Source organism: Lactuca saligna, chromosome 3 (genome assembly GCF_052625555.1).
Source record: "Lactuca saligna cultivar CGN05327 chromosome 3, ASM5262555v1, whole genome shotgun sequence".
NCBI lineage: Eukaryota > Viridiplantae > Streptophyta > Magnoliopsida > Asterales > Asteraceae > Lactuca > Lactuca saligna.
Genome location: NC_136419.1, coordinates 228,323,610 through 228,378,070, shown reverse-complemented (window position 1 = coordinate 228,378,070; position 54,461 = coordinate 228,323,610). Strand labels below are relative to the sequence as shown.

The 54,461-nt window shown below is 33.8% G+C and overlaps 3 protein-coding genes across 3 annotated transcripts; 2 read left to right on the top strand and 1 right to left on the bottom strand.

Moving 5' to 3' along the window:
- Positions 1 to 5,848: 5,848 nt before the first annotated feature.
- Positions 5,849 to 14,765, top strand: LOC145037888 (protein transport Sec1a-like). The gene is made up of 20 exons (XM_078986640.1): positions 5,849 to 6,075; positions 6,731 to 6,786; positions 6,876 to 6,957; positions 7,053 to 7,131; positions 7,301 to 7,351; positions 7,443 to 7,539; positions 7,640 to 7,672; positions 7,851 to 7,979; positions 8,979 to 9,167; positions 11,014 to 11,196; positions 11,288 to 11,358; positions 11,621 to 11,717; positions 12,622 to 12,747; positions 12,834 to 12,929; positions 13,091 to 13,207; positions 13,291 to 13,380; positions 13,471 to 13,658; positions 13,778 to 13,862; positions 13,965 to 14,054; positions 14,550 to 14,765. Exons 1-20 carry the CDS (start codon positions 6,003 to 6,005, stop codon positions 14,571 to 14,573), a joined length of 1,956 nt encoding a protein of 651 aa, XP_078842766.1. The 5' UTR covers positions 5,849 to 6,002; the 3' UTR covers positions 14,574 to 14,765.
- A 427-nt stretch (positions 14,766 to 15,192) lies between these two features.
- On the bottom strand, positions 15,193 to 18,088 carry LOC145037889 (proteasome subunit beta type-1-like). The gene is made up of 7 exons (XM_078986641.1): positions 17,894 to 18,088; positions 17,686 to 17,793; positions 17,031 to 17,112; positions 16,633 to 16,762; positions 16,407 to 16,549; positions 15,750 to 15,836; positions 15,193 to 15,469 (listed from the first exon to the last, which is right to left on the bottom strand). The coding sequence occupies exons 1-7, from the start codon at positions 17,938 to 17,940 to the stop codon at positions 15,395 to 15,397; spliced, it is 672 nt and encodes a 223-aa protein (XP_078842767.1). The 5' UTR covers positions 17,941 to 18,088; the 3' UTR covers positions 15,193 to 15,394.
- A 20,302-nt stretch (positions 18,089 to 38,390) lies between these two features.
- Positions 38,391 to 41,308, top strand: LOC145037887 (protein cornichon homolog 4-like). The gene is made up of 5 exons (XM_078986639.1): positions 38,391 to 38,571; positions 39,313 to 39,494; positions 40,511 to 40,633; positions 40,741 to 40,804; positions 41,118 to 41,308. Exons 1-4 carry the CDS (start codon positions 38,500 to 38,502, stop codon positions 40,769 to 40,771), a joined length of 408 nt encoding a protein of 135 aa, XP_078842765.1. The 5' UTR covers positions 38,391 to 38,499; the 3' UTR covers positions 40,772 to 40,804; positions 41,118 to 41,308.
- The last annotated feature ends 13,153 nt before the right edge of the window (positions 41,309 to 54,461 follow it).

Genomic DNA, 54,461 nt, shown 5'->3' with positions numbered 1-54,461 from the left:
TAAAGCAAAGTCAACACTCCACCTCTTTGTACTTTACCCACTTGCTTTCATTATTTAAATAAAGATTTTTATGAAAATATGATTAAATTGTGAATATTTAGGGTTTATTATGTTAAAATATGATTTTTGGTGAAATTCCCACGTTAAAATAATTAAAAACGGGCCTTAAACGCAAAACTACGCGAAAACCGGGAGAAAATGAGTTCCCAGCGAGACCTCTCGGTCCTAGGCCGAGGTTCGGTCCCCAGGCCGAGACCCGGTCCACGCTGAGGACTGTAGCCGGAAACGAACAGAGGGAAACGAAAGGGGCGAGTCAGACGCGAGAAGCGACGGGCGAGGGTTCGGTCCGAAGAGTCAGTAGCGAGGGTGGGGTTCGGTTCGGGAATAGGAGGCGAGAATGTCAGAACCGAACGTACTGTAGTGAACAGTAGTGAACAGTACTTTCGGTTCGATTGGTGAACAGTACCTTCGGTTCGGTTCCTCTTGAGCAGGGTTCGGTTTCGGTTAGTGGTGAACAGTACCTTCGGTTTCGGCTCAGGAGGGTTCGGTTCGGCATCAGGAGAGTTCGGTTCGGCTCAGGAGGGTTCGGTTCGGCATCAGGAGGGTTCGACATAGAGAGAGATAGTGTGGAAACGATTGAGAGAGGTTTCATGTGGGATAGTTGTGAGTGTCCGGCATCGAAATGTATCGTTCGTGAACCCTGTTAAGCCTTGTTTAAGGATCTTACACACTCCCGATGAGTATGCAACATTGTTTTATCGTTCTAGTTCATTGATTAGAACTAGGGTTTAGGAAATTTTTAACACAAGACTTTTCTCAAGTGATGTTTTCCCATTAATATAGCAAGTTATACAGTATGAACATAACACAAACCCTAATACACAAGGTTTAATCGAGTTGATCGGTCTTGACTTGATGATTTGACTTGACTCAAGATTGACGATTGTCACATAATACAACAGGGAGGTGATCGTACGACATCCAAACAGCAGCAACGACTAGGCTATCTTGGACCTCCACCGCTCGAAACTAGACATCGACTTCACAACTTCCCTTTCGCCATTCACGATGTAGAAACCTAGTCTCAGTGGTTACGGTCATTCACGGTGTCATCGGCAACAGTGGTCTCGACGGTCTTTGGATGATCGAAATAAGAAGAGCCGATGGGAGTGGCGGCTATGCACAGAACGTGGCGGCTGGAGGATTTGGGCGCTTAGGGTTAGGGTTATGAGATCAATAACACAGTTAAATACCGGGTGTTTGAAACTCACGACCATGTTGATAGGAATGGTCCCCCTGTCTCCCCTTTCTTTCAAAACAAACCCACAAATTACCATTTGGACCCTGCCTCTTCAATTTCCTTTACAATTTAAGTCCAAGTTTTACTAATCCTTTTCAAAATCAATCCATAATTTATCTTTTTAACCCTTAATTCTCAGTTATGACATAAATCAGTCCTTCCACCTCATTTCCTTCTAAATTAAATTCAAATAATTACCACAGATCCCCTATCTTCATAAATAATTATAAACTGAGTCCGAAAATTACACTTTTAACCCTCGAATTCTAAAATGGTGGTAATTAGCTCTTCGAGACCATCCTTTTATACATAATTATTTATTTTAGGGCTACGAATTCTTTATTTCTTTATTTATTTATTTAATAAATAAACGGGTGTTACACTTTTATGCTTTTATAATACTAGAATTCGTACTCTTTATTTTAGTATATTTAAAGTAGATACAATATTATTTATCGCAACATATTTTCACTAGGTTTGAATTCAAAAACTAGAGAAAAAAGAACAGGAGCCTATAAACCCATAGTTTAAAACCGAAAATCCATAAACCCAACCCGGAAAACTGAAAAACCAACCCATGCAAAAACCAAACATATATGGGTTGAAAAATTGAAAAACCGATTTTCTATGGTTTGGTTTGATTTTAGCCAAAAACTGACCCAAACCGATCTATGTTCATCCCTAGATTTTAGAAAATGATTGTAATTATGCTCCTAAAAATTATCCAAATTAATTAATATTTTAAAACCCAAAATCTTACATGTTCCATCTTATTAACATATGTGTGAAGTAATTATAGTTGTAAAAAATATTACTTAATTTTGTATATCCATTGAATTTTGAATTAACAAAAAGAGTTGTTTCATGTTTCAAAATTTCTCAACTTTTGAAATGACGTAATATAATAAAATGGTTTCACTATTGGTAAAAAAATCTTCCATATGAGAACAATATAATTTTTTTAATAAAAACTCATATATGTCAAAGTTTGATGAAAAAATAACACAAATGCCCTATAAACTTTCTAGAGTTTACCCGTTGAATTTCTAAAGTTTTTATCGGACTTTATGGGTCCCTAAACTAGGATATGACATTCTTTTTAGGGATGACAATGGGTACGGGTATACCGGGTTTCGTGTTCCCCATCCCCATACCCGAATCCCGATCCCCATCCCCATCGGGGATTAGAAATCTATCCCCATCCCCATCCCCAATGGGTAATCGGGGATTTTTCCCTATTACAAATTTTTGAACTTTTATGAAAAATAACTCATAGTTATATATTAACCAACAAAACAAAAACTAACAGAACTAAAATAAAACACTATAATCACTGAATGTCTTCAAACACGAATAATAACATTCAAGGTTATAAATTAAATCATTTTTTGCAAAAAAAGACATTAGAAGTCTTCTCAAAACTATACATTTGATTATTAAAAATCCTTACTTTGTCTACTGAACAATTGCTTATGCATTATTAAAAATAAAAACATAAGTAACACTATATATATATATATATATATATATATATATATATATATATATATATATATATATATATATATATATATATATATATATATATATCGGGTACCCATCGCGGCCGGTTTCAGGTACGGGTATGGGTACCCAACATGTAGAACCATTCCCATCCCCATCCCGCCTTTTGTATTCGGGTAATACCCATCCCCATCCCCGTCCCCGTCCCCGGTCAACTCGGGTTAGGGTTTCGGGTACCCATCGGGTACGAGTTTTTTTTTGTCCTCTCTAATTCTCTTTTAGTCTCTATCAACCTGTAATAGCCGGTTTAGTGACCTTTTAAACCAAAAAAACTCACTTTTTGCCCCTATAAAGCAAAAAAAAAAAAAAAATCATGGATCAATACGAGTTGAGTGTGAATCAGCTTTAGAAAAAAATGAGAGTTTTTTTTGTACGAATTGATCCCTGAACTTATTATTTTGGCTTTATAGGGGTGCAAAATAAGTTTTTTTTATCTAAAAGGTCATTGAACCGGCTATTACAGGTTGGCAGAGACTAAAAGAGCAGATCATATCCTAGTTTAGAGACCCATAAAGACCGACAAAAACTTTAGGGACTCAACAGGTAAACCCTAGAAAGTTCGTAGAGCATTTGTGTCATTTTCCCAAGTTTAATGGCTCATTTGTTTATAACCATGCTAAAATTTTGTAAATAGGGCTGAATATGTTACAATATTTAAAAACCCTTATTTATATATTTATATATTTATACAAGATATATAAATTGCTTCGATTTACAAGAATTTTTTTTAGAACCTATATATTTTTTGGAGCAAAGATTTGAACCATTAACGTGATGGTTGCGTGACATATTAATATTTTTTCAAAACATGATGGTTGCGTGACATATTAATATTTTTTTAAAAACTCATGATATGAGTTTTCACATTCGATTAGTCTAATTAGTAAACATAGCATTTTAAATAGATAAAATCAAATGATAGTATTAGTAAACCCATGCATGAAGGCACATGACATGGAAATCGTGTTTCCCACAAAGTCAAGAATCAATTTATATTTTAAATTCCTATATTATGATTGTATTATTTTTATTTGTTATTATAAATCATTTGACGGTATCAAATAAGTCAATAATTAGAGGTAGAGTAAAACGAATGGTCAATATGTTAACCAAAACAACCATTTTGAAGTATGGACGAATACAAATCAAGTTGATCCGTTAACTTTTTAGTTAATTTTTATTTTTTTCGTTTTTATTTAATGTGCCATATATGACCAAAAAATGGTTATCATTCAAAATTTAAAATAATAACATAGATTTATGATATTGTAAGCATTTGAAGATATCTTAACTGATTTTCGACTCGTGTAGCATGTTAAACCGGTTAGACTTGTTTATTTATTATTTTTCTAGATTATTGCACATGAGGGTTTCGTATTGGATGTTGAGCTCATTATCGATGAGGGATACTCTTGGAATAGATTGTTGTACATGAGGGATACTTGGACGAGATGTTTCACGGGGTATCTTGGTGCATGCTTTTTATCGATCGCATTGTCTTGGTTGTTGGGTCTATACATGAGTTGAATGAGCAGTTGGACAGCAAGAGAAAGATGTTTGAAGAGAAAATATTACATATTAACATAATTAATACAAAGTATCTCTTGTGCAATTCCCGTTAGAACTAGTAGTGTATGAGTTGAAATAAGTAGTAGGGATAAATCCCTACACCTAATAGATAATTTCAAGTACTTACATTCTATATTCTATAAAGGTGTGTTGAGTTAGACATTACTTACTGCATAAAGGCATGTTGGTTATGTAGAGGGCAGTCTCATGTGTTTTGTGTGACAAGAAGGCCATGTTGATACTAAAGGAAAAAATTCTACCAACTCGTCATAACATTGGATATGTTGTATGCATCTGAACGTTAGCCGGTGAAGGAGTATGAGAGGAATATAGAAGTTGTGGAAATGAGGATGTTGTGATAGATATGTAGTAGAACATAGCTGGACATAATTTTAAACATGATAATCGAAGGTCCTTTGAGAGTTGCTTTGATCATTGATATAAGTTGAGGGAAAGAAGATTATGGTGGTATGAACATGAGTAGGCTAACAACGAATTTAGTTGTAAATGTGCAGACAGTTGTGGTGGAAAGTATGGGGAGGAAAAGACGCCCAATAAGGAAATGAGAAGATTGTGTGAGATTAGATATGAAAAGGTTAAACATTATAGGATGGCGTATATGCTTAGAATCGGGGTAGTAAAGTAGCCTAGGTCCTTATATATCTTACTTATATAGGTCCTTGTATATCTTACTTATATGAGTGAACATTTTATTTGGTAATTGCTATTATTTTCTTATGTTTCCATTTTAATCAATTCCTCCACCGTTTCATTACTTGTAGCTGTTTTTAGCTCAATTTCATGTATCAAACTTCGATTATAATGTTATTTCGTGCATCTATTTGCTGCTAGCATTGAATTACCATCTTCATATATTTCCCATTGCAAGTTTAAGTTTTTCCTATGTCAAAGGTCATTGAAAGATGTTGCTCTACTTAGGTGGAGGCAAAGTCGTCAACATGTACCTCTTTCATATCCTATTGTGATGAATGGCGTTCAAATTATCCTAGCAATGTCTGATTCATTTAGATAAAAGATTTAAAAAAAAAAAAAAAAAAAAAAAAAAAAAGAATGATAAAATTTAAATATTGTTTTGTTGATGGATTTTTTATTTTCAATAGTAATTATAATGTTATTAGTTTATACTTTATATAGATTGAAATACATAAATATATAACTCACTTTTCAAACTACATTCAAATGTTGCCTTTTTATTCGCATCTTATTTAAACAAGTTTTTTATCATTAGTTTTCACCATTTCAAACAAACCAAAAATGAATTTTTATTTTCTGAATGAGAATATTTGCATATTAAACAGTAGTACAGGGACTAATTTTGTATTTCTATCTTTTCGTGGGAAACAAAGAGCGCTTAAAAACTGTCACCCATTAAAATATGACACTCTGTCTCCGGCATCCCTCCCCTTCGTTCTCGCTTGTTCTCTCCCCCCATTCTCTCTCTACAATTGAATTTTTGTTCATCACGATCGAAAGTTTATTTCTGAAATTTGAAGCTTTGAAATTCCGATTCTTATTTCTTTTAATTTAGAGAAGTAAAAATTATAATCCAATGTCATGCACAGATTCCGCTTCGTCCTCTCATGGCGGAGAGTATAAGAATTTCCGTCAAATCACCCGTGACAGTAAGTTTCTATTTCCAGGATTTTATTTGTTTTGAGTGATTGAATTCGTTTGTGAAATGTATCATTTGTACGAAGTTATTTGATTTTTTCTGCTGCAGAATTGGTAACAACGTGCTTTGAATTGCTTAGATAAGTTAGGAATGGCCAGATTCTATGTTGATCCTTTTAGTCGATATCCACCCGATTCTAGTAACAGAGCTTCAAAATCGATATTGAATGTACGAGAACCGAGAATCCCAACAAAATTTTATTATATCATGGTAGCTTTTACAAATTTTGAAGTGATTACGTTTCCCTTTTTAATCCAAAGTCTAAAAGTACGTATTTTATTTAAGGTGAAAGTATGATTCTAGCCTCAAAACCTTAATGTACCTTTTGTAATCAAATGAATGTTCATTGGTAGCTAAGTTGACCTCCATAGTATTTCTTTGATAGCTTCATGAATATCAAGAGCATGTCATTTTGATATTAGTGTGACTGTTTGATGATGAGACTTTGTTGGGTAGGAGAAGAATCATGTATCTATTCTCATTCTTATTATTATTAATGGTTGTTTTTTGGGCCTAATGGGTTTTGCTTAATCTGTTATCATGTAATAATTTTTAGCTTCTTTTAGTTCTCTTTCATGATGTAAATATGGATTATTCTTTTGCAGGGTTGCTGCTTGAAATGCTTAAATCATCCTCATCAGGGGACTCAAGAGGCTGGAAGGTATGTTCATGTATTTATTGCAGAAAATATTTGCTTAAATCTTGTAAAGATAAGATGTCAATTGTTGAGATTTTAATGATTTGTTACAGGTACTCATTATGGATAAAGTCACTGTTAAAGTGATGTCTTCTTCATGCAAAATGACAGATATCACAGATCAAGGAATTTCATGTAAGTATAAAAATGCCAATTTCTCTAAATCGATTGCTGATATTTGATGAGTTTATTGAGATTTAAATGTTTTATGTTCCTGTTTTTCTCTTCAGTGGTGGAGGACCTTTTCAAGAGAAGGCAGCCTATGCCTTCTATGGATGTTATTTATTTTATTCAACCAATCAAAGAGAAGTATGTTTTATTTATCATTTCACATGTAGTTCTTCTGACAGAATTGGAATTCGAGATTCCATTCCATGTTTGATGGATTACAATTCCTCTGCATTCCAATTCTCTTGGATTTTAAGTTTCTTCAATACTTCTTTTGTTTGTCTAACTCTTTTCTTTATTGGGAATGCAGCATTGTGATGTTTTTGTCTGATATGTCAGGAAGAGAACCTTTATATAGAAAGTATGCAGAAAGATGTAATTCCCATGAAACTAAGCCTTTTTTATTTTGTACATTATCTTATATCCACTATTTTTTTTCTCTTTTATTTCAGAGCATTTATTTTTTTTAGTGGTCCTACACCAAAGGAGTTGGTTAGTCATCTCAAGAATGACAGTAGTGTTTTGCCACGTATTGGTGCTCTCAGAGAAGTAATAAAAACAAATAATAATAATAATAACATCATTTTTCTTCTTATTTTGATCTTTTTTTTTATGTGAAGATATGATTTAAATCATGATTTGATTGCAGATGAATCTGGAATATTTTCCTCTAGAAAGTCAGGTAACTGTTACTCTTCCATTTTTTTACGTCTGTCAATACTTTGTCGATCTTATTATATTGGGTTAAATGCAAGAAATGGCATTGTTTTTATCTTTTCTATCTTTTTTTTTTTTTTTTTTTTGTAAAAATAGAATCTTAATTTCTTTCTTTTTTGTAATGAATCATGTTTTGATGTCAGGCATTTACAACTGATCATGATAGAGCTTTAGAAGAGTTGTATAGTAAAAGTTCTGAAAAATCCCGCCAATTTGATATCACCATGACTACAATGGCCATTCGCATTGCTACTGTTTTTGCTTCATTGAAGGTAAAACTATAATTCCATCTTTCATGTTAAATGACCAAAATACCCTCATTGTATTTATATATTTACAATAAATAAAAAACATTTCCTGCAACTCTTTTCACAAAATAACCTTTTTTTTCTTAATTTTTCCCACATAGGCCCACTGTGAGATTACTACTAGTATTTGCTACGAAATTTTGCTTTTCGTATGGTCCCCACCAAAAAAATTATGTATATATTCTTCGAGTTTTTCTCCTTATACCGTGGAATTGTTCTTCATATACTACAAAAATCATTATTGTTTGAGTAAATTACACGAATGGTCCCTATGGTTTATGGTAATTTGCGCATTTGATTCCTAATTTATTTTTTTAACTCGAAAGGTTCCTACTGTTTGTTTTTGTTACGTGTTTGGTCCCTATCTTACCTAAAAAGACTATTATGCCTTTGATTTTTTTAATTTATTTAAATAAACACATCCCTAATCCCACCCTCTCACCTTACCTCACCTACCCCATCATTTTTTCTTCTTTAAATAATAATTTTTTTAAATAAGATAGGGACCAAACGCGTAACAAAAATAAACAGTAGGGATCAAACGTGTAACAAAAACAAAGCATAGGGACCTTCCGAGTTAAAAAAATAAGTTAGGGACCAAGCACGCAAATTACGACAAACCATAGGAACCATTCGTTTAATTTACTCTTATTGTTTTTCAAAGACCTTTTTTTTGTTTTTTTTTTTTTTTTGGGGGGGGGGGGGTCTTCAAAAACCATTTCCAAGTGCGAATATGGAGTGTTAGGTTGAAAGAGATTTTTTTTTTTTTTTTTTTTTAAATATCATTTTGAAAATGAGGAAAAGTAAAAGAAAAAAAAGGTGTGGGCCATTGCGAAATTGAATGTTAATTGTGAAAAAAAAAAAAAAAAAGGGTTTATGCTTTATAGGAAAGCAAATACTTTTGTCTTTTTATGTATATGAAAGGTGAAAAAGCATATAATTTTTGTTTGTTTTACTTTTTAGGAGTTTCCTGTAGTGTGGTATCGTGCAAAGGGGATGGATGGAACAAGCGCAGCAACATTCCGTGACTTGGTGCCAGTGAGGCTTGCTTCTGCTGTTTGGGACACCATTTCAATGTACAAGACAAGTATTCCCAACTTCCCACAAAATGAAACATGTGATTTGCTCATTGTCGATCGATCTCTCGATCTGGTAATTAATTAATAACTAATTGCTAATAATAATATTAGTTACTGTTTCGTATATATGATACGAATCCCATGAAGGAATGAAAAAGTTTGGTACCCTTTGGACCAAATAAAATATGCTTATATCAAATATATTTAAGAGTAAATTACACGAATGGTCCCTATGGTTTAGGGTAATTTGCGTGTTTAATTCCTAACTTATTTTTTTAACTCGGAAGGTCCCTACTGTTTGTTTTTTTTACGCGCTTGGTCCTTATCTTACCTAAAAAGATTATTTTGCCATTGATTTTTTAATTTATTTAAATAAACACACCCCTAATCCCACCCCCTCACCTTACTTCACCTACCCCATCATTTTTTCTTCTTTAAATAATAGTCTTTTTAGATAAGATATGAACCAAACGCGTAACAAAATTAAACAGTAGGGACCAAACGCGTAACAAAAACAAACCATAAGGACCTTCCGAGTTAAAAAAATAAGTTAGGGACCAAGCACGCAAATTACCGCAAACCATAGGGACCATTCGTGTAATTTACTCTATATTTAACCATGCATCTTTCTTTTTAGGTTTATATTTATTCATAAAAAACATGTTCCAATCACTCATTTTATTCTTTCGAACCAAACAAACATGACAATGGAATGTAATGTAATCTAATGACCCATTTCATCATCACCTTTTGCTAGTTTTCATTCCATCATATCAAAAGACCCTTAGTTTGTTTTGTTGATAGAATGGAATAGCATTCACACCTTCGGTATTATTATTTTTCATTGAGTAAATTACTGAAATCGTCCCTGTGGTCTAGTCAAAATTGCACGTTTGATCTCTAACTTTTCTTTTGCACTCGGATCGTCCTTGTGGTTTGCTTTTGTTGTGTTTTTCGTCCCTATGGTTTGGTAAAAGTTGCATGTTTGGTCCCTAACTTTATGTATGTAAGAGACGAAAAATGCAACAAAATCAAACCACATTGATGAAAAACGCAACAAAATCAAACCACAGGGATGATCTTAGTGCAAAAAAAAGTTATAACCAAACGTGCAATTTTAACCAAACCATTTTAGTAATTTACTCTTTTTCATTCTATGACATGACCCATTTTTTATATATATAATGTTTGATGACACATTTTACTAAGAAAAATTCCATGATTTTAATTAAATTTTCTATTTTGTTTTTGTAAAAAAAAAAAAAAAAAGGTAATTTTTGTTATATTATAATCTAACTTAAGCTTTAGCGAGCTTCTATATGTTTAATTTTGAAGTTCTGTAAATAGTAAATAATTAAATAATCTATAGAATAAGGGTTCTTCACTAAAATAACCAAAAAATGGAAAGGTCATATTACAAAATAACTTTTGAACATTTATCACAAAATGACTACCTATCTTTCAGAATAACTTTTTTCGCGAAATTACTTTTTTGGTGGTCCCCACTAGGAAAATATTAAGACAAAACTAATGAATTCTTTTTCACAAAACTTACACTATTATCAGGTGAAATTATATCATTTCCGTGATTTTTTTTATTTATCATTTTACAGTTTTTGTAGCGGGACCCAATAAAGTGATTTCTAGAAAGAAAAAAAAAATGTATTTTGCAAAATAGTCGGTCATTTTGTGACATGACGTACCCTTTTTTGTTCATTTTTAGTGATTAGCAATAAAACTAAACCATGTATTTACATATAAAAATTCATTCCATTCCTACACGCCAACCAAACATGATCATGGAATGTAAATTTCATTTCCTTACTCCATTAACATGTCCATTCCATCAAACAAAACAGATTTTTATTGTTTTTCATTATCTATTTTGTTATAAATTTTGACATGTCATACAATTTCAGATTGCACCAATAATTCACGAATGGACATATGATGCCATGTGTCATGATCTTCTAGACTTGGATGGAAACAAATATGTGCAGGAAGTCCCTAATAAATCTGGTGGAGACCCTCAAAGAAAAGAGTTCCTTCTAGAAGATCACGATCCAGTTTGGCTTGAAATGCGCCATTTACATATAGCCGAAGTACCATTTTTTCTTTTTTCTTTTTTCTCGTTTTTGCTTTTTTTGTTCAATTGAAAATATATGATGATAAGTTTTCATGTCTTTATATCAGGCTAGTGAAAAATTGAGCGACAAGATGCAAACCTTCATGTCAAAAAACAAAGCTGCACAATTACAACAAAAGTTGGTACTTTCGTTTATTTGTTTATTATTACACTATCCTACTTTCATTTTTTTTCCTATAACTCTCTACATTTTTCAAAGTATAGCATCCTAATAAGAAACAAACTGAAAATACAATGCTATAGTTGAATATATATATATATATATATATATATATATATATATATATATATATATATATATATTCATAGGAAAATGTCTTAAACAGAAAAAAATTGAAAGTAGAATGCTATAATACACAAAAAATCTGACTTTGGTGCAGAGATAATAGTGAGTTGTCTACTCGAGAGATACAAAAGATGGTTCAAGCTTTGCCTGCTTATAATGAACAAATGGAGAAACTTTCACTCCATGTAGAGGTCTAATTCTTCCTTATCTCTCTCTCTCTCTCTCTCTCTCTCTCTCTCTCTCTCTATATATATATATATATATATATATATATATATATATATATATATATATATATGAGTCAAGATCAAATGAAAAGGAAAGTTTTGGTAGGAAGGTAAGAAATTTTTTATATGCATATTTTCTTAGCAAAAAAATGAAATGAATCATTAGATGATTCAAAAGTAAGATGATTGACAAGAAAAAAATTCCGAAAAAAAACACCTTTATGATTCATTTTTAGGTAAATCAAGAAATAAATTCACTTTTATGACAATTTTAGTGAATATCAACAAAATCATCATAAAAATGAATCATCGAAATGTTTTTTCGGGATTTTTTTTGGTGAATCATGCTATTATTGATTCATTTAGTGATCCATTTGTTTTGTTCGCCAAAAAAATTAATCGAAAAAAATTTTCTTACCTTCCTACCAAAAAAAATTTCTTACCGGATATATATATATATATATATATATATATATATATATATATATATATATATATATATATATATATATATATATATATAATGTTAGTTGGTATAAATGAAAGAAATAGCAGTGTACTTTTCTTGATTTGTTTATTATAGCTTTCTACTTTCATTTCTTCCTTTAAAAGCAATGTACTTTATATATTCACCCAATTATAGAAATGTCATTAAAATGCATAGCAATTTTCACTGCTATAATTGGTTAGAGTTTTCAAATACAGTGCCTAATAAGGAATAAAATTAAAGTAAAATGCTCTAACAAAAACAATTTCTTAATAGAAAAAATGAAAGTATGATATGCTAAAATAAACAAATGAACAAAAGTGTGTCGCTATTTCTTCCATTTGGATTCAGTTTGGTGATTAATTTGGTGTTTTTAATCAGATTGCTGGAAAAGTCAACAAAGTTGTGAGAGATGAAGGGCTGAGAGACCTTGGTCAACTTGAACAGGATCTTGTCTTTGGTGATGCTGGGACAAAGGAACTCATTCACTTTTTAAGATCATATCAGGTAATTTTATAAAAAGCTGAAGGACATTTTGGTAAATATGATATTTGTCTCTGGCTAACAATAAGATAATCTTATACTTGTTACAGCATACAGATACAGAATTCAAGCTGAGATTACTGATGATTTATGCAATGGTTTACCCTGAAAAGTTTGAGGGTGATAAAGGAACAAAGCTTATGCAGGTAGCTATTTGTCACTACTATATCCATCAAATATACATTTTTATATGATTTAAAAAAAAAAAGTACAAGAATTAAAGTAGGATGCTATAATACACTAATAAATGAAAGTACATTGGTGTTTGGTGAAACATTTTTTATTTTTGTCTATACTTTTGCTTAAGGTGGCAAAAGTGCCTTCTGAGGATATAAAGGTATTCCAAAATATGAAATTACTTGAAGGAACAAATAGCAAAAAGAAACACCATGGAGCCTTCTCCCTTAAGTTTGATGCTCACAAGGTAAATTAATTTTACAATCTTTAAATCAAAACAAACTTATATTAATAATGTAACTTATGCAAATTTTATTTAAACGTTATTAGAAACATCACGCATTAAGAAAGGATAGAACAGGAGGAGGAGAAGAAGAAGAGGAAACATGGCAACTCTCCAGATTTTACCCCATGTTAGAGGTACCATACCATACATACATAATCCAAGCAAGGGCATTTACGTCTTTTCACATACACGGAGTCCTATCCCACCTTTTTTTTTTGTGACAGGATTTGATTGAAAAACTTGGGAAAAATGATATGCCAAAGGATGAGTACCAATGCATGAATGGTCCAAGACCTAAAAATGCTGCTACAAATGACACGTCAGCAAAGAGTGGGGGCACAGCTAATCATCCAAACTCAAGGAGATCAAGGAGGACTACCAAACCACATGCATCTGGTGATGGGCATTCCAGGTAACCTACACAGAATTTTAAATTCTTCTTCAAATATTGTAAAACATATTTTAATTTATTGTATTATCTTTTTTTTTTTTTTTTTAAATGTGGAAATTATCTGTATTGTTTTTTTGTAGCAATTCTACGAGTGCAGCTACAGATTTCAAAAACATGGGGCAGCGTATTTTTGTTTTTATCATTGGTGGGGCCACCAGATCCGAGGTAAAAAATAAATGTATTTTTTTTTTTATTATTTTAACTTTTTTGTTGTCTAAAAAAACATGAATACTAATCCTATGTTGTTTTTTATTTGTTTGTGTGCAGTTACGTGTTTGTCACAAACTTACTGCTAAATTAAAGAGGGAGGTGATATTAGGTTCAACTAGTCTCGTTGATCCAGCACAATATATCTCGGTAATCTTAATATATAATAATAATAATAATAATAATTCCTTTAGTTATTCTTTTTACTTGAAGTAATTTACATTTTTGTCCCTTGAGTAAAGCTGATTGTTTTTAATTTTGGTCCCAAAAAGTTGTCTTCAAATTTGGTTGTTATTTGAGGTTTTGGTTCCTAATACAAGTATTTTGGGGCTAAAATTACAAACTCATGGACCAAAAAAGGTTACAAAAATCTTAAGACCAAAATTGCACCAAAAAAAAAAATCAGTTTTGCAAAAATCAGCCAATACTAAGGGAGAAAAGGTGTAATTTACTCTTTTATTTATATAAGCATGATGTTTCTTTTTGATAGCATGAACGAGTTAAATACATAAAGTCAAGGAATTGAGGATTTCCCTTGTTATTTTTACAAATTTGACATTATTTATGTTTTTACTTCTTTTTGGAGTATTTTTTTTTTTTTTTTGCTTTACAATCGATGCTTAATTTTATCCATTTGTGTTGCAGAAAGTGAAGATGCTTTCCGAGTAAGATGACATGCGGATACGCTAATTGCATAAATAGTGTTGCTCTTTTTTATTTATATTTTTAATGGATATGATGGGAAATATATACGAGTGTTTTATAGTTAATATAGAAAAAAGTTGTATAAAAATTCTCATTAGTTGTGGATACATGACTTTTCTCATTAAGTCCTTAATTTATATAAATTCTCTCGTTTTCTTTTCATCTCCATAAATATATCGCCATTTTCTCAACTAATTTCATATCTGTTAAATAAAACCCATAAAATCATGGTATCATTCAATAAAAATTTGATGTATTTTGGCACTTCTAAAAATTTTTGCAATGGCAGCATTTGGATACTATATTGGAAAATAAGGCTATGTTTGATTGATTCGAACTGTGATTTTGGTTAAGTGGCATAAAAAAACATTTGATACCAAACTAGTTGATAAGCTAGTTGAAAAAAAACAAGAGGTAATATAATGTATATCAAAGAAAATTTTAGAAAAGCTCAATAAACTCATTGAAACGTTACTCTGAGTAGCTTTTTAAAAGGCTATATAACCTTTTGATATATCAAATATGACAACCTAAAAAAAGTCGATAAAACAAAATAGTTTTTTGCATGCAAACATTGCCTAAATATTTGAAGACAAAATCATTAAGATAACAGTTACTAAACAACAATTTATATGTTCCAATGTCTCATGTGAAAAACAAAGAATCCAAGATCTGAAATATTCAAAAGCATCAAACCCAATTATAATCTAAAACATTAAAAGTTTTCATCTTGTGACATGATGATGATGATGATGATGATGATGATGAATGAGAATCTTGAGAACCTAATCTCTGCGGAGTTGTTCACTTTCACGTCGAACACCATTAGCATTTAGGATTATAATTTCAACACTATCTCCCTGTAAGATTTATTCAAAACAAAACACATCAGGAGAAAAAAAAATCCCAAACAATAACTGGAATATGGAGCCCAATATGACAACATACTTATAACTTTTTACCCATAATATTAGCAACAAAAGTATTGTATCCAATCCATATTGGTAGCAAATTGACAGTAATTTTCCATAATGAGGGCAATCTTGTCTTTTACAAATTAACCTCACTTTTTTGGGGGATATTTTCAAATGATGAGGGCAATCTTGTCTTTTTTCACTAAGAAGAAATCAAGAAACTTACAGTGTAAATATCTCTTTCTGTTGCTGATGAAAAACAAGTCTTCACCAAATCAATAGCTTCAGCTTCCGATAGTGGTGTTACAGCATCCTGCACCCCCCAAATAAAAAAATTAAAAAAAAAAATTATATTTTGTCACTTGCTGACTGGATATATGCTCATGTGGCGTTACAAGTATATCCTTTTTTGCTGACGTGGCATGTAAATGCCATTTTTAAACTCACATGTTCCTCATGTTTTTAATTTGGTCATTTTTCTATTCCTGCTAAATGTCATTTGAGGATTAAAAACGTGATTTCAGTGATACATTAGCTAAAAATGATGGAAATTCAACCATCAAATTACATGTTTGAGGAATTGAATTCCGTTCTACCCTTTTTCTATCAAAAGCCCAAAACACCCTCACTATATATTTTTTGAAAAAAGTAACTATAAGTGAATTTAAAGTATATTCATTATCTATTATTAAATTCCACTCCAATTCCTGCCAAACATGGAACTTGAAGAACTCCATTTCCATCCATCTGGCAACCAAACACAAACACACATGGAATGGAATCTTCAATTCCAATTCAGTCAAAATCCACACAAGACATGTATGTATCTGCACACACTTACTATGCGTGCATGTGTGTGTGTGTGTGAGAGAGAGAGAAGAACCTTTGCAGGCAAAAGAAGAGGGCTAGGGGATTTAAGTTGGTTATCAAGGAATGGAGTGATGAGTGTTGCACCAGAGCCTTGAGCACTGTATCCAACTCTTTCATATGATCCAACAGCATCATATGTGAAAACACATCCCTTCCCTTTAAAAAATAAATAAATAAACTTATAAGAAATTATTCCACAAATTATATTTTATAAATCTGTATAGATAGGAATAGATTACCTTCACTATCGAGTCCACCTAAAACATTAAAGGCATAATAAGGGAAGAAGCGTTTGTAGTAAAGAGTGTTGGATAGAAGCTGAGCCATTGCAGGGCAACTCATTTGCTTGTTGTGCTGGTGTTGATAAATCTGTAGTAATACATACAAATATTAATATTAATAATAATAATAATAAAGATCATCATTATCATAAGAATAAGAATAAGAATATTATAATAGCAAGAAATGGAAGTATGGTGATATAATAAACATATCAATCAAAGTACAGTTGCTATTTCTTGCATTCAACACTCTTTTAAACATCATTTATACATACAACAATTCATTTAATGGGAGAAAAAAGAAAGAAACAAGATATTATGAGCAATTAACTAAAAAAGAAGTTGAAGAATCTTACCAAGTGTCTAGAAGACAAAACCTTTTGAAGTGCTTTCACATCAGCCTGGAATCCTGAAGAAGCCATGAAACTTTTGTCTGCTCTGAAAATATAATTTTTTTGAACCAAGTTAGATATATATTAGTTTCAAAGTGAAAGTAGCCTAATTAAAGTTATAACATCAAATAAAAGAAACAAAAACAACTATATTTTGTTTGCATTTCGAATAAATTATGCAAACAACACTCCAATGAGACTCAAGTACTTATTAAGGTGTTGTTTCTAATTTACTTAATGGACTTAATGTGGACAGGATTTAACTCATTATTCTATATATGAGTGTTTCTTTTTTACTTGTTGCAAAAAGAAAAAAACCCTACAATAATCGCTTTCAAATCACACATGGAATACCCCCTAATCTCTTATAGTTTCTTTACCATGAAAAGAATCGATTGAATATACTGTATACTTTATGTTACCATCGACAAATTTAGCAGAACAATTTTGAGTTTTTGAGCATCTAGAAAACCCTATGCCCCAAGGGTAGACCAAATTACGATCCACACATGATTAAGAAACACTAGGGTTCAAATTAACAGCAGAAAGTGAGGAAAAACAACAGAACCTATAAATAAACCAAACAAATTCACAAAATCGGAAACGAAACAAATCATACAATTTACAGATTTTGGAGTACTCTCGGGTGAGAATACTGTAACCGGTAGACATCCGAGTATCCGCTGCAATCACGCAATAATCCGCACCAGCAATCGCCACACAAGTTCTGCAAAAATCCACATAGAAAGATAAAATCAAACAAAGAGAACTTTAAACGTATATCTTGAGATATAGAAGAATTAATGAAAGGCATAAACGATGTATACCCTCCATTGTTATCGTATGGAGACCAGTTTGCGTGTTCCTTCGGCATGATTGTAATGACAAGTTTGGAGTTCAGATCACAAAACTCACTGTGTGTGTGTTTGTGTGTGAAGAAGAACCCTTTTCAGCTCTTTCGTTCTTCTATTTCTTTTCTCTCAAGAAAACATGTAATTCGAAAAGGGGAAACTGGTTTGCATTTTGGTCCCCAAGGTTAAGGGTTTTATCACTTTATATCTTCCTTTTAATTTACAGAAAATACAATCATTACAATTTTGGTCCCTTTGTTTTTTTTTTTTTTAAATTTGCATGAATTACATTTTTTTGTCCTAGTTGTTTTTAATTAGAACAAATTACACGGATGGTCCTTTATCTTTTTAGTTTTTCCCTGATATAGTCCCTATGAAACTTTTTTCCCTGAAATAGTCCTTATGGAGCAAACCTTACACGAAAAAGACCTTTATGACTAACTATGTTAAATAGATTATGTTAAGTAATTGTAAATGATGAATATACCCTTTGTTTTTTGTACATAAATGATCATTATCTCTCTCTCTCTCTCTCTCTCTCTCTCTCTCTCTCTCTCTCTTCATCCTTAACTCATACATCGATTGTAGATCCACCAGATATCCAACAACACAAACGATGGGGGAATGCTCCTCGTTTATAGTATGGTCGGAGAAGCTGAAAAAGAAACACAAATGGAAAGCGACGATCGGGAAGCTCTAGTAGTCAAGCAGATCGCAAGGAGGAGCAACCGACCTCCGACAACCCTTTGTGGTTCTTTTCTTGTTGTCGGCGACCACCAATCGAGGGGAAAATGAAGCAGCTGGATCGACGGTGGTGCTAGCGAGGGGCTGCTCCGACAACTCCCTTATCAGTTCCTCTTTCTTTGCCAGACAATAGAACGCAATGAGAAGGGGAGGCATGGATCGAGCAAAGCAGAAACATAGGGTGTTTGGGGTGATGCTACTCGACTGGAGTAGGAGGTGGAGTGGGCCAGATCGGAGGCAACATCCTCCTTTCTTCTGGTTCATTTTTCCGGTGACCAAGCCTTTTGGCAGGGCTGCAGAGATCGAGGGGGACAACAACAGCCAAATGGAGTGTTTGTGGATCTAGATCGCAACAGAAAGATGAAGGAAGGGGCAGTTCTGGTGGCTGGCAACCTCATCCTTGGCTAGTGGTGAATAAAAAAGGGAAGGGGGAAAAGGTGAGGGTAGAGAGAGAAGGAGTGATATAACAAGAGAGAGAGAGAGAGAAAGAAAGAAAGAGAGAGAAAGAAAATGCCCCATTTTCTATTTCAATTTAACAACATATTAAAATAAATATGAAAAAAAAATAATAACAAATGGCATTTTCGTCTTTTCACATATAATTAACAGAATCTTTTAACAAAGTTAGTCATAAGGACCTTTTGTGTGCAAAGTTTATTCCGTAAGGCCCATCTCAGGAAAAAAAATTTCGTAGGGACCATATAAGGGAAAAACTATAAAGTTAAAGGACCTTCCGTGTAATTTGTTCTTTTAACTATGAAAGAGTACATTATAGTTTTGGTCTATGTGGTTTTATATCTAGGGATGGTCTCTATGGTTTAGGTTAATTTGCATATTTTGTCCCTAACTTATTTTTTTAACTCATAAGGTCGTTAATGTTTGTTTTTGTTGCGTGTTTGGTCATTGTCTTACCTAAAAAAACTATTATTTAAATAGAGATAAAATGGTAAGATATGTAAGGTAAGGTGAGGGTGAGGTTGGGATGTGTTTATTTAAATAAATTAAAAGATCAAAGGTAAAATAGTCTTTTTATGTAAGACATGGACCAAGCACGTAACGTAAACAAATAGTATGGACCTTCTGAGTTAAAAAAATAAATTAGGGACCAAACGTGCAAATTACCCTAAACCATAAGGACCATTCGTGAAATTTACTCTAATTTTTTTAGGAAAATTTTGCTTTATGCAGTGTATATATACGCATCCATTCACTTATAAACATAAACAAACAGTTGGACTGTTAGTTAAGACGATGGCTTATTGAAGCAAAAGACATAGGATCGATTCTTGCTCCTTACATATCTTTTGTTTACATTTGTTTTATTTTCACACATTGTCGAACACATGTTAACTCAAACATTTTCATCTATTATATAAACATGCTATCTTGATGTTGATGGGTTTTGGTCATAAGACATCCTATGTGCTCATACAAACCCTAATGCTTGGATCTAGGTTTCTCTATTGTACATGCTTTGAATCCAAGACTATAAACTCTAATTCTAGCATACAAGTAATCATATTAATATGTAATTAGGTTTAAGATCATACCTTGATTGTTATGTAACAATAACAATCCCAATTCCTCCTTGAATTGACTTTGGAAGGCTTAAAGTCACAAGTGTCACTCCTCTAATGGTTCACAAACACCATAAGCAAGAGGATGAAGAGGAGAGGGGTTGGAGGCTGCCAAAAACGTGTAGAAACCCTAACAAGAGGCTTAGCCACGTTTTTGAGCCTTAAGGGGTCTTTATATAGTTGGGCTATTAGGGTTATCTAACAAGGAAACCCTAATCTAGATGCTTAAGCCCTAAGCAACTCATAGACTCCTTTTGATCAAGCCCTTGGATGATTTCCTTATGGGCTTCCCCATAGAATTTATCCAACCCTTGATACAAGGCAATCCATGGCCCAAATTGCAATTATCCTATAATTACAATTCCAGTCCCTTAAGTTTAGTTAATCTCTTTTAGTCACAAAACTAATTACCAATTAATTATTGACTAATATTAATTAAACAATATGATTTCTCCTTTAATATATTATTCTCATAATACATTAATAAATCATATTTAATCCTTACTCTCCATAATTCATCCTATCAAGTTGCTTTGGTGAAGGCAACCCAAAAGGACCATGCACCATCGGGTCAAGTACATACCAAAATAGTTATGGACTTAGACACTAATCCAACAGTCTCCCACTTGGATAAGTCTAATAACTATTATGCGTATGACTTCAGATCCCGATCTGCAATCGTAACTTTCCAAAGCCGCTGTCAACTCTGATCCTATCAGATACACGTGTCCTTAGATAAGGGATCATATATTCCTCCATTCTTGATATCGTCTGAGATATGATTTCTAATCATTCTCTTTGTACTACTTCTCGATTTCTGATTTATGACGACATACTAACTGAACAAATCAAATTAGCCCTAGCCCCGTCGAGCATTTACGTATGTCATCACTAAACCATCGAGGGGCCCAAAGATATCGCTTTTATTCTTTGAATAAAAGGAACGGATAAACTTTGATACAATGCTTGCTTGCACTCACTAACCAAATCACACACAACAATATGTTTTATAACACCAAGTTACTAGTGTGTTTACATATTATCAATGTGCAACCGATTAGCAAGATACAACTCACACATCTCGGTTTCAAGAATATAAGATATTATCGTCTCACTAATCACTCGTGATATAATCCATGGAGTGATCCAAGTGAGCGTGGGTTTAATCCAATGCTCAAATCATATTCATAAGCACTCATGAACGTTGCAGCAAACATTTGCTTATGTCTAATACTCTTTTAGACAATCCACACACCAATTCACGACAATCTTCATTCATATCTACTTCCAACATATGAACGACTGTGGCCCGTTCGAATAATTCGATTATTCTTAATAAACTCAATTATTCTGGAAGTCAAAACATGCAAGGTAAAACACAAGAATAATACTAATCCCATATGGCCTCAAACCTTTGAGTATAAACAAAACACATTTTATTTATCACCATATCGATTACTCATTATTTGTCGTTTCGGGTAATCAACTTCTTACTTGAATTATTACACTTGTCCCATGCTCCTAGCATGCACACAATGTTTACCTATGGTTCTTACCTTTGTGAAATAGACAAATTGAACACATTTCCAATCACTCTCATTTTACAACTCCAAATCCATTTTCTTAAGTATAAGAATATCAAATTCTTGTTACTTATAGAATATACTAGATTCTAACACTTTATGCAACGATCCTTTTGTAATGCCACTACACCAAAGTCTCAAAGACTATTGTCAATGATATTACAAAGTCCTCTAACGTAGATTGTTACAAGACAATTCCTTAGATATGATGTCTCTCACTCAAAGTACATTCCTTTGAACATCCTTTTGCATAAAAGTTTCTAATCTAGTCATAGATTTTCAATATTTACTTCCCAATATAGATACATTTCCATATTTTCCATATGACAACTCATTTCTTAATAGAATCTTTTCTATTCATCATAATGTCAATATGGTCCATTAATACCATGCTTCCAAATACTCAAAATCAACCAATCCTCGTCGAACTTTGGATTGTCCTTTGATAGTTGTTTAATTATTTTAGTCAAAACCGATTCTAGTCCCTTTTCCCTCTAAATGCGTTGGACATTTGGAAAATTTTAGAATGGTTAAACATTAAAGCATTTGCAATCGATCCTATACCCGAAGCGTATGGGACACGATGCACAATGTTTTATTTGCTATGTTCTCAAAATTCGAATTGTGAAGAGGAATGCCATAATCATAATCGAAATTTTAAGAACACACTATGTACCTTTGACTAAATTTATTAACATTTATCAACCTAAGCCTTTAGATTTCAAATGAAGCATAATATTCTCTCCCTTAATTATAGCAAAACAACCTTTCAACTCTTACAACTTTGCAAAGTATGACTCTTGTTTTCTATAATTAATATTGCCAACTATGCAATACATGCCTTAATAATCATACAATCATAACATTTATGCTCCCACTATCATGATGATTATTATAAAACATAACACTTATGCTCCCACTAGCTTCGACATGTATTCATAAACATCTTAACTTTCAGAAAAACAATACTTATTGAATTTCTTAAGTTCATGTTTCTAATATTTAGTGCTTTGATAATCTTTTATCAAGGCTTCTTGAACTTATACACTTTTGCCTTAGATAGTTCATATGTGTGTCTTAACAATTAAGACTAATTGCCAAACCTCACAATTCAAATTATGGAAAGGGATGCCATAACCATGATCGAATTCGAGAATGCAATTTTACAATCACTATCTTTTAAAATCTTTCTTAGTGAAAGCATTTTCTCACAATCATTTTCATGAAGGAGGAAATCTTATGACACTTAGATTTAAACGGTGTATGTGTTCCTATCCATGTGAATATGTTAAAAACCAAAGTTTACGACAAATTCAAACTCATATGGATCGAACTTTCTTAATCTTGATTTCTTGCCTTATGGTAGCACAGCTTCCCACCACGTCTTCCAAGTAGTTAAGCAGCTCACCCTTTCCTATTAATGTACCTTTCATTGATTAAGGTGCCTTGCCTTTTATGCATTCAAAATGAGAACTCAAAGAACTCACATGCATAATTAACTCAATTGTAATAGCACAGAAATAATGTCAACACGATAGGTTGCAAACCTCAACTCGTGTGCTAGTGATGATCGATAAGGTTTATTTGATTTGTTCTTGAAACCTTTCCAGACCAATAAGACTCCCACTGACTCCTTGACATATAAGATTCTTTTGTCAATAAACATTTCTTGACAAAGATTCAAGAGTTAGTGTGGTTTTTATCAAAACAAAACACTTCATATTTTTGGTCTTAGTTGGTCTTTGTCTTATCCAACACATCACAACATTCCACAATTGATGAATGTTATAAACCTTCTTAATACTATTCACTCAATGTCACAATCTTGACTTTAAGACTTGTTTTGGAACGAAGTATGATTGACTTCTTGATTTGACCATTTCTCAAACCTTTGATTCCTCTTCTTGGACATACAATTGTACCAAGACTCACTTAGAGGATCAATTGAGATATGGTTCTTAATCATTAAGACCTATCATAAAGCATAAAAGCTACTCTCCCTTCTTCTTAGAATGGAGAAACTCTTATCTTTTTGCCTACTTGATTCTTCTTATTCGTTTTGCTATTGATCTAAACCCTTTAATCAATTCAAAATTACACTTAATCTTGTAAGTGTAATCATATTTACTAAGCCTTTAGTAAATCATGACGAATATCTTTGTTACTCTTATGGTGAACTTGATCAACACACAACTTTGTGTACTCGATCTCCTAGTCCTTCACTTGACACTTTGTCAATGAATTAGTCTAATTTCCAAATATGAAATTTCTCATTCATCGTGCAACTCTCCCTATTTGGTAAATTCTTGACTTTCCATAACACAATAAGAAACAAATCCATTATTGCTAATAATTTTAACATCAATTTTTCATACACGCCATTATAAGGATAAATAAATAAAATTTAAAATCAAAAATTTATTTTATTGCGGAAAAATTTGTCCTTACAATGCAACTCATTGAAAAACTTATGCTAATACATCTTTCTTAGCAATCTAATTCTAACTCTAAGTAGTAGCTCAAGAATCTAATCTTCGAGAAACGCGATCGAAATCCATTCCTTCACGGTTAGATTCTGCTCACTTCTTCCCTTAAGCTTCTTTTCTTTTCTTTGATCCTTCTAAACATCAATTGTAATCTTATCACATTATGTATTAAGAATCTAGAATGAAGCTTAAAAGAGTTAGTCAATGGATTTTACCTAAATTAGAGCCATACGTTTCGACTCTCCCATCTCTTAGATCTCTTAGGTAAATAGGGCAGCTTCATCTCCAATGCCCCTTCTCTTGGCAATAAAAGCAAATTGACTCTTTTTGGAATAGGACATGGAACTACTTCAGACATCGCCTTTCTCTTATGATAAATCTTTTCAATCATAGCATGTCTTTCGTTGCCATTGTCTATATCCATAGAGGTCTTGAAGGCAGATTCACCGATCAACTTTGCTTTTCTATTGCGCCAAACCATTGTCGATTCAGCAGCAATAAGCATATAGGTGAGATCTATAAGGGTCACGTCGCGGTTCATCATATAGTACTCTCTTACGAACTCACTATATGAGTTAGGAAGTGATTGAAGAACCCAATCAACAACCATCTCTTCACCGACAACGGATCCCATCATTCTTAACCTATCAATGTGTGACTTCATCCCTAAGAAGTGTGCACACACCGACTTGCCCTCTTTATGTTTACTTGCCAAAAGGGCTTGAGTGATATTGAACCTTTCAATTTTACAATCTTGTGGGTTAGGGAGAATAATTGGAAGAGGAGGAGGAAGTGAAGCATGATTTCTTGTTCCTCGATCGAATCGTGGAATATCATCTTCATGTGGAATGCTTGTTCCACGGGATTTGAGAAGACCATAGTTGTCGAACTTTGACATCGACAAAACGGGAGAAAAACGAATTCAAATTAGTTGATAGATTGAGTGTGACATCCCCAATTTCACGGCCAGAAAAGACCGATTTGTTTATGCTTTGTTTTATAAAATCAGAGTAATCTTTTGATTAAAAGAGTTGCGGAATTTGTTCCCAAAATAAAATATGATAAAATTCATCAAAACATTTCTCAAAGAGAATGTATTTTCATTAAATAATAAAACCTTGGGATGTCATGTTCGATACAGACCAAAAGCATAAACAATATAAAATAGACCTTACAATAGTTATTCAACTACTGATCTATAATCCAAAATCTCCCGTCAAGTCCACCAACTTATACCCTTGTGCCATTACCTGTAATGAAAAGAAAACTGAGTGGGTCAGGCTTGGGAGCCTGGTGAGCATATAGGGTTTTCAACCCACAATAATATAATTATTATATTCAATCATCAAACAATCAACCCAATTACCCATCCCCGTTATCTCCATTTATTTCTTAAGTACCTTCCCTAAGGAATTATCCTAAGGGTCATCTCCTACATCATATTTACCTCTCATCTCCTTACATCACATTTCCTTGTATGATTGTTCCTAAGGACTTTTTCCTAAGGATCATCGCATGAATACGTAGTCACAACATCGCCTGGACTAGTAAGTCATAATAAGGGTTAGACTATCATCGCATGAATACATAGCCACAACATCGCCTGGACTCGTAATTCATAGTAAGGGTTAGAGTATCATCGCATGAATACGTAGCCACAACATCGCCTGGACTCGTAATTCATCACCTATAGGTTATGAGCCTGCTGGTGTTTCCACGGGGTCATCTAGAATAGTCCGTGGTCGCCATCTATACTCTGGTAGATGACTACATCGCCAAATTTCCACATCGCCGGTCAAGGTTATGGTATCTCCTCTCATCTCACATCACCTATTTATCATTACCTAATTATCATCACCTTTCTATCATCACCTATTTCTCATCACCTAATCATCATCACCTGTTTCTCATAACCTAATTATCATCACCATTATATCCTCACCTTTCTCTTATCACATTCGTTCAACACACATCAACTATTTCATCTACCCATGTTCTACCCAACATATTTGTAGATATAAATTACATATATAGTTTAAATCATTTAACAACCATATAAAAACATCAATTCCAAGCCCATCCCATATAGACAATTAATATATAACACATAGCACGTATTTCATAGCTAATGCTTTATATTTATGTGTTTAGAAGAGAATAACCGCACACTCACACATATAAACCACAATATATATATATATATATATATATATATATATATATATATATATATATATATATATACATAACACGTATTTCGTATAAAATACTTCATAATTATGCGTTAGAAGAAAGTAACTACACACTCACACATATAAACAACAATAAACTTAATACACTCAAACCATACTTGTATTATTATCGTGTTTATGAAAGGTAGTATACACTCACTTGATCAGAAGATGATCGGACAGCACTACGACTTGCAGAAGTAGTATTCTTCGGTAGATCTGGAAGATCTCCGCAAAAATCGAACTTCTCGTGGGCAGAGCTTCGGCTCGGAAACCGCACTTCTCGGGATCTTCGGGATCTCGAGACTTGCTTCGGGTCTCGGGGTTGATACCGGGGCTTCGGGGGGTTAAAATAGGTCTTAGAGGGTGTATCGGGAGTGGGAGAGAAGGTATGGAGCAACCATAGTCGGCTGGCCCTTCAAATCTATTTATAGGTAAAATTTGGCCCTTGCCACGTCGTGGGCTTGATCGTCACTACATGCGTCATCCCAAGTTGCATCTGGGGGCCTCCCGGAGGTGTCAGGACACTTGCCACGTCGTGGCACTGCTTGCCACGTCGTGGCCTCTGACAGTTTTGGGGTTTCGCGCCTCGAACTTCAGAAATTCATAACTTTCGCATACGAACTCCGTTTTCGACGTTCTTTATATCGCCACGAAGGTGAGATTATGCTCTACATCTCTTGTTTAGACTCCATTGGCTAATTTTGACTTTATTTTTAATATATTATAAGTATATTACTTATATATATCTATAGTAGGCCGGGACAGAAAAACTCCGTTCGAAATTCATAACTCCTTCATCTGAACTCCGTTTTTGTCTGTCTTTTTTATCGTTGGACTACTATCGAATGAATCTTCAACTTTTGTTTAGATCACTAAGGATAGATATCTATCTACCTTAAGTTCACTATTTATGTCACGATGGGTCGCGTTGGGTCGTGTTGGTTATGTCGCGAAACTTCGACAGGTCATAACTTCTTCGTTATAACTCGGATTTTGGCGTTCTTTATATGCACGGAAACCTTGTGACATATACTACAACTTGGTTAAGATTAATCCTTCTAAATAATCTTCCATCAAAAAGTCATTTTTGATGCTTATCGTCTCTAAATTGACTAGCCCGGATCTACGGGCGTTACATTGAGTCCTTAGTAAATCACCCAAATGAAATACTAAGGCTAGGACCCAACACAATATTCTACAACTCGGGAGAGGGATGCCGTAACCCTAATTGTAGAATATTTGAAGGTAAGTGAATGACGATTCACTAATTTCCACCATGAAAAACGAAAAAGAAATTTAAGTTTTAAATATATGAAAACTCCTAGATCCTTTGAGATTCATTGAACTTTCAATGGCATGTTTAAATCTCGATATGCCCCTCTTGTTTGTGATTGGGATGCCGAGGATCACAAAGCGGGTGTGAATAACCATGCAAACTACATGGTGCCCTCACATGTTACAATCACCTATTCGATGTGCCGGTAAACTACACATGCTCCACCGAACTATGACAAACATTGAGTCACCCTTCGCTACCTTTGCTTAGAACCATTTAGTGTGCCGGTAAACCACACACGCTCCACTAACGTCTTCGCAAGGTGAAAAAGTGTAATTTCATGGAATTGCATCAATTCACTTTTGTCTAAGTAACTAAGATTGGGAATTAGAAAAACATTTAGTTACTTTGTATTTCATTATACTTATAATGGAAGGTTTCGTCCTATCTTACCCGTTCGGCTAACGACCCTCCACTAGTCAAGAGTGCGGTGGGTAAGAGTGGATACCCATTCAATCGCCATTTTATAGGCAATTTCCTTAAACACCCCTTATAGACCAGCTTCGTGAATGAGGCCTAGTAACGGTAAGACTGACTTTTACTCATACATATATATATATATAATGTTAGACTTTTAATATTATATATAGTATAGGGTGCATTTTATACTTTTAAAATACTATGTGGTTAACTTTAACAATTACACTTTTAATTCAATTAAATGGTTAACCTAAACTTTTATGGATTTATTAAATCTCTTTTAATTATACTCCTTAATTAATTAATAAAACCATAAGGGTGTATTTGAACTTTTCAAAACATTACTAGGGTTTTTAGAATTTAACATTTCTAATTAACTTTTAATCAACTTTTGAATTCCAAAACTTGAGGGCAAGTTTTGAAACCTTTTTCAAAACATTAGGGTTTTAACTATTTAAATTTCAAAACTTCAAAACTTTTGGGTTCAAATTTAAACTATAAAACCTAAAGGGGAAAATATGAAACCTTTCATAACAACAAGGATCAAAAAACAAATAATTTTAAATTAACATTTAATCACATAATTATCCATATTTGATTTATTTAATGATTTCTTGCAAAACAATTTATCAATTTACTCAAAATAATTAATCAATTATCTTATAAGGAAACAATTATCTTATTAATTGATAGTTATCTTTAATTAGATCAAGAATATAGTCATATATATCATAAAATCGGATTTATATTGATCTAATATGATAAGGTAACTATCCTAATGTAAAAACAGCAAGAAATCCCGAGATAAGCATAATCTGACGAGTTGACTCGTCGAGTCAGGCATGGACTCGTCGAGTCTGCATGGACTCGGCGAGTTCAGCCATGGACTCGGCGAGTCCAGCCTCCAGAATCCAAAAAATTGAATTTTCCAGTTATACAATGCATCAATACAATTGAAACCAAGCTAGGCTTTGATACCACTGATGAGTTTTGGTCATAAGACATCCTATGTGCTCATAGAAACCCTAATGCTTGGATCTAGGTTTCTATATTGTACATGCTTTGAATCCAAGACTATAAACTCTAATTCTAGCATACAAGTAATCATATTAATATGTAATTAGGTTTAAGATCATACCTTGATTGTTATGTAACAGTAACAATCCCAATTCCTCCTTGAATTGACTTTGGAAGGCTTAGAGTCACAAGTGTCACTCCTCTAATGGTTCACAAACACCATAAGCAAGAGGATGAAGAGGAGAGGGGTTGGAGGTTGCCAAAACGTGTAGAAACCCTAACAAGAGGCTTAGCCACGTTTTTGAGCCTTAAGGGGTCTTTATATAGTTGGGCTATTAGGGTTATCTAACAAGGAAACCCTAATCTAGATGCTTAAGCCCTAAGCAACTCATAGACTCCTTTTGATCAAGCCCTTGGACGATTTCCTTATGGGCTTCCCCATAGAATTCATCCAACCCTTGATACAAGGCAATCCATGGCCCAAATTGCAATTATCCTATAATTACAATTCCAGTCCCTTAAGTTTAGTTAATCTCTTTTAGTCACAAAACTAATTACCAATTAATTATTGACTAATATTAATTAAACAATATGATTTCTCCTTTAATATATTATTCTCATAATACATTAATAAATCATATTTAATCCTTACTCTCCATAATTCATCCTATCAAGTTGCTTTGGTGAAGGCAACCCAAAAGGACCATGCACCATCGGGTCAAGTACATACCAAAATAGTTATGGACTTAGACACTAATCCAACAAATGCTTCATATGATATCTACTTTGAGCCCCACATGGATTCAAGTATCAAAAGATACTTCAACTTCGTGTTTATATAACAAGACTTGAGGTTAGCTAAGGATTCGATTAAGGTTTGGGTTTAAAATCGAAATCGAACCAAGGAAACCTAGTACAAACCGAAAACCAAAACATCGAATCGATGGGTTTAGGTTAGGATACCCTTTTACTTTGATCATTCTCCACTAATTATATATATCTGCATTTTTACTCCAATTTTTGAATTTTTAGTATCGTTCATTCTGATGTTTTCCAAAAATTGCATCAATGTAAAATAAAGTTATAGTCTAAATATGGTAAATTTGTAATTTTTATACCTTAAATGTAACACCCTATTTATTAAATAAATAAATTTGTAATTCACATGCCAATATAGTTGGTTTCTATTTGTGTCTCCATATCCAATATTAACATTACTTCAAAGCTATTTTGCATTCCGCTTCCGAATGTTTCTGCTTTTTTTGTTGTAGAAAATTTTATCAAGAACTTTGGTAACAATCAAACAGAGGCTGTATAATTTATACCTTTTAAATGATTTCATGTAACTTATACCTAATTATGTTGATTTGTAACGATGTGAATTTTCAAAACAAATTTTCATTTTTAAAACACACATTTATTCATAAGATAATATCAAAACATAATGTATCCAATGTTATCATAACAAAACATATCCCAGAATCTCAAAACATAAATTCCATGAGTGTGTACGGATCATGTCCGCGCCTTCCCGCGATCCTCACTCGTACCTGAAACACGTAAGACATAACACGGTAAGCATAAATGCTTAGTGAGTTCCCCAAAATACCACATACATCACATATTAGCCACTCGAGGCTATAACTATGTATGAACCTCTGGTCAATGTGTCTCAGTGGGACCCTCCAGTCCCATAACTCTGTGGACCCTCTGGTCCTAACTATGTGGACCTTTCGGTCCTAACTCTGTGAACTCTGAATCGTACATAGCACAAATCACATAGAAATCACATCATACAAAAGCATACAAGATACTTTGTCACATAACTCTAATTACCACTTTAGGTAAAGTATAGTGAAAAGACTCACCTCGGGTAACTCGGTAATACTGGTCTAGCCTCCGCCTAATCACATGGAATAATTACTCTAATCAATACAACTCTCAAAGGCTAGACTAATCCCTCTCTAAGTACTCTCAGAAGGGTAAAAGACCATTTTATCCCTCTTATGGCTCAAAGATTCAATCATTGACTAAACCCTAAAAGTCAACAAAAGTCAACCCTCTGGGTTACGCTGCGCGTACCAAATCTGTACGCTGGGCATACCCGACGACGTCACAAAAAGGGGAACGCAACCCTTTACGTTGTACGTATTGGGATTACGCCCCACGTAAATCCCAGTTTCATACTCCTTTGATTGTGGGTCTTAAACAGTTAAGACATATACTCATACTTCATATCTGACTTCCCTAAGGCCATTTAATCCATAAAGTCGAAACCTTTAAGCCTTTGCATGGTTGTAAAGGTTACTAATCACTCTAACACCTTTCCTTTTTCCTCATAAAGCCTAGATCTCATACGTGACTTAATATTCACGTCCAAGATTGGATTTTTATGAACCCACAACTCATAATACTCTGAAATATAGTAGATCTAAGCTTACGGAGACCTTTTGCTTATAAAGTCTCCACCTTGGGACCAAAAACCCTAATAATTGGTCCATGAAACACAAATCAACAATAACAACGAAAGCCCTGAGCTTTTTACCTCCAAGTGAAGCTCCTCCCTCTGTAGAACTCAGATCCAAGCTTGCACTCCAACTTCTAGCCTCCAAGAACACTCAAAGGCACTTTTTAGCTCAAGAACACTCATACACAAATCAAGAACATCCTCTTCTTCTTCACTAACACACAAAGGCACTTTTTAGCTCAAGAACACTCACACACTACCTTGGAACGATAATATGCTCTCCTAGGATTTTTCTCCGAGGAATGGTGGCTGGGGACAAGACCATCACATTCCTTTTATAGTCCACAAGCCACAATTAGGGTTTGCATCTGGGCCCGCTACGCCCAACGTACCTAGGTGAGTATGCGTCCAACTTAAGCACATGAGTACGCGCAGCGTACTCTTCGGTACGCCCAACATACTCATTTGCCATAACTTTATGTTAAGGGTTAAATTTGACAATCTGGAAAAGAAGAAGGGTTTAAGAGATGTACCTGAATTTTGGGACGTTACATGATTTTTTTACTTCGTGATACTAAGACAGGAGACAAATATGAGGACCCATATACTAATGGGAATGGAAAGACGTTCTGACTATATGCAAGAAATGGCAAGCTACTTTAATCTATTTGTGTAATAGCACCCCACTTTAATTTCTTTTTATCAAGGCATTGTACGATGCAAATCCATCCATTCATAACATTGTAATTCAACTACTCCCAATTTCAAGGTCATTCTTAAGCTCTCTTTTTACTATACTCATGGGTCGTCCTATTACAACCTTGCATGTTTATTTCTATTTATCAAGATATTGACCTTTATTGAGTCGTACTTAGCACATGTCTCGAAACTTACCTAGTATATACATAAGTTCATGTCATTTTTGGTCACAACTTTTGGTTTTGTGCTCATTTGGTCACTTAACTCCTTTTAAGTTTTAAAAGGTCATCAAACTTTTCGCTTTGTGCTCATTTAGTCACTTAATTTTTGGTTTGGTCACTTGACTTTTGGATTTGTGCTCATTTAGTCACTAAACTTTTAATATAAAGATATAAAAATGAACACAATTTTAAAAGTTAGGTGACTAAATAAGCATAATTTTAAAAGTTAGGGTACTAAATGAGAACAAATCCAAAAGTTCAGTGACCAAACCAAAAGTTAGGTGACTAAATGAGCATAAAGTCAAAAGTTCTATGATCTTTTAAAACTTAAAATAAGTTAAGTGACCAAATGAGCACAAAGTCAAAAGGTAAGTGACCAAAAAATGACCTAAACCGTATATATATATATATATATATATATATATATATATATATATATATATATATATATATATATATATATGTAACATCCCAAATTTTAGAAGTTGAGTTAAGGACTAAAAGTGTAAATTAAAGAAGGGACTCGACGAGTAGGTATACTTACTCGCCGAGTCGGAGCGAGTTTGGGTCGCGAATTAAGTGACCAACTCATCGAGTCAGAAGTTGGACTCGATGAGTTGGTGATGGAAAGAGAAAAACCCTAATCTTCGGGATTGCACCCTATTTAAAAGGACTCAATGTTCTCCCCTCATCTCCCTTAGCCCCCTTTGAGGTCCAGTAAATCCTAACTCGTGTGTGTAAGGCCATTGGAGGGAGATTGAAGCTTTGAGAGGTGTTATAGTGATAGAAACTTGAAGAACAAAAGAGTTTGCATCAAGAAAGTAGTGTAGATCCAGAATCCACTGGAATTTTGGGCACATCTTGAAGGTAATGAGCTGTTACCTTTCCTTGTTGCTTCTAGACCTATTCTTGAATGAGATTTGGGGCCATTTTGGTATGAGTGAGAACCATTTCCGGTTTGGAGTTCAGTTATGAGGTTGCTACTCCAGATCTAGACTTGTATTGGTCCAGAATGTCATAAAGCATCAGTCCATGAGTTGTTGGTGAGGCCCCTTTGTCTTTAACCCTAGCCCTAGAGTGATTTGGACCTTTAACTCCTTGCTTTCATGTAAAGTTTGCAACTTTACATGGGAGTTATGCCTTAGAAGAGTGGATCTGCAGTTTGGAGCCCCTGCATGGCTCGAAAAGTCACTGTATGGATTAAGAATTGAAGAAACTCGGCGAGTCACATGGGTGGACTCGGCGAGTTGGATGAAGATAGGCAAGAACTCGATGAGTTGGAGGAACAACTCGGCGAGTCTGTTGAAGATCGCCTTGGACTCGGTGAGTCTGTTCTTGTACTCGATGAGTCAAGTCGCGAACCCCCAAACCCTTCTAGTTAAGACTCGGATTAGTGAGTGGAGTGGAGACTCAGTGCATTGGACAGGTCAGAACTCGGAAATCAGTAGACTTGGCGATTCATGGTCTGACTCGGCGAGTCGAGTCGCGAATAAAAAGGGGTTTCAGAGCTTATGAACTCGGCGAGTCAGTAGACTGACTCGGCGAGTAGGGTCAACCTGGAAGGTTGACTTTGACCAGGACTTTGGCTTTTTCAAGAATTGACTTAGTTGACTTTTGGAGGACTGTTAGACTAAGTGTTATATTATTATTGGTAGCTCGAAGAGCTAGAGGAACAACGCCTCAGAGGGTTGTCGGTTAGCAGCCAGAGGGTTATCAGCAGAGCTCAGCAGTTCAGGTGAGTTTCCTTCCAGTAGGAACGGGTCTAAGGCCACAATGTCGACCCGTTTAGCTAGCAGTAGTTTCCGGACTTCGGTCCGATGCAATAGTTAGTATGTTTGATGCCTTCGTGGCTCAGACAGGATTTATGTGTTATGTGTTCCGGTCTACGACCCGATGCAGTATGCAGTATATGTGTTCATGCTAGTTGATATGTTTATGTTATGCTATGTTCAGTTAGTTCCGGACTTCGGTCCGATGCAGTTAGTCCGGACTTCGGTCCGATTCAAGGGACAAGGTCCCAATAAGTTTCTGGACTTTGGTCCGATGCAGGGGCAAGGCCCTAGTTAGTCCGGACTTCGGTCCAATGAAGGGGACAAGGTCTCAGTCAGTTTTCGGACTTCGGTCCGATGCAGGGGGCAAGGCCCCAGTTAGTCCGGACCTCGGTCTGATGCAGTGGGTAAGGCCCAGTATGTGCTTTATATGTTATTGTATGGTATGTGGTAGTTTGGGGGAACTCACTAAGCTTTGTGCTTACGGTTTCAGTTTTTGGTTTCAGGTACTCAGTTTTCAAAAGAGGAGCTCGGAGAGGTTGCAGCGCACACACCATAGTCAGTTAGCCTGGGAATGTTCTACTCTGATAACAAGATTATGTTTCGAATTAATACTCGGAAATTATATTACGACTTATGATATGGTGATTATAAATATGGGTTTAGTAATGTTTTTAAAAGATATTTTTAGTAGCGATTTTTGGGTCGTTACAATATATATATATATATATATATATATATATATATATATATATATATATATATATATATATATATATATATATATATATATATATATGGAGTGGATCAAATGAGAACCATAAAAGATTAAGAACCATAAGAACCCTCATTTTCCTATTTAATATGTTAACATCATGATTTTTTTTGTCTTTTTGGTAAGAAAAAGGGAAAACCGTAATTTTTACACTATAATATTTTTATTCATACATTTATTCATATTTTCACATGAAAATTATATAAAATATCCAACTTAATACAACTCATTCGCATTTTACATCACAAAATTCACAACTTAATACAATCTATTATACATCAATTAAGAAGTCAAACTCAAACTCTACAACCGCCACCACCATCAACCGCAACACACCGACACCAACCACCTATTCCTGCGTTGCAACTATCATTCTTTCAAAATCAGATATGCATATAAAATAATACGTTGACAACTTAAATATTACATTTACAATTTAATAAACCTAATAATTTATTAATTTAGAGTTTAATGCAAAGAAATTATAAACACTTATACATTCTTACATATTTATACCACATAAAAAATTAATATATTCATAAAAAAAATAATACATGCATTTATATATAAATTATTCATGTTTTAACACAAAAATAAAAAAAAATCACAGCTTAATATAGTCGATTCATAATTTAATACATAAAACTCACAACTTAATATAAAAAATTTACAATTTAATATATAAAAATTATATATTCTCAGCCATATTCTCTACTTGAAACTTATACTTATACATTTAGATTTCAAGTGTAATGTTTTTTTTCAATGTTTTATTTACATAATATTCACAGTTCAAACTTTGCATACTCTATTAAAAAAAATAGAGAAAATCATATGTATGTATAATGTTTCATTTATCTCCTATTTTAAAAGCAATAAAATAAATAACAATTTAATTCATAATTAACAGTTTAATACAAAAAAATTTATATATTTACAATCATATACTCTACTAAAAACTTACATTTATACATTCAAAACTGGAGACTATTCATACTTTCAAAGTTTAATTACACAACATCCACAGTTTAAAATTTACATACTTTATTAAAAATAAAAAAATAAAAAACAAATCTATTTATAATGGTTATTTCATCTTATATTTCAGAAGTAAACATAAAATTCATAAAAAGTTCATATCTTAACATACTCAATACATAAAATAATATATAGTTAATTCACAGGTTAATAAAAAAGTTCACAATATAATAAAGTACATTCACAACTCATTCACAGGTTTATACTTACATCTAGTGGTGTTTGAAGGTTGTATTAGATAGAGTTCAGATATTCATCAGAATTTACACTTTAAGAAAAACCTAAATTCATATTATTTAAAAAAACATTAACATACAGACATTCTATATTTAATTCACAACATAACAACCATAAAGTTTAAGTTGTGAATAACATTTTTATGCACATAATATAACAATTAAGTAGAAAATGAAAAAAAAAAGATTTATCTATAAAACTCGACATACTTGATGTTAATCGAAAACTTATCTGTAAAAATTTAGATCTGATGCAAGCCATAATGAGATGTACCACACAAACCAGATCCATACATGAAATGCATCAAATACATTAGATCTGATGCAAATCTAGTGTTAGGTAGCATATTTGGTGTTCCGTTGATCTCAAGAGTAGGTTCACCGATGGTAGGATATAATGTAGATCTATGCCTAAAAGTGTACCAAACAGATCAGATCTGACTAGATCTGAAAAATCGGTGTCTTTGGTTTCAGATATAAGAGGCAGATAGTGGTTGTTGACTTTTGTGGTGGCCTATGGCGAGGAGGCAACAACGACGACATTTTTTGGTTATTTGGAGAGGTCGGCGGTTGCAGACGAACCACAAATCAAAAATCTGAAGGTGTAGAAGACCGACGCCGACGATGGTAACAAGAATTCGACGGTGATAATGGTAGCTCACATCGATGGTTACAAATCTGGTGGCGCTTTAACGTTGTTGGTAGCAACAGGTCACCGGAGCAACGACAATAGTGATAATCGTCGGAGGTCGGTGGCTGTCGTCGACACTGTCAGTGAAGGGCATCAAAGGGAGAGATTTATCTGACTGAAGCTAACTGGGAGGAAAGAAAGAGTTCAGATCTAGATCTAGATCTGATTTTAAGATATAATGAGTTATGTGTGTGTAAGAAAATGGGTTTTAATAAAACTATTAGGGGAATAGAAAAAAAAACCCTTAATGAAATTGGTTCTTAAATGGTTATTAACTTTTAAGGGTTCTCATAAGAAAACAAACACACTTAGAGTGTTTGTTATAAAAATTAAATATTCTCCTACATTTTAGTCCTACTATTTTCCTACCAATATTAAATGGTGATAAGTGAACTAAAATATTATTAATTTCATTAACTGTATCATTAAATGTGACACGTGTTAACATTTGATTGGGCAGAAAGATAAGTAGGAATAAAATATAGGAGAATATTTAATTTCTCTAAAATTTAATAGAATAATCTAATTTATATATATATATATATATATATATATATATATATATATATATATATATATATATATATATATATATATAAAATTTGAATTTAAGAAAATAAAAAATACAAAAAAATATAATGAAAAAAACATATAAAAATCCCGAAAAAATAATGTCAAATGATATTTACCAAAATTTGATTTGGTAGATTTATTTATACGTATATAGGTTAAAATAATTATAATATAAAAAAACTCGTATAAATATGCCTGCGTTACTTTACGCCTTGTTCCTGAGTTTTTTTTGTAAATTCATTAAAAGAAAGTGAAGGAAAATTATGACGGAAAGAAAGGGAGGTGAAGGAAAATATTCATTATTTCGTGTTCCCGAGTTCGAAGGAAACGAAAGGAAATGGAAGGAAAATTTTAAGTTTTTGTGTTCCCGAGTTAGGAGGAAAAAGAAAATAAAACATAAAATTTTTCTTCCCCTCACTTTCTTCCCAAATCCGTCCAATTTGGGAGGAAAATTTGGAAGGAAAATTTGACTCCAAAATCCTTCCCCTCCCCTCACTTTCCTTCCATTAATGAAACTCGGGAACGTGATTTTCCTTCGACACCCCTCACTTTCCCTCCGTATCCTCTCATTTCTCTCCTTAAGTAGAACTCGGGAACAAGGCGTTAAAGAGATTAGATCATCAAAAGCATCAAAGATTCCAAACCCCATACAAAGACTTGAGGAGTCTTCCTTTTCGGCTGTCATTCAAATCAAACACACAGTTAGGGGTTTAGAGATGTTAGATCTAATCGCATGGCTGTTCTCCTTCTTCATCCTCTTAGCAGTCATAGCGCTTGTTCTTTACCAGGTAACTTCAACAACACACACTCACACACACATTCTTTCAATTGCAACCCTTTTTTCTTCGGTTTTCAATTCATGTTCGAATGCATTTATCAACTACACCTCGACTTTGTTCGTTAGTGTTTCACAATTTTCTATTACGTTTTACAATTGCTAGAACATTTGATTTTATTTTAACCTAATTTGTTCAATTTTCTGACTTCGGGTTCCATGTTTATCGGTTAACATTTGCCATGAATTGCAATAAATTTTGCTGATTTTGTATGAAAGTTTCAGTTTTTCGTTTTGCCTATATGTTTTTGTCAATCGACCACCAGTTCTACAAACTAAACACCCTTCTTCCATTGATTTAAAGAGATAGAGGATATGTAATTAGGCGATTGCACTAGATTTGTTCTTGCATAAATTTGTGAACTTTAAGGAGAATTGTTAAGTAAAAAAGTGCTTAAACTTAAAGGGTTAGTTCGAATGAAAAAGAAGTTTTCTTTCTGCATCTTCTTACATGCTTTCCAAAATTTGATTATCTTGTCCTAAAAGATTAGAATTCAAAATCAAATTCGGATATGCGAAACACTACAAGACTGGTTTTTTACTTCTATACCCATTAGTAATCTTTTTAAAATATCGATTGCATTCAATATGGTTGACAAAATTTCTCTACTTTATGATTGTTGAGTGCATTCTTGATATTTAAACAATGAGGGGTATTCTTGGTATTTAACAGTTACAATCTTTTTTGTTGCAGATAATGTGCTTTTTGGACTTAGAGACTGATTATATAAACCCATATGAATTAGCAACTAAGATAAACAACATTATGTTGCCTGAGATGATTACTCAAGGAGGATTATGCTTTTTACATCTTGTCACAAGGCATTGGATAATGTTCCTATTTTGCCTTCCATATTTATCTTATAATGTTCATCTGTAAGTGCACTTCTTAATCTTCATTAGATTGTTGAATTACTTAATCTACACCTTTTAGTATTTTTAAAGATATGGCTTTTTGGTCAAATCTTATAGGGAAAGATATAGAAAAGCACAACCTTTTATTGATTTAGCATGGCGAAAAATACATAAAAGTACAATGTACTTTTAATAATTTATTGATTTAGGGGTAAATTACACGAATGGTCCCTATGGTTTGGGATAATTTGTGTGCTTGATCCCTAACTTATTTTTTTAACTCGGAAGGTCCCTACTATTTGTTTTTGTTACGCGCTTGGTCCCTACTGTTTGTTTTTGTTACGCATTTAGTTCCCGTCTTACCTAAAAATACCATTATTTAAATAGGGAAAATGGTGGGGTAGGTAAGGTAAGGTGAGAGGGGTGAGATTGAGGGTGTGTTTGTTTAAATAAATTAAAAAATCAATGGAAAAATAGTACTTTTAGGTAAGATAGGGACCAAGTGCGTAATAAAAACAAACAGTAAGGACCTTCCGAGTCAAAAAAAAAGTTAGGGACCAAACATGCAAATTACCTTAAACCATAGGGACCATTCGTGTAATTTACTCTTGATTTAGCTATTGAATTGTTATTTATTTATGATTGTTATAATAATGGGTTAGTGGCTAATATCAATAAAAAACAATAGTTTATTAACTAAATTTATAAAATGGTGAAAGTATGTTGCGCTTTTATGTGTTTTTCTCTGATATAAAAATCGGGTAACCAGGAAAAATGATTTTTTTTTAAAGGTTTAAAAAATTTAACTACAGAAAATAGTTAAGTGGCTAACTCGATAAAATGGTGAAAGTACAATTGTTTTATTCTATATTTTGCCCAATCTTGTACTTACAAAGATAAAATATTAACATTTACTATTTTCTATAAAATGCAACACACGTATTAAAGTTCTCAAAACTTATATATTATTTCATATATTTTTTTTATATTAAACATGATACAAAAACTATTACCCTCTAACATAAATTTATTTTTAGGTACATTCATGGACGCCATGTAGTGTATGCAACAGAGGTTTTTAATGAGCTTTCAAGTCAAAAGAAACAACGAATATTTAAACTTTGTTATCTTGGTTTCCTTCTTTTCTTCTCTATATTTTGGTACGTTTTTCAAACTCATTAAAAATTTAAAATACCCAATTTTAAATCACTTGAAAATCATGTTAATAGTTTTTTTTTTTTTTTTTTTTTTTGGGTACTGCTTTTAGGATGATTTGGAGTATTGTTGATGAAGATTAAGCAATCGGCTCTCACAATTGAGTAAATTTGACTGTAAGTAGATGTGTTCATTGTGGATGATTGATGTTTAAGAAATAGGGTTAAATTCAAAAAATAGCATTGTAATTTCCTTGATTTTTTTTTTTGTAATAGAGCATTGTACTTTGAAAATATTATCCAATTATAAAGCAATTATCATTGCTATAATTAGGTAGATCTTTCAAAGTATAATATATTAATAAGAATTGGAAGTACAAAATGTGTAAACGAAATGTCATTTATCTAAACGAAAGTTAATTAGAAAAAAGAAGAATTGTCATTTCTTCATAATCTTAAAATGCTGATTGAATATGATCTTTGATTACAGGCTATGAGTAGAGGTTTTCACACGAACTACTCCATCGTATTTAGATCTTAAAAGTCTCCAAGAACTTTTTTTTTTTTTTTTTTTTTTTTTGTACAGCTACATGTATATTTAATTTAGCCGTTTATATATTTCCAAATAAATTCTCCGGTTGTAAGTTGTTTTTATTTCATTGGATATAACTTTTATTTTTATTACTGTGATTTTTTTTTTAATCATCGATAGTTTGGTTTCTTCATATGTTTGTTGGAAGATTTGTTTAGTATTGAAGATTTTATGCTGTTAGGCTATTATGCGGAGTGGGGCTTCCCATTTTTATAAATACCAACACCTATCAACTTTTGTACCACAACAAAACCTTCATCTTTCAAACATTTAACATCCATTTTTGAAAATGACTTTTTCCAACTTTCCATCAAACCAAAAAACTCCAAGGAAAAAAAAAAAAAAAAAAAAAAATCCTAACTACAAACAATTCAAACTCTTCGTCACCCATCTTCTCCCGATTTCAAATGGATCGATCTATTTTTTCACTACCTATAATCCATATCCTATCCAACCACAATTCCAATCCAAAAGTAATCTCAACGGATAGTTCAAGAAATTCAATTCCAATTTTAAACCCTAATCCAATCTTAACTCTAATTCCAAACTCAAACTCAAACCCGTGTATTATATGGGTTGATATTTCGGAAAAGTCGGTAAACCTACTCCCATTGGTGACTAAAAGGTTGGTTGGTTAGCTTAAAAAGAGATTAAACATTAAATTAAAATGTAAATAGAAAATATTTTTTAATGTACAACTTTAAAATAATAAAAGAAGAAATGTATTTATTGCAATTTAATATCATGTATATGATATTTAATACTTTACATATATAAGTATATGACTTTAATTTAAAAAAATGAAACAAACCAAAAATTAACAAGTGGTTAATATTTATTTAAAAAATACCACAAAATGACAAGTGTTAAAACTCACAAGAGATTGACATGTGGTAAAAAAAAACCCCTTCATTTATTAAGGAGGATTTACTTTATCAATATTTAAATGATATATTTGTAAAATAAATAAATAAAATATACAAAAATATGTAGAAAACAATTATCTACAAAATGATATCATTAGTGATATATTTTTTTGATATTTTTTATATAAAATGTTAGGTTGGGTTTGGTTGGATAAAATTGCTAATGAATATAAAAATTTAAGGTTAGTTGGTTGTATAGATGGAAGAGAAAGAAATTAATATTTAATAGATAGTTGGGTTGAGTTTGGTTGTGAATTAGGATAGCCTAACAACCAAAATGGGTCTATTCTTTACAGAAAAGTTACTAGACATTTTCTCTTCGAAATGAAAGCACATAGACTACCAGAAGGAAAAAAAAAAAAACGATCAAATGTACTCGAAGTTGAGGAATACCAACAAAGTTGCATTAGAGTTTTAACACCACTACATGAACTTGAAGCGTGATTGGAAAAGTGGAGTAAATGATGCAACATTATTAAACAAAGCTCTAGAAGCTAAACAAAGCTCTAAAAGTCTACTGATCTGAAAAGGGGAAGCCTTTCAAAATTTTAGGGTGCGTTTAGTTGCGGAAAAATGAGTTGTTTTCCGGAAATTTTTTCCAAGAAAAGTGAAAATTTTGAGAACACGTTTAGTTCGTCTATTTTTCTAAAATTTTCACCGAAAATAAAAATTTTCCGTTTTCTAAAATTACAAAGAAGTTGAAATTTTTTGGAAAATCGATAATCATTGTTTTCTATATGTTTCTAATTCTAAAAGTTTTCTAAAATATTAACATACTCTCTCCCACCCAACCCACCTATACCTATCCATACCTTAACACCCTAACCCACAATACCCCTACCTACCCACACTCACACCCACATCACCCCACCCCCACCCCTCCACACACACATACACATACCCACCGCCACAAGCACCCTCCCCACACCCACCCCAACACACACAAACCCACCCACAAACTCACATCCATACCCCCCCCCCCCCACACACACACCCATAAATACACATACACACACAAACCCCCATAAACAAACACCCTTCCTCCTTCCAAATTTTTTCTAAAATATTAACACACCCACTCCTACCCCACCACCTCTACCTACCCCTACCTTAACTGTAGCACCTAGTTCCCGATACGAACTCCTTGCTATTTACTTTCTTAGATAATGTATTTTGCCTTGGACTCGGCGAGTTGAGGGGCCAACTCACCGAGTAGGAGTGGGACAAGGTACGGGAGTTGGACTCTGGACTCGGCGAGTAGGCCCTGGTTGGGCAAAAACCCTAATCCGGGTGTTTGCACCCTATTTAAACACTCTATCTTGGCCTCCTTTGTCCCTAACACTTCCAGAGAGCATTAGAGTGAGACCCTAGCCCCCCATATTGTTCTTAAGAGTGTTTTTGGCCTTGTGAAGGAGGTTGGAGCTTAGAATAAGAATGAGGTGGTTGAAGAGTGCAAGGAAAGGAGTAGATCCGAACTCTACTCAGGGAGAAGCTTCCATTTAGGTAGAAAAGTCCCTACCTTGATCTTTAGATCATTAGTTACCATTTTTGTCCCAAATTGGTGGTTTTCAAGCCCTAAAACACCAAACTCCATGTGTGGTGCTTAGTGATCCAAAAGGACTTCTGATCTGGACTTATTGGATGAATTAGTAGCATAAAGTTCCTGTGGTTGAAGTGATTGAGGTCCCCATTGAGTCTATGACCTCTTGAAGAGTTTGGTTTTGACCTTTTGAGCTTATAGGGCCATGCATGCACGTAAATTTTGCAACTTTACGTGATAAGCATGCTCAAGGAACATGGATCTATGGTTTTGAAGCGTTGCATGTCTCAGATTTGGCCTATATGGGAAATGGGTCATAGGGACTCGGTGAGTCCCAAGGAGGAACTCGACGAGTTCCATGAAGATGGCCTTAGACTCGGCGAGTTGGATGAACAACTCGGCGAGTCCTATGAAGATTGCCTGGAACTCGGCGAGTTGTTCTTCAAACTCGGCGAGTCGGGTCACGAGTCGGTTCAATCGTCCCAAGTCATGAGTTAAGGGTGATTCAGTGAGTGGGAAGAAGGACTGGTTGAGTAGGACCGGGTTAGTAGGAAAAGGACTCGGTGAGTCCATGCCATGACTCGGCGAGTCCAGTCAAATGGACATTGACTTTGACCAAGGAGTTGACCTTGGGCCAAGGGAGGGTCAGTCTTTTGACCTAAGGGTATTTATGGGTGTCTAACCTATGTTTATGGTTTATAGCCGGAGGATTTGCGATCCAGCAGTCAGACGCTCAGCAAGCAGACTTCAACAGCTACTTTCGAGGTGAGTTACCTTCCAGTAGTGGTGGGTCTAAGGCCACAATACCGGCCCACCAGTAGGAGACGAATGATAGATGATCGTCTTTGTGATATCATCTAGGTTTGCTACTACCTGATATGTTATATGCTAGCATGATATGTTGTATGTGATAGTAGTAAGGTTCGGTTGTTAGGACCGAAGGGTAGTCAGACACCCCAGACACGTCTGACAGTATGTGATTATATGTTTGCATGCTGGCTTGTTATGTTATATACGATAGAGGTAGTAGGAGGGGACCAGTCCCCGAGTTCGGTTGATAGGATCGAATGGTAGTTCAGGCACCCCAGATATGTCTGATAATATGTTATGTTATGATATATGTGATAGTAGCAGTAGGGGGTGAAATAGTCCCCAAGGTTCGGTCGTTAGGACCGAAGGGTAGTCAGCACCCCAGAATGGCTTGACATGGGTAGTCAGCACCCCAGAATGGCTTGACACAGGTAGGTCGGCACCCCAAAATGGTCGTACCGGGTAGGTCGGGCACCCCAGAAATGCCTGCCAATATGTATGATATGTGATATTATGGTATGTGGTATGATGGGGGAACTCACTAAGCTTCGTGCTTACAGTTTTCAGTTTTGGTTTCAGGTATCTCTTCTTCGAAGGGGAAGGAGTTGGCGCGGTAGCAACACATCTCACACACGCTTTGTATTCCGCACTATGAGATCTTCCTAGGGATTTGTACTATGATTTTATTATGTTTTTATAAACTGGTTTCCAGACACGCACATCTTTTATGAAATGATATGATTGGTGAATGTTTTATTCTAATGTTTTGTTAAGTATGTGTATTTAAAAATGAAAATTTTGGCTCGTATTTTCGGGATGTTACAAGTTGGTATCAGAGCCATGGTTTGAGGGATTTGGACACAACTTCGGGGGTGTCTGGACTCAAATTGAGGGATTAATATATTTTGAAAAAGAAAATGTTTAAGAGTTCTTTTTAAGAAGGAACGAAGTGTGTGATGTGCGCGACCGATCGAGCTCAAGTAAGTATTCCCCAATGTACCCATACAAGTTTATATATGTTTATCAGTTCCTGTAGAACAACATGCTAGAATAGGAATAAGGATCTAGGAATGATGCCTTATGTGCCTGCTTTATGTGCCCCAATATATGAAAATTGCATGCTAGGATTGAGTAGACAACAGTAGGGTAGACTGTTTAGGTTATGCCTGATAGCATGTGTTGGGTTTTGAGCAATCTAACACTTCCTAAGTGTGAATGCAACCCTAATAAACCTTGGATCTATGTTTGTCTAAATACATGCAAAATAATAATTTTTTCAAGGTTCATAATCTATCTAACATGGCATGGGGTACTTTTAAACATAAAAGAATTAGATGAGATTACATACCTTTTGATGATGAGTTTAATTCCTAAGGAGTTTGAGGGCCAAGCACCAATAGTGTGAATGCCTCAAATGGAATCACAAATCACCACAAACTCTTGGAAAACTTTGAGAGAGTGTATACACACTATAAAATCGGTCACACACAAACACACATACTCTAGTGACACTAGTTTCACTAGTGGCTATTTCATGCAACATAAGCATGCTTATATAGTGTACATGATTAGGGTGAAACCCTAATAACCCATGACCTTTCCTTTTCCAAGGATCCATGGGTTAAAAGCTCCATGGATCATCCATGGATTTCCATACAAGCCTAGCCCATTAACAAATGAGTGTTAGCCCACACTATATAAAACCAATAGCCCACAATCTAATTAGTCTTCCTTTTAATCTCTAAATTAATTCATAATTAATTTAAGACTAAGACTAATTAAATAACATGACTTCATATTAATATATTATAACTTATAATATATTAATAATCATATGTGTATAACTCTCATAAAATTATCCATAAATAGTTTGGATGAATGCAACCCAAATGGACCATGCCGGGTCGGGTCAAGTATATACCAAATAAGTTATGGACTTAGACACCTTATCCAACAGACTCCCACTTGGATAAGTCTAATAACTGTATTTGCGTATGTTACTTCAGGAACCAACCAGCAATCGTAGCTCTCGAAAACTTTGTTGAACTATGAAGCGCCATTTTAGATAAGTGATCATATAATCCTCTGTTCTCATGATATCAGCCGGACAAATACATGGAACAACGTCGTACTTATTGTCTAGCAGTTTGTTTCCCGATTTTCTATTTGTTTGATAAAGAACTTAATCGAACACATCAATTTAGTTCTGACCGGCCGGTACATAGGTCACAACAAAATCATCGAAGGGCCCAGATATCGCTTCTATTTCTAGAAGGAACAGATAAACTTCGACTCATATACTTGTTCTACTACTTGTTGAATTGTGCACAAAGGCATGTTTATAACATCAAGTTACTGATGCGTTTACGTGCAATCAATGCACAACCAACTCATAGGTAACAACTCATATCTCTAGGTTTGAAGATTTATATGATATTACCGTCTCACGATCACTCGAGATAAATTCCATGAAGTGATACAAGTGAGCGTGGGTTTATTCCAATACTCATAACTTATGAGCACTCATGAATGTTGTAGCAACCATTGCTATGACTAAACCCATTTAGCAATCTACAAACCCAATTCATGACAGTCTTGATTCATACCTACTTCCAACATATGAACGACTGTGGAGTGTTTAAATAACTTAGTCATTTGGAAAGAATAACCTAGCTATTTTGGAAGTCAAAACATGCAAAGTGAAACACAATAATAATCGAATCCAATATGGTCTCAGAACCCTTTTGAATATAAATAGAACCACCTTTTATTTATCACCATATTGATTACACATTATTCATTGTATAATGTTTCAAACAATCAACTTAAGACTTGAATAAAACAACAGTCGTCCCATGCTCCTAGCATGTACGCTTTGTTTTTCTAAACAATAGTTATGCCATACTCCAAGTATGCACATTATGTTTGTCTATGATCCTTACATTGTGATGTAGATCAATTGAACATGATTCCAATGATACTCATTTCACAATCCCAAATCCTTATTGTAAATGTGAGAATCCCCGATTCCTATCATTTACCAAAAATCTGTTAGATTTTAAACTTTTATGCAATGTTCCTCTTGTAATGATTATTCACAAAGTCACCAAAACCTTGTCACCAGTCATTATAGAGTATTCCTAAGAAGGTCAACTTCTATGGAACGGAAGGCTCATATTCAAAGTACATTGCTTTGAACATCCTTCTTGCATTAAGGTTTTCTAATCTTACATAGATTGAATAACTTCCACCTATGGAGACATTTCCATAGTCCCATTTTGACTATCACTTCCGAACAAGAGTTACTTCTTTTCAGAACATGTCAATACAGTCCTTTCCGACAACTTACATCATACTTCCAACTTTCCCTGAGCAACCAATCTTTGGCGAACCTCAGATTTGTCCTCGACAATTGCTTAATCACTTTAGTCATATCCAGTTCTAGACTTTTCCCTTCTAAATGCCCTGAGCATTTGGAAAATTTAGAAAGGATGAATATTATAGCACATGAAATCGATCCTATATCCGAAGCATATGGGACACGATTCATGATGTCTCACATAAAGACAAGGGGCTAGACCAGTCTTTTGCTACAATATTTTTTATTTTCCATGTTTTAAAAATTTAACTATGAAGAGGGATGCCGTAGTCATAATTGAATTTTGAGAACGCAATATATATAGAATTTCCTTAAGTCGAACCATTCAGACATAAAATTCATATATATGTCCTTAACTAAAGATGATTAAAATCTCAATCTAAGCTTCTAGAATTGAAATGAAGTATAATTTCCTCTCCCTTAATTATAGCAAAACAACTTTTCAACCCCTGGAACTTCACGAATTGAAACTTTTGTTTTCTATAATTAACATTGCTAACTTGCAACACTAAACGTAATAATCATGCTCCCACTAACATGATGATTATCGGTATAACACTTATGCTCCCACTAGCTCTGACATATTTCCAGAAATCTGCTAGACTTCTGAAATTTAGATTCATACACCCTTTCTTAGATAGCTCACATGTGTGTCTAAACAATTTTCAGAACTATGAAAAGGGATGCCGTAATCATAGTCTCAATTGCTTAGGAATTTGCCATTTCTCACAAGTCCATGTTAGTGTGCCGGTTAACCACACGCGCTCCACTAACGACTTTTGAAAATGCAAATAACACAATTGATATCTACTTAAAATCTACTTAGTGAAAGCGTTTCCTCACCATCATTTTCATGAATCGGAGAGAAACCTTATGACACTTAGATTTTATAGTGTATGAGTTCCTATCCATGTGAATTTTTCAAAACCATAATCACGAGATAAGGTTAGTGACAAATTCAGCCTTACATGGATTAAACTTGTTCAATCTTAGTTTCTTGTCACCTTGGTAGCACAAGGCCCACCAATGCTTCCAAGTTGAACTCTGATAACTACCATGCAAATTCAACTTATTTGAAGTAGGTACAGAAATAAGAATTATGTCAACATGATAGGCTGCAAACCTTAAGTCGTGTACTAGTGATAAATTACAGGTTTTACTCTTGATTAAATCTTGAAACTCTTTCAGGATCTTTAAGGCTCCCACTGTCCCCTTGACATATAAGTTTCCCCAGTCAAGAACCATTCCTTAACAAAACAAATATTCAAGGGATAGTGCGGATACTTATCAAGACTAACACTTCACACAATTGGTCTTAGTTGGTCTTTGTCTCATCCAAGACATCACAACTTACCAATCTCAAATGTACAAGAGTAGAAAACATTTTACTCTTACATTTGACTAGTGTTAATAAATCTTCCTTTGTGTCACTCAAGGTTACAATCTTAGAGTATGACTCTAAGAATTGTTTTGGAACAAAGTATGACTCATTTTCTTGATTTTAACCAATCCAACAATTCATGACCTCTCTTCTTTGCCATAACAATGCACTAAGACGTCCTTAGAGTATGAATTTGTGATATGTTTCATAATCATTAAGATGATCATGAAATATGATACTAAAGTACTCTCCCATCCTTTCAGATTTGAGAAACTTTTATCTTTCTGCCTAATTTGATTCTTCTCATTTGTTTTGTCATACATTGTAACCTTTCCAATGTTACAGAATTATACTTAACCTCATAAGTATAATCATATTTACTAATCTTTAGTAAATCATGACAAATCAATCTTTGTGGTGGACCTTGGCCAGCGCACACCCAGTGTACTTAATTCCTTAGTCCTTCAATTGACTCACATATACATGTGATCAAAGAATTAGTCTTAATTTTCAAAAATGAAAATTCTCATTCATCATACAATACAACTTGTATGATTCCAAGTTTCTGTCCAATTGAAACTTGGGTGATGAAAAACTTTCTTCATTTGGCAAATTCAGACACTACCACAAATGAAAGAATCAAATCCACTTTCCAATATTGCTATTACTGGAAACATATAAGCAACAATTTTCCACAGATGCCATTGTAAGGATATATATATATATATATTTTAAAATAAATAAAATTAAAACCCCTTTTTTTCCTTTTATTTTAAAACTTTGCGGAAAAACTTATCCTTACAATCCACATGAAAACTTTGTTGTTATCTATTCCTAAGCAATATATTATAACTCTTAAGCAACAGCTCAAAATTCTGATTACCGAACCATGCGATCGAAACCGACCTTCGCAATCAGAATCAACATATGCTTACTTTAAGCTTCCTATCTTTTCTTTGATTCTTAAAACATCAACATGTGACCCATTCACATTATGTAATGAGAATCTCCAAATAGGAACTTAATAGAGTTAGACAGTGGACTTTAACTGAAGTAGATTCAAACTTTTTGACTTGATCAATCTTATGATCTTTCAGGTAAATATGGCAGCTTCGCAACCAGTGCCCCTTCCTTTGGCAACAAAACACATGGACCCTCTGGTAATGGCACATGAGACTATCTCAGACTTAGCCTTTCTCTTTACCAATTGGTCAACCGAGTTGACTATGGTCGATCCCTTTCCATTGGGAAGAGAAATCTTTTTCTAGATATCCAATGCTACCATTGTCAATGTCCATTTAAGACTTGGGAAGTTTTTCTTTTAATCAAATTTGCTTTACTGGTGTTCCAAATCATTTCTAATTCCACAACACTAAGCGAATAGATAACATCATTAAGGGTCATGTCATAGTTTGCCTCATAGTAGTCCCAAAGAGACTCACTATGTTACTAAGAAAGTGATTGAACATCCAACTTTCACGAGACTTTGACACCCAACTCTCCCGGCTTGTCAATATGTGACTTTATCTCCAAGATGTGAGCACACATAGACTATGATTGCCAATAGGGATTGAGTGACTTTAAACTTTTTAAGAACGTATGGGTGAGGGAGAATAATTGGAGGAGGTGGAGGAAGTGAAGCATGATGTTGAGTGACACCATCTTCAAGAGATTTGGGAAGATCATAGTTGTCTGAACCAGACATCTATAATGGGAGAAAATCAAGTTAGTTGATTCAAAATCCTTAATATAACACCCAATATGAAATATTAAGGCTAGGACCCAACACAATATTTTATAATTTGGAAGAGGGATGCCGTAATCCAAGCTATAAAATATTTGAAGGTAGGCGAATGACGATTCACCAATTTCCACCATGAAAAACGAAATAATTTATTAGGTTTTAATTGGATTTGAAATTCCTAGATCTTTTGAGATTCATTGAACTTTTCAATGGCATGTTTCAATCTCGAGTATGCCCTCACAAATTTTGTGACTGGGATGCCGAGGATCACAAAACAAGGTGTGAATAACCATACCAATTCACTTGGTACCCTTAATATTATCACCTAATCAATGTGCCGGTTAACCACACATGCTCCATTGATCTATGACAAACATTAAGTCACCCTTCGTGATCCTTACTAGTCCAAGTTAGTGTGCCGGTTAACCACACACGCTCCACTAACGACTTGGTAAGATACAAAGTGTGAATTCCATGGGCTAGCACCAAATTCACATTTTTCCTAAAGTAACTAAGATTGGGAATTAAATAAAAATATTTAGTTACTTTATAATAATCATTATACTTTTAATGATAATTTAAAGTCATTTTGCTACCCGTTCGGCTAACGACCCTCCACCGATCAAGCAAGCGGTGGGTGAGAGTGGACACCCATTAAGTCGCCATTTTATAGGCAACAACCTTATACCCACCTTATAGACCGGCTTCGTGAATGAGGCCTACTAACGGTAAAACGACCTTTTCTTATACATATATATAATAATTAACCATTAATCTTATAATAGTATAAGGGTAGAATTTTAACTTTTAAAACTTCTAGGGTATGGAATTAAAGTTTGTGTGAGACTTTACAAATTCCAAAACTTGAGGCCAAGTTTTGAACAATTCATAAACTTTTGGATATTCATAACTTATGAGTTTTAATTAAGTGTTTAATACTTTTAATGAAGAGTCTCTTGGAAATCCATAACTTGAGGACAAGTTATCAAGTCCATAAAAGCATTTATTAGAAAAACTCTTCAAAAGTGTAACTTATGATTTCTAAAAAAAAACATTTAAAAGAAAAACCTTTTGGAATTCCATAACTTGAGGACAAATTATGAATTCCATTAAAACACATTAAGATCAAGAATTAACTAACAAACAATTTGCAAATAATTCCTATGATCTAACAAAACTCATATGAACATGAACATCCACATCAACAATTTCAAGAATCATATGAACACATATAAACTTGAAATTTTGATTATAACTTTGAAATTTGTCCACCATCATCATTACCACATCAAAAACAGGTTTTATGAGTCCAAAACAGTTTAAGGTTATGATTCTAGACCAATTTCAGCACCAAAACTCGAAGATATGCTGTCTGGGGTTCCAACTCGCCGAGTGCATGAACCAACTCGCTGAGTTGGATGAATTTTGTCTTGGACTCGTCGAGTCCCTTCATGGACTTGGCGAGTCTACTGTGCAGACAACACATAAACTTCGATTTTCAGCAATTTGCATAAAGTATTCAAGAAAACAAGCCTAGTCTCTGATACCACTGTTGGGTTTTGAGCAATCTAACACTTCCTAAGTGTGCATGCAACCCTAATAAACCTTGGATCTATGTTTGTCTAAATACATGCAAAATAATAATTTTTTCAAGGTTCATAATCTATCTAACATGGCATGGGGTACTTTTAAACATAAAAGAATTAGATGAGATTACATACCTTTTGATGATGAGTTTAATTCCTAAGGAGTTTGAGGGCCAAGCACCAATAGTGTGAATGCCTCAAATGGAATCACAAATCACCACAAACTCTTGGAAAACTTTGAGAGAGTGTATACACACTATAAAATCGGTCACACACTGTCAAACCCCCAAACCAAGGATGGCGGAAACGTCCGGGGGTGGAGGACTTCATGTATAGTATCATAACCACAATTTCAATAGTAATTTAAGCAAACACAACCAACATATATATAATTGAAGAAGTTACATCACTTGTATGAATTACATGTTTCAAAATCAATTACAATATGTTGTCAAAATATGAAAAGTTTGACGTCTTAACGTCCCATCCTCAAAAGCACTTGATTACCTGTTTAGTGTTTTCCTGAGAATACGAGTTGTTTGAAAAGTGTCAACACAAAGGTTGGTGAGTTCATAAGCTTTTATTAATAAACTTAGTAGAAGTCTATCACATGTAAATGTCGCGTTTGTGTCAGAAAAATCCGATATTTTCCTTGAAATCCGAAAAATGTAGCCTTATAACCAAAGACTAAAAATGTATAAGAGATCATCATTTCTTAGTAGAAACGTCGTGAGTTTAAAATGATGTGGAAAGTAAATTTCTTTATCAATCAAAAACCTACTTCAGTTTTATGAAACCCCGTAAACTTTATGAATTGTTATCTCCCTAGGTGAGTCGCTATAATCATACTGTGACTATGTGAACCTGCCACAACGTTTCTCAGGCGTCGCGAAAATGAAATGACATTTGTCACCCGTAGACCTGCAGATCCCACTGTAGCTAGCAGCAAGGTGTGGGGTGTCAAACCCAATATAGATCTATATACAAGTATCACGTTCTCCCTCAAGGAGATTTTGATTATAACTACCAGGAATTATATCCCGCACTCGGACGTACGGGGAGAGAGAGTCTCACAACATAGGTTAACAAGTTCACGTGAAATGTGTGTGGATATAAATCTTTCTTGTATGAATGTACCCTTTTTGTACGAGTGTGTTGAGTGATGTATCATAAACTATACCTATTATAGTTTATCTAAAATGTATATAATATGTATGAATTCTTTTTATGGAAATGTATTAGTGTTGTGAATTTATCCAACTATACTTTTTATAGTTACATAATACGTGTTCTAAATGAATGAACAATATTTAATATGAATAACTTAGTTTCAGTTCACAATGATAAACTAACAAGGAAACACATTCAAATATTAGAACTTATGATTATACACTTTGCTCAACATATTACAAAGTGTTATGATATTTACATGCTGTTGGCTAACTTTAGCAATTCTGCCCAGTTTTGTAAAAATCACAGAAAAATCATACGAAGTCAAAAACTAGATCCGTAAATTTTGAGAGTTCACAAAATGTGTCTAGTTTACTCATAATTTTTATCACTATTTTTAATAACCTCCAACTTGGGTGAAAATGTCCATAATCACAGACTGGTCCGGATTGTTGTTTGAAATGATAGGCAGTTTTGTAAAAATCACCATAAATTGTAGAAAAATTGTATGGAGATGTGAAAGTAGTAATTTTAAAGCTACAAACTTGAACTATTTGCACCTTGTACAGTTTTGAAAACAAAAATGTTTAAAATGCCCAAAACAGTCCGTGAATGGAGTTGAACTTTTCTGATGAAGGCTGTTAGAAAAATTTAATTATGTTCTTAGTGTTTTAACTTGTATCCCCCCCCCCCCTGAAAACTTGAG

What these genes read in the sequence shown, in the direction of transcription:
- LOC145037888 (XM_078986640.1), top strand. Translation starts at nt 6,003, where the DNA reads ATGTCATGCACAGATTCCGCTTCGTCCTCTCATGGCGGAGAGTATAAG. An exon ending in CTGTTTTTGCTTCATTGAAG is followed by an intron (nt 7,980 to 8,978) that starts GTAAAACTATAA and finishes TTTACTTTTTAG; the next exon opens with GAGTTTCCTGTAGTGTGGTA. An exon ending in TTAAGTTTGATGCTCACAAG is followed by an intron (nt 13,208 to 13,290) that starts GTAAATTAATTT and finishes AAACGTTATTAG; the next exon opens with AAACATCACGCATTAAGAAA.
- LOC145037887 (XM_078986639.1), top strand. Translation starts at nt 38,500, where the DNA reads ATGTTAGATCTAATCGCATGGCTGTTCTCCTTCTTCATCCTCTTAGCA. An exon ending in TAGCGCTTGTTCTTTACCAG is followed by an intron (nt 38,572 to 39,312) that starts GTAACTTCAACA and finishes TTTTTGTTGCAG; the next exon opens with ATAATGTGCTTTTTGGACTT. An exon ending in TTATCTTATAATGTTCATCT is followed by an intron (nt 39,495 to 40,510) that starts GTAAGTGCACTT and finishes ATTTATTTTTAG; the next exon opens with GTACATTCATGGACGCCATG.
- LOC145037889 (XM_078986641.1), bottom strand. Translation starts at nt 17,940, where the DNA reads ATGCCGAAGGAACACGCAAACTGGTCTCCATACGATAACAATGGAGG. An exon ending in AGGTGGACTCGATAGTGAAG is followed by an intron (nt 16,550 to 16,632) that starts GTAATCTATTCC and finishes TATTTTTTAAAG; the next exon opens with GGAAGGGATGTGTTTTCACA. An exon ending in CTCTTCTTTTGCCTGCAAAG is followed by an intron (nt 15,837 to 16,406) that starts GTTCTTCTCTCT and finishes TGGGGGGTGCAG; the next exon opens with GATGCTGTAACACCACTATC.